The sequence below is a fragment of the Hydra vulgaris genome, chromosome 08, assembly GCF_038396675.1.
Source record: "Hydra vulgaris chromosome 08, alternate assembly HydraT2T_AEP".
Taxonomy (NCBI): Eukaryota; Metazoa; Cnidaria; class Hydrozoa; order Anthoathecata; family Hydridae; genus Hydra; species Hydra vulgaris.
Genome location: NC_088927.1, coordinates 18633036 through 18705124, shown reverse-complemented (window position 1 = coordinate 18705124; position 72089 = coordinate 18633036). Strand labels below are relative to the sequence as shown.

The 72089-nt window shown below is 28.5% G+C and overlaps 5 protein-coding genes and 1 long non-coding RNA gene across 9 annotated transcripts in view; 2 read left to right on the top strand and 4 right to left on the bottom strand.

Annotated features, from left to right (window-relative positions):
* LOC100215092 (inositol-tetrakisphosphate 1-kinase) overlaps positions 1-2561 on the bottom strand; it is a 47087-nt gene extending 44526 nt beyond the window's left edge. Inside the window, exon 1 of one of the 2 annotated variants that reach the window (XM_065803215.1) lies at positions 2505-2561. The gene's annotated coding sequence lies outside the window, so the exon portion shown is untranslated. Of the gene's footprint in view, positions 1-1992; positions 2172-2504 lie in introns of those variants that run through there. The other variant, XM_065803216.1, reaches the window with a different exon arrangement.
* Positions 2562-14286: 11725 nt separating this feature from the next.
* Positions 14287-15834, top strand: LOC136083093 (uncharacterized). Its single transcript, XM_065802498.1, has one exon. The coding sequence runs from the start codon at positions 14287-14289 to the stop codon at positions 15832-15834; it is 1548 nt and encodes a 515-aa protein (XP_065658570.1).
* A 5533-nt stretch (positions 15835-21367) lies between these two features.
* ilp2 (insulin-like peptide 2) lies at positions 21368-39328 on the bottom strand. Of its 3 annotated transcripts, none has more exons than XM_065803211.1 (3): positions 39094-39328; positions 35203-35608; positions 21368-21650 (listed from the first exon to the last, which is right to left on the bottom strand). In XM_065803211.1, exons 2-3 carry the CDS (start codon positions 35573-35575, stop codon positions 21463-21465), a joined length of 561 nt encoding a protein of 186 aa, XP_065659283.1. In that variant the 5' UTR covers positions 35576-35608; positions 39094-39328; the 3' UTR covers positions 21368-21462. The 3 variants fall into 3 exon arrangements, with proteins under 3 accessions (XP_065659283.1, XP_065659284.1, XP_065659285.1); XM_065803212.1 differs by lacking the exon at positions 39094-39328 and adding an exon at positions 36754-37004; XM_065803213.1 differs by lacking the exon at positions 39094-39328 and adding an exon at positions 36558-36702.
* Positions 39329-41415: 2087 nt separating this feature from the next.
* LOC136083092 (zinc finger MYM-type protein 1-like) lies at positions 41416-43980 on the bottom strand. The gene has a single exon (XM_065802497.1). The coding sequence runs from the start codon at positions 43978-43980 to the stop codon at positions 41416-41418; it is 2565 nt and encodes an 854-aa protein (XP_065658569.1).
* Positions 43981-51894: 7914 nt separating this feature from the next.
* Positions 51895-54915, top strand: LOC136084213 (uncharacterized). The gene is made up of 4 exons (XR_010640395.1): positions 51895-52221; positions 52305-52400; positions 52487-53050; positions 53150-54915. It is a non-coding gene; the product is annotated as an uncharacterized LOC136084213 (long non-coding RNA).
* A 12238-nt stretch (positions 54916-67153) lies between these two features.
* Positions 67154-72089, bottom strand: part of LOC100214471 (DNA polymerase delta subunit 2) — a 38687-nt gene continuing 33751 nt past the window's right edge. The window contains exons 7-10 of the mRNA XM_065803210.1: positions 68460-68617; positions 68223-68350; positions 67619-67720; positions 67154-67493 (exon numbers count right to left, since the gene is read on the bottom strand). Coding sequence (XP_065659282.1) covers positions 67360-67493; positions 67619-67720; positions 68223-68350; positions 68460-68617 — 522 coding nt within the window. The 3' untranslated portion in view covers positions 67154-67359. The remainder of the gene's footprint in view (positions 67494-67618; positions 67721-68222; positions 68351-68459; positions 68618-72089) is intronic.

The following is a 72089-nucleotide window of genomic DNA, read 5'->3' as shown; positions in this document are numbered from 1 at the left end:
TTAACCTTGATAAATTTTTTGAAGTTTTTAACAATGCAACCACTTGCTAGTAAGCATTTTGATATTATTTTCTATTATGAGTAGATAATTCTAGCATTATTTTGATCACCTTAAAATCTGAAGCTGCATAGTATTTGGTTCGTGCAGTTTGGTAAAGTGGATAAACTTAGCTAAATTACTAAAAATTTCTATAACAACTTCAATTGACCTTTGTCCTCATCTATGTCGGTTCTTACAAATGCTTCTTGGAAAAATTTATCTGTTTTGTATCATATTTCATTATCACGTATAAATATATATTCAAAACATACTGAACCTTTTGAATATTTGTATGATTAGCGCCTTGCTGACATGGTAACTACTAGACTTAACAAAGGTAATCTAACAAACGTGTCCTTTTTTTACAGCAGTCATTGTATTACTTTCAATTCTTGGCAAAAAAAACATTTTTTTAATGCTTCAATTAACATGATTTTGATTAGATATTTAGAAAAGAAATCTTTCCTCCTGGTATTGAATAATGTTGAGTAACACTGACATAGTTTCGCAACTATTTATATTTTTTGCTCAAAACGTTGCTGTACTTTTGACGTGACTGTACTTTTGACGTGGCTGTACTTTTGACAGTTTTTACTTTTTTAAAATATAATCATTTGAATTTCAATCAAATGACATGCATTTTTTTTTAGCTTGCAGTAGTGCATTTTGGACGTAATCTAATAGGAAAGAGATTACTTCACTTTAGCGTTAAAACCTCCAAATATATGATAAATATATGATAAATACATGATAAATATAATCAATATAGATGCTTTCATACTACATTACTTAAAGCAATACATGCTGGATTTGTAATTGTTTTTTTTTTTTATTAAAATTTTTAAAAATAAAGTACATTTTTAAAAATGTATTTATATTATGAACTTTAAATATTATAAAATATTCACAAAAATAAAAACATTATTATTAAAATTTTTAAATTGTAAAATTAATCTGCTAGAAAATCTTTTTTAGCTATCTGTAACACCAACAAAGTTATAGGAGTTGAAACAAAAAAGTTATAGGAATTAAAACAACAAAGCTTTAGCAGTTGAAACAACAAAGTTATAGGGAATTAAAACAACAAAGTTATAGGAGTTGAAACAACAAAGTTATAGGATTTAAAACAACAAAGCTATAGGAATTAAAACAACAAAGTTAGAAGTTGAAACAACAAAGTTATAGGAGTTAAAACAACAAAGTTATAGGAGTTGAAACAAAAAAGTTATAGGAATTAAAACAACAAAGTTATAGGAGTTGAAACAACAAAGTTATAGGATTTAAAACAACAAAGCTATAGGAATTAAAACAACAAAGTTAGAAGTTGAAACAACAAAGTTATAGGAGTTAAAACAACAAAGTTATAGGAGTTAAATCAACAAAGTTATAGGAGTTAAAACAACAAAGTCATAGGGGTTAAAAATGTATTATTCTTAAAGGAAACCTGCAATAAATTAATTTAGAAGCAACTATAATTTTAATGTTTGGCTAGTTTATCCACAGTGCTGCCAGATTTGGGGTTTAGGTTGAAGGTGAAGTTACATAGAATTTTTTCTTCACAGAATTACAACGTGGGCATAGTAGGATTACCCTAACCAATAATAAAATTGGAGTCATTTCTTGAGAATTGTTTATTTTTAACAGTAATAAACTTTATTTTATTTATTTCAAGTAATAAATTATAATTATTTAAAAATACTAAATAAAAAAATATACTTTAGCATATATAATAAATACGAGTCAGGAGAACCTGAAGAAGAAAAAATTTTAGCAATAATTTTGAGCAAAAATAAAATGTTATTTTGTCCAAAAAATATATTCATTTTGTTGGACACATGAAAAAAGTGCCCCAAAACAAATTGTGTAATAGTGTACAACATCGAATAAATAATTTATATAAAAATAAAATATGCAGTCAACGCTGAAACAATTTTTCAAAATAAGTGAACTAACTTGTAGTCTAAAAGATGTTGATATTATCGGCATTAACAACATCGAAAGACAACTGATTCAAAATGTTAACAATTCCGTAAGAAAAAACTATATTTACGAATATCTTGTCGACATCGTTGTTTGCGCTTTTTATATTTATGTCCTTACGTGTTGTTTTTGTTTTCAATAAAATAGAACATAGATTTATCAATTAAGAACAATTTATGCAAAATTTTGAATGAACCATGTTTAATCGCCTTATATCAAGCGACTCCAAATCAACTGAATTCAGTTATTGTAGGTTAAACTGCCTAAGTGCAGGATTTTTTTCTGAAACGTTTTTGCACGTTTTCAACACCTTTATTAGTTCAACATGATATGGAGAACAAACTAGGGGTTACATTAAAAATTTGTATTTTATAGTTTTATCCTTGGGATTAGAAGACCAAGTTAAAGTATTATTTCAAAGTTATAGTCAAAGATGACACATTTTCTCAATAAAGCAGGCGCAATCCTATGAACAAAACACTTACTTTAAGAAATAGGTAGTTCCCGTGTTTCTGACCAAAGTACAATGTTATCAAGAGTATTAACTAAATGGTGGCTATAATCCGTGTTATAAAATGAATTATATAGCTTGATGTCATCGGTAAAAAGCTTTAAAGACCAATCAAGATTGTTAGCTGTAGCGATTAAGTTATTTATATATAGTAAGAGTAATATTGGACCTTACAAGCTACCTTGAGAAACTTTGTTAACGATGAGAGTTAATTTTGAATTTAATAATGAACTTCCAACCCTAACTTGTCATTTATTTGTAAGAAATGCGACAATCTAATTTAATAAATTGCCTCTTAAGTTAACAGAGCAAGATTTGGCTAATAATTTAGGATGAGATATTAAATCAAAAATTATTTGAAAGTCAATATAAGCAACATTAGTTGTCAGATGTTTGTCTAGTGCAATACTCCAATCATTTACATATTCTAAAAGATTTGTAAAACTAGAAAAATTATTGTGGAAACCATGTTGATTATTGGCTGTTTAGTTATGGTAAGTTAAGTACTTAATAATATTCGAATTTATAATTCTTTCAATTCCACGATAACAAGTGCATACGAGTGATTGATCTATAATTATTAGTGTCTGATGTCGCTTCTTTTTAAAAATTGTAGAAACAAAAGCTTGAAGCATTTTTTGTGGTAGACTAATGACGTCACTTTTATGCTTGAAGCATTTTTTGTAGTAGACTGTATAACTTAAAGCTGACATCAAATATAAATGCAATCGGAATACAAAATGCGACAGCTACATTTTTTAAAAGAATGTTCCGTATTTTGACAAGACCATAAGATAGTATTGGGTTTGAGACCGATTAAAGCTGAATAAACCGTCTCAGCAAAAAAATTAACGTTTTCAATGTTTCCGGAGTCGTTAAGAAAAGTATTGTTATTATTAACTTGCTTTTATTTATTAATATTACTGTTGAATTTTTTTGTTTGTTTGTTTATTTTATTTAGGTGTCACTCCAATAACTAGTTTTTAACTATATGAGTGACACCTAACCTAATTTTGTAAAATTATAAAAATTTGTAATTTTCAATTTTTGGTTAAATAAATGGATATAAATAAAATTAATATTTCGCGATTAGTTGTTATTGTCGTAAATATACAAACTCTAAAGTGTTTATTAAAAACGTCAGCAGTTTCTATTGGTAGAAGTTAACCTGAAATTGTTGTTTTCGTCCTATATAGGATAGTTCCTTTTATAATTATTTAGTTTACTATTTACATAGGTGAACAACTTACTATGTTTATTGTCATAACTAATATGAACTCAGTTTTTTTTAAGATAAGAAAGTTAATCTGTTGTTAATAGATTTATGTTGTTAATAGATTTACATTTAGTTTACATTTGTTTATACTACCTCAAGAATACATAATATAAGTAATATAAAACTATACATAAGTAAAAGTGCTTGATTAAAGGGAAGGGGGGGGCTTGGGCTATAGCCCTGGGCCCCGCGGTCTTTGGGGTACTGACTCAAAATAAAATATTTTTTTTTAAAAAAACTTTGAAAATAAAATCTTTGATTAATGGCATGGAAAGAGACCGCCTGATTTAAAATAGCCCTTGACCTCAAAAAGTCTGAATCCGCCACTGATAAGTAAAAACATAAAACTCATATCTCTATTATATAAAAAGTAATAGAAAAAATAAGGCATAAATAAGTTATTATAGTTTACTTATGCACAAATTTTTCAACTAACCAAACACTATCCGATTCATAATTTTTACATTATCATTAAGCTGTACGTTATAGTCTTAAGCCTCAGTTTTAATCCATGAGAAGGGTTATCCTCAGAGACACCTTTGATATACTTATTAATGTTTGCGTAAACAGCTTTTAAGGTTTGTTCTGATACCAGCATTAACAAATTGTTAATTTGATGGGCTAAACTCCCGAAGATTATAAATTCTCCTGACGCGTCCTTTATTTCAATGCAGTTTTCACACTAATGTTGGGCCAACGTATGTAAATACATCGCAAATGTCGGCTATTTTTTCCGATGCAAATACAACGTTGATCCAATATTAGTTTTATCATATTTATATTAATGAAAACTTTAATAACGGCATGATTAAAAATAATTAGGAAAATAACATTGGTTCAACGTATGTAAAAAAATCGCAAAAGTTAGTTGTTTTGTTAGTTTTGAATAACTTAAAACTTAAAAATAAAAATAAAAAAACCATACCGTATCATTGTTGTCCATAATTCGCTAGCTAATCAATAGATAATATAATTTTCTGACTAAAGGTCCTAGTTTGTCAACACAAAAGCCAAAAAACGTGTTATGAGGGCCCCAAAATCTTGAAATTGTTAAAAAAAGCTCCTTAAATTTGCAAAAAGACTCCTAATTTGCTAGCGCCCCCCCCCCCCATTTAAGGGGTGTGGGGTAGCCCTGGCTCTAGGTTTCAGGTTTTGTTTTTAATATTACTCAACTTGCATAAGACTCGTTTTTTACGGACCTGCTAAAGAGGGGTATCTGACAAAAACGTCCACCTAAAGTAAAGTATCACCTGTGGCTTTTGTAATAAACGGACGTGTTTTTGCAGCGTGGTGAGAAAAAAAAAATTTAAATAACTTCAAAATCTAATAAATAAAGCAACAGGATTTACTAAATATGGCAATAACATTAATGGAAATAAAAAAGCTTATAAAGGAAATGTTTGATAAATTTGAAAAAAAAATCGAGGCGATGATGAAAAAACAGGAAATAAATTTTACCAGCATAATAAGTGCAAATACAAAGATGACATGTCATCTTTTTCAACTCTATCCAGTCGCTGGTATGCATACCAGCGACTGAATAGAGAAAAGATGTAATTGACAATATTCAAAAAATCAAATCAATTGAATCTGAGATAACGGATAAAAGAAATAATGAATAAAAGAAAGTTTGAACTTTCACGAAGAACTCGATAAAAAAATAAAGAACAATCTTGTTTCTTATGACAAAGAGAAAAATTTTTGCAACGGAATCAATAAAGACAACAATGAATATATGGATATAAAAAAAAAGCTAAGAGAGATGGAAGACAGGTCCAGAAGGAACAATTTACGTATAAATGGAATAAAGGAAACAAAAATGAAAACCGGAATGTTAGTGAAATGAAAGTTAAATTATTCGAAGAGTGTTTAGGTTTAAAGGATATAAAAATTGAATGAGCGCACCGGACTGGATTTAGGAATAAAAACAAACCTAGGACAATATTTTTGGATTATAAAGACAAAGTTGAAATCTTGATAATATCTGTTATGTTAAAAGGTAAAAAAAAATTTATATATATTAATTAGGACTTTTGTGCTGAAACAAATAAAATAAGTAAAACTTTAAGAGAAGAAATGAAAGTTGCCCGATAATCTGGTAAATTTGCTTTCATCACTTATGATAATTTGGTCATTCGTGATTGGAAAGCAAAAGAGAACAATTATGCTGGAGACGTTAAAACGATTCATGGAGTTGAGTAAGAAATTTAATGTCATTTTATGTTTGAATATTTCACTGTTTAAAACGGTTTTTTATATATTTCTTAGCCCTCAATTTTTTTATTTATTTATTTGTAATAGTTATTAAAACTATTTTAGATGCTTTAAACGACAAAGGTTTTGAAAAACGGATGTTTGATCCCTTTCATAATAATTTTGTAAATAGTTTTTCTGGTGAGAATCTAAATATTTTTCATTAAACTCTATTCATTAAATGAATTTACTGAACTCACCATATATCGATCCTTATGATTTCAAAATACAAAATGGTTTTAATTCAATTTCTATATTGCACATCAATATAGAAATTGAATTATACGAAGCATGCAGCATAATTTTGATAAGCTTAAGGAATTTTTAAATATCTTAAAATACATATTTGATGTCATAGCTATTTTAGAAACTTGGCATGACTCAGAAACTTTAATTGAAGCTAATTCATATTTTATCTTACCAAATTACCGCATAATTAGTCAAACACGAGGAAGAGGTAAAAAAGGCGGAGGTCTTTGTTTTTACATTTCAGAAAAACTTACATATAAAATTAAAAAGCAATTATGTCTAGCCAAAAATGATTATGAGTGTTTAACAATAGAAATCATTCTTAAAAAGCTAAAAACATTGTCATTGTATGCGTATACCGTCCTCCGAGTGGTATCGTCAAACTTAGGAAGATTTTATAAGAAATATGGTAGTAATTATCGGGGATATAAATTTAAATTCACTAACTTATGAAAAAAATCTAAATCTAAAATTGTTTTTTGATATGCTTTTTAAATATAATATATACCCACTTATTAATAAACCAACTAGGATAACTAAAAGTTCAGCAACTGCGATTAACAACATCCTTTTAAACCACTTTTTAGAAACGTCATTTGAAACAGGAATATTTAAAACAGACATAAGTGACCAATTTCCTCTCTACATTAATAACCTAGATATAAATTTGACTACTCGTCCAAAAACAATTAATTTAAAAAAACGCAATCTATGAACGTTAATTAACAATAACTTCTCGTAAACACTATACGAAGAGAAATGGAAAGAAGTCTATTTATGTAAAAATACTAACGAAGCATACAATGCCTTTTTCAATAACTTTTAAATATATACAATGAAACGTTTCCTTATGAAATAATAAAAACAAAACAAAAAACACTAAATAACCCTTGGATAAACAAAACTCTAGTAAAATGTTCAAGAAAAAAACAAAAACTCTACAACAATTTCCTCAAAAAAAGAAATATTGAAAACGAAAACAAATATAAAAACTATAAATATTTTTATCAAAACTTACTTAAAAATGAAAAAAAAACAATTTTACAGTAAAAAAATTACTGAATGTAAATTTGATATAAAAAAAACATGGAGTCTAATTAATAACCTATCGGGTCGTAATAAAAAGTAGTTCATTACTTCCTCTCAATATTACTATTAATGATAATAATATTCACTGCCCAACACAAATCTCAAGAGTTTAACAATTACTTTACTAAAGTTGGTCTAAATTTAGCTTACAAAATTGTACCCATTGATTCCCATTGATTCATTCAAAACCTATTTAATTTCTGCCAATAATAATTTATTATGTGACAGTGAATTAACGTTAAAAGAAATTGAGGAGGCTTTCTCATCTTTAAAAATAAACAAATCGCCGAGTTTTGATGGAATAACCAGCAATTTAGTAAATCTAAATAAAAAACATTTCATCAAATCTCTGTTTCATTTTATAAAAACTTCAATAAATGAAGGTGTATTTCCTGATACATTAAAAGTAGCTAAAGTGTACCCAATCTAAAGGCAATGATAGTTCTGATATCTCAAATTATAGACCTATATCCGTATTATCTGTTTTTTCCAAAATATTCGAACGGGTTATGTATAAAAGAATTTATGTCCATTTTACAAAAAACAATCTCTTTTACACTAAACAGTTTGGGTTTCAAAAGAATATTTCAACGGAGCATGCCATTATTGAATTAGTTGACCAAATAACTAACTAAAGTTTTGAAAAAAATAAGTTTACTCAAGGAATTTTTATAGATCTGTCAAAAGCATTTGACACAGTAGACCACTCTATACTCTCAGAAAAAATAAATTATTATGGTGTAACAAACAAAACTTTATCTTGGATAAAAAGCTACCTTACTGACCGAATCAGTATGTGATAAATCCGGATTCTGGTACATTAAATAATCTGTGTGGAGTATTCTGTGTGGAGGTTCAATTCTTGGCCCTCTCCTTTTTTTAATATATATAAACGACTTCTGTAATGTATCTGCAAGCTTAAATTCAATTATGTATGCCGATGACGCTAATTTGTTTATGTCCAATAGTGATATTAATCTGCTATATGGTGAAATGAATATTGAGCTGCTAAAAGCAAATAAATGGTTCAGAGTTAATAAATTCTCAATAAACGCAGACAAAACTCAATATACTATATTTTATAAAAAAACGCAGGAAGAAAACCTGCCGCTTAAATTACCATTTCTTTCTATAAATAGTAAACAAATTAAAAAACAAGAATGTTTAAAGTACCTAGGAGTCTGTGTAGATGAAAACTTATCTTGGCTTTTCCACATAAAATACATTGAATTAAAAAATTAGTCCTTTAATTAATACTCACTCATAGCTATAACTCATCGCCTAATTAAGCCTAACTCGTAGCTATATTAATTATGGCAACATTGCGTGGACAAACACACAACTCTCTAAAATTAAAAGGATATTTATTGAACAAAAACATGCTTGAAGAATTATATACGGAAAAAATAAATTTGAGCATGCAAAGCCATTAATGAGGGAAATGAGGATGATGAATGTATACGAGATAAATACATTATTATTACAATATAAACACATGACCTTTATGTATTATCATTTAAAAAATCTCACACTAAAAAAACTTTGAAACAAAATTTTAGATAAATCAAAACAATAACTATTCTCTGAGATCAAAAGAGAGGCTAACATACACACTACCTCGTAAACTAACTAAATGCAAAGAATATAGTATAACATATCGAGGACCTAAGATATGGAACAATTTTAAAAATAACCACATCAATATGGTGAAAACAGTAAATTCATTTAAGTTTTATATAAAAAAAGAAATTTTGAAATCAAATGACAGCTTTGAAACTTAACATTTACACTATCGTTTTTTTAATACACACTATCGTTTTTTAACCTAATTTTTTTGATATATTCAAAGGAATTTATTCCTCTTACTGTCTTTTTTTCTTTATTTTTTTTTTAATGTATTTTTATTTTATTATAATAACTTTATTTTCTTGGCACTTGTTAAAGCTCACATAGGGGCTCTATTAAAAGATTGTGGTGACTCTGGTCATACATATCTTCTTTGAGCCCTTGTCTCTATATATATTTTTTCTATACATATATATATATATATATATATATATATATATATATATATATATATATATATATATATATATATATATATAAATATATATACATATATATATATATATATATATATATATATATTTATATATTTATATATATATATATATATATATATATATATATATATATATATATATATATCTAAATACAAATATATATATATATATATATATATATATATATATATATATATATATATATATATATATATATATATATATATATATAATTTGCCGGGAAACTATTTCTTAAGAAGAATCACTCATTTGGCTATTATGTAAGTACATTTTATGTATTTTTACAGTTTTATAAGAGGATCTATAAAGTAAAAATGGCACATTCTACATGAATTTGTTAAGCTGCTATTGTTTGACTTTCTATAACTTCTTTGTGTAATAGTTGATTTCTTCCATTACGTGTTATACCAAAAGGCTTAAGCAAATCAGGTATTAAAAAATCTTTATCAGCCATTACAGAATATCCACTCTTCTATAGCTCTCTTTTCAAAAGTCTTTATTGCTTAACTATTTTAATATCAGAAATAGAACCAACAAGTAGTTCACTAACAAAATGTTATTGTACCAAAAAAAGCAATTCCAACTAATCCTTTAAAGATAAAACGGTGCTTATAGTGGGAAAACAAACTACTTTGTACTGTAAGGCTCGAATTTCTTTGACAAACCAATTCAAAACAGTCAATAATAACTTTTCAATTAGGATAAGTCTATTTGAAACATTGCGACGTGTTAAGTTTTTGGTAATATAAATTAGACCAAAATAGTATTGCACCAAGTTTAAGGTATATCAAATTTAACCATATAATAAAATCTTGACACAATAGATTTTAGTGTCTTAAACCAGGAAGTAAAATTTAAATAAAAAAAAGTCGAAGCTATGTTAATAACAAGAATAATTGTTCAATCGAAAGTTGGTCAATCATGTTTCACCTATAACCAAACATGTAAAATATGAAGAATATGTAAACAATTCTTTGGGTAACTTTTATTCAGAATGATGTTCAGAATGATAATACTTCATACTTTCACGTACATTTCTAGGATTTAAATATTTAAATAAAATGTCAAAAATTTCTAATCTCATGCCAGTCAACGAGTTAAAACATTTATCATCTTTATTGTAACTAAAAATATTATTTTTCAATTGGTTGTTGATTATTTCTAAACTTTTATATTCTTCATTTGGTCGTTGATTATTTCTAAACTTTTATATTCTTCAGGCAAGCTTTATTAGTTTTCATAAAATACTACTAATCTTTTTTAAACGATTGTTTTTTTCGGATGACAACAGCTTACAGTTTTCACAATTTTAACTATTTGTGAAATCCAGTAATGTATAAAGTTTTTTTTATCGCTTAACTTAGTCGTGAACTCTGGCTATTTTGACCTTTTACATGGAGATTTTCAAGGTAATTTTTCTTGTGTCGTCTTAAATGAACACAAGCTTTAAACTTCATTTCTTTTTTTTAAGATTTTTTACTGCAATTAGTTTTTATCTACTAAGGTTTAAACAATTTTATGAGAATAAAATAAATATAGTCAAATAAAGTTTATAAAACGAAAGTTAGAAGTAAAAATTAACGTTTTAAATAAATACTTAAAATAGAAGACTTGATAGGTATAAAATTTATAAATTAAATTAACATGATACACAAAAATAAAACTAATAAAGCAAAATTTAAATATAGAAGTATATAGTTTAATAAATATTTTTTATATAAGAATTCGTAAAAACATTATAAATAAATTAAAAACAACTAAGTTTAAAAATATACAAGTATGTTTTCAATAGAGAGAATGATATTTTTTAATTTCCTTTTAAATGCGAAAAAGTTCCAGTCGTGAGAAAAATCAAAATGTTTCAAAACTATATTGTTCCATAAAAACGCCCCTCGAAAAGAAATACAAAACTTGCCTAAAGTGGTTTTGAAAACTGGTTGAAGAAGGAAATTATCATTTCTTAAATTATATTTATTTTTTTCTTTTAAGGAATATATATTGTGAAAAAAAACCGGAGCTGTACGAGTTTTACATTTAAACATAAAACACAGTACATTAAAAATATTTAGTTGAAATATATTTAAAATATCCATTTCAATAAAAATAGGCTTAGCATGTGAAAAACGGTCTTTAAAATTAATAAGACGTGCAGCATGTTTCTGTTGGCGAGGAAGGGGTTCTAATTTACTTTTACTAACACTACCCAAAGCCGCATTCGCATAGCTTATGTGGCAATGAATGAATGAGTGGTATAGTTGAGTTAAAATATGTTTATTTAACATATTTCTTGCTTTATATAATATACCTATGCTTTTCGAAATTTTGCTGGTAATGTTTTCAATATGTTTTTGCCATGTGAGATTTTCATCAATTGAAACTCCTAAAAAGTTTGTACATGTTGCTCTCTTAATTAGAACGCCATCAATAAGAAGAGGAGGAAGCTCGATTGGAAGTAGACATTTTTAAGAGTTAGAATGAAAAAGAGGCCATTTTGTTTTTTCAATATTCAGAGAAAGTTTGTTTGATTTAAACCATTGAGAAATTTTCATTAGTTCATTGCCCATACAAACAAAATAGTGTCGTTATGTCGCTATGAGATAAAAAAAAAATTGTGTCATCAGCAAACATAAATGTCATCAAATTGGATGCTTCATAGAGGTCGTTTATGTAAATGAGAAAAAGAAGAGGTCCTAGTACAGTTCCTTGAGGAACTCCGCAAGTTTTTTCTAATAATTGAGATCGCGATGACTGGTCAAAATGAACAAATTGTATTCTATTGTGTAAATAACTTTTTATTAGCTTAAGAAAATTTCCTGTGATTCCATAATATTTTGGTTTTTTGAAAAGGATTTTATGGTCAATCATATCAAACGCTTTTGATAAGTCAACAAAAATGCCTAAAGTAAATTTGGACTTTTTAAATGAATCTGTAATATATTGAGTTATTTTTAGTATATTTAATATTTTATATATATATTTATAAAGGAAAATTAAAATTATTAATTTTTTTTGTTTCGATTTGAATATTTTTAGCTAAATTTTTTCCAACTGAAATAAAAAATTTGTTCATTTTATCAGCTATTACTTTCGGATCATAAAAAATTTCATCATAATTTTGATGGCGTTTGGTAAAGAGTCTGTTTTAGATTTCTTACTGCCTGAAATTTCTCCTAAAAGTTCCCATCCCAGTGGGCACAAGACGTAAAAAAGACGTCTTTTAAACGTCTTTTGAACGTTTTGGACGTCTTTTGAACGTTCAAAAGACGTCTTATTTAGGTTCTGTGCCCACTGGGATGTGTGTTTTGAATTTTGTTTATGTTTTTCTAATAAATTTATGTAATAATTTTTTTTTAACATTTTTCTTTGGCCTTCAAATTTTTTAACATAAGTCTTGTAAATTTTTTTATTTTCGAATGATTTTGTTTTTAATTATTTGATATACAATTTTTGCTTGATTTTAGAACATTTTTTGAAACCTTTTGTAATCCATGGTGACGTTATATCTTTCTTTTTTTTAATATTTTATATTTCGGAAAATTAATATCATAGGGTAGGGTGGGGCAAGATGACCCGTGGGGCAAGAAGTCTTTTTGCTTATGTGAGAGTATCATAGGACAGTAATGTTTTATCCCTCTATAATACTGTTCATAAAGTTAAAACAAAATCGTGAAATAAAAAATGTTTTTAATATTGCTGGTAGGTGAGGTTTAAATTGGTTTATTACTTTTTGGAGTATTTTGTTAGTAAGTTGCTTCTAATTTTGAATGTTTATTGGATTGGCAATACTTATGCGATTAAGGTAAGAAATGTGTTGTTTTATAGAGAATTTATCCCACAATAATATATAGTCAAGAAATTTTATAACTTAGCAATAAAATTAATTTTATTTGTATTAAACTTGCACTCACTACAGACGAGGCAAGATGTCCTCGGTTACGTGGGGTAAGATGCCCTCAAAGGGCTTCTTGCGTCGTGGTTTTACGGAATATCTACCATTTTTAAAGTGTGTTTAGAACATAAAAACGTTTACTAATTTAGTTATTGACAATGTTTATATGTTGGTTTATATGTTGATAACTATTATACATATTTATAAATAGCTTTTTAAAATAATTTTATATATTAAGTAAATGCTATAATGTATATGCTAAGTAAAATGAAGCTGTATCACATGCTATTGCTGCAATTCAATACATATTTGTAAAACTTTTACAAATATGCATTGCATTCAGCTGAATGAAGTTGTATTAATATAACTTCATATATTATTACATGCGCATAATACAATTTCTACTAAAAGGAGCTGTGTTTAGCATGCAACATCATTAATAATTGCAACATCGTGTTTTTGTAATAATCTTGATTAATTTTGTATGTACATGTAACTTTAGTAAGTTCTTATTTAACTCAAAGAGAGTTAATTTATAGATGCTATGTAATGTATAAAATAATAATGTATTGAATAATTATATAATACTGTGTATGTGTTGGTATGTTTATATAATTAAAATTTTAAGGTTTTAATATTTCTTTAGATACATATTTAAATATTACAAATAATGGTGAGAAATTATGTGCGAAAAACACAGAGAGGTGCAACAAATGATAGAATAAAGTCAGCATTAGATGTAATAAAGATGGGCTGCAGTCTAAAGAATGTTGCATCAGAATTTAGTATTAATAAAAAAACATTACAATGTCATTGAGATGGAAAAGTAAAAGTAGCTGGTGGTTTGTCTCTGGGTGGAAAATTTCCTGTTTTTAGTAAAGAATTTGAATTAAAGATTGTTACACAAGTTCAGATTATGGAAACAGCATTATTTGGCTTGACAACAATAGATGTGTGTTGCCTAGCATATGATTTTGCTAAGCAAATGAGAATCGATAATCCTTTTAATAAAGAGTCGAAAATGGCAGGAGTGGATTGGCTGCGAGGATTCATGTCTCGCAATCCACAACTTTCTATTCGAACTCCACAAGCCACCAGTATAAGCAGAGCCATTGGCTTCAATAAACCAAAAGTAAATCAGTTTTTTTCAGTATACAAGTCATTATTTGAGGAACATAAGTTTTCAGCCAAACAGCTCTGGAATATGGATGAAACTGGAATCACAAATGTCCATAAGCCAGGAAAAATAATTGCAACGAAAGGCAAACGACAAGTTTCGAAAATAACTAGTGGAGAAAGAGGTGCTACTGTGACAGTTGTGTGTGCAATGAGTGCAAGTGGCACTTATGTCCCACCCTTATTTATATTTCCCCGTAAGCGAATGACTGATAGGCTGGCTGTTGGTGCAACCTCAGGCTCAATTATTAGAGTTAGCTCCAGTGGATGGACTGATTCATCTTTATTCATTGAATGGTTAACACATTTTGTTTCTGTGAATCATGCATCTAAAATAAATGAGCAATTAATTGTACTTGATGGTCATCACAGTCACAAAACACTTGAGGCCATTAACTTTTGTCGTGACAATGGGATCCATCTCATAACTCTTCCACCTCATTGTACACACAAGGTGCAACCTTTAGATCGTACATTTTTTAAACCATTAAAAGTTGGCTACAATACAGCAGCAAGCAACTGGATGTTATCACATCAGGGGCGTAGAATTTCATTTTTTGACATGGCAGGTATTTTTGCAACTGCCTACAACTTTACTGCAAACATTGACAAAGCAATCAATGGTTTTAGATGCTCTGGTTTGTACCCAATAAATGACCTTATTTTTAATGATGAAGCCTTTGAAGCAGCTTTGCTCACTAATAAAGCTGAGCCATTGAAAATCTGTCAGCAATCTAGTGAATTGCCTAATTTGCCTTTTGTTGCACCTATACAGTTGGCAAATTTCATGAGCACAACAACTACTGCTGCAAAATTAAAGGCTGTTGATGATGCAGTTTTGCCAATTGTTGATGAGTATCTTGGCCTTAATTCTCCTCTTAACATTTTGGAAAAGATTTCTCCACGTCCCAAATTTCCTGTTTTAAGACAACGAAAGAGAAAGACAGAGTCAGCTGAAAACCTTACTTCTTCACCTGTCAAGAAGCGACTAGAAGAGCATGAAAACAATGTAAAAAAAAACCAACAAGCAGTCATATTGCGTAAAGAAAAAGCTGCACTTAATAAGGTGATCAAGCAAAAAATGAAATCAATAAATTTGAAGACAAAAAAGGTGAAAAAGCCTGAAAAGCAGAAAGCAGAAAGACCTAATGGCATAAAGAAACAAATGAAAAAGAAGAAAGATATGGTTTCTGCCTCTGAAATTTTTATCACTGATACAACTCTATGCACCATATGCTCTTGTCCATACAATGTGCCACCATTTGATGATTGGACACAATGTAGTTAATGTACATCTTGGTACCACTTTTCATGTGGTCCAGATGATTCAGACTTATGCTACTACTGTGAATCATAATCATGTATATGTTATTTGAACATTTATGTTAGTGATATAAATTAAAAAAAGTTATTTATCTTCAAGACAATTGCATAGAATATATGCAGTGTTTATATTTCAGTTATTTTAATAAAATGTAAAGAGTTTTAATAAAGAACTATTAATAGCTTTTATTTTAACTGATAGTTATTTTTAACAACTGTTTAAAAGATTTGGGGCAAGATGCACTCTTTGGAGCATCTTGCCCCACGGCTGGGGCAAGATGTCTCCTTGCACAATTATTAGTTTTTTTAATTTTAAAGTTTATCACCAGTAATAAAGTAGTTATTTTATCTTACCAATGTCTTCTCTTATAAGTAGACTTTGATATTAAAAAGAAAAATTACAAGAAAATGTAAAAGTATTTGTTATATACGCTAAAGTTTGTTAAGAGGGGCATCTTGCTATACTTCCCCTACCCTATACTTCAAAAAATGTTTTTAAAAACGAATTATAGACTAAATTAGCGTCATCAGAATCATTTATGTGATTCCAATGAAGTAAAGACAATTGTTCCTTGAATGCGATACAATTTGTTTCTGTAAAAAATCGTTTAATAAGATCGTTTATTTTGATGGAGCAGTTTTAAGTTTTCAACGTTTATAGAAAAAAAAATTTTAAAGTGATCTTAGACGTCACTTTTAATTATGCCTTTTTCTATAGATAAGTTAAAAATATCTGTAGCAATTATATTGTCTAATAATGAGTCTAATGATTATGTAATTCTAGTAGGTTTGTTTATTAACGGTATTGCTCCATTTTCAAAAATATCATTATAAAATTTTTTAACGTTGTTGTTAGCGTGGTAATCGTAGCAATTTAAATTAAAATCACCATTTAGTAGTTGAACTTCATTTCATGTATACATTTTTTAATTATATCATTTTGCAGAAATTCTTTAAAATTTTCTATTACGCCAGATGGTGGGCGATAACAACAACTTAAAATTATATTTTTAGAATTTTGGGTTATAATTTCAATAGCCAAAACCGCTTTATCGCCGTCAGAAACAGTTAAAATCAGGCCTATTAATGTAAGGATTCATTAATGTAAAAAAGAACACCACCACCTTGCTTTTTAGTTTTACGCGCTAAAGAAATTATATTAAAATCTGGAAGGTGGAGATTTAAACTTTTTACATCTTCAGAGCTACACCCAGTCTCTGTGATGCATATAATGCTAAAAATATGTTATGTTTCCTTTAAGTTAACATACAAATTTTCGAAATTTTTTTTTTAAGCTTCTGATATTAAAATGAATAACATTATAAAAATCCCGCTGAAGAAAATCTTTCATTTCATATAAAAGTATGAACAGTTTTGAAGAGCACCTGTTTCGCTAAAATATTTTAAGTCAGGATCGGAATCATTATCAAGTATAAAATCATTAGTTTGAAACAGTTAAATGAACTTGGTTCAAAATTAATTATTTGGTTTGAATCCATTTTCAGATTTTTATAGTTTTTATAAAAAATGAAAATAATAAAAAACAAAATATGCTTAAAAATCGCGTGTGATTAGTTTATTGTAAACAACTTTAACATACTTTCCTTTGCGCTCGTAGCTTCTGTAAATAACTTTCGTCTTATTTCCATTGTACGTGCACTGAAATCCTCGTTGACAAACAATTTTTCATTCCAGAGTTTCGCCTTAACAAACTTTTCCAAAATCGTACTTTTATCTTTATAGTTTAAAAATTTTACTACGATAGTTCTGTTTTTTTTTAATTTTTTCACCCAAATCTTTTTCTCCAACCCTATGAGCTCTCTCGATTTCAATATTCAAGATTAGCTTACTCCTTCAGCTACAAAATGATCAACTGTATAAATCTTTCCTTCGTTTTTATTATTTTCACAAAACTTGTTCGCACGTTTTTGTAAGAGCTCTTTTTTAGACATGGTTTATAATTGAAACTTTTAAAATAATTAAGAAAGATAAATATGATTTTTGCATTTCGTTAAACCCGTTAAACGCGAGTGAGTGAGTGCGTGTGTGTATGTGTGTGTGTGCCAACTGTAATTCAAGCTGATTGAATTTTGATCGCGTAGAATTCGTTTGTCGTTGCCTTTTTTTTAACTGTCGGTTAATCCCGTGTAGACACGTGCGTTCATACAAAAAAATTTTTAACGCGAAAATAAAACACTTTTTGAAACATACTTTAAAGAAGAAAAAAATAGTGTGGGTAAAAATAAAATCAATCAAGCGTTTTTTTATTTTGATTGTACATTATTATATTGTTTTTATTTTATTTCATTATTATAATATAATAATGCAATAAAACACAATATAATTTATATTTACTCAAAATTTTTAACATTTAAAGTATAAAGTTAATAAAACCTCAAAAAATATTTACAACAAAAAGCACAAAATTAGATTTACTATCTGGTTGATTTTGAATGTTTTTTTCTTTGGTTTGGTAACTGAGTTCTATTGTTTTTCAACTTGCACAATTTTCTAGAACTTTTTTCTTTTTCAGAATTTCCCACAAAGTTACTACAAAACTTTACTTCACGCTCAAAAGAGTTGTTTACAACACATAATAAAAATCATACTTTGGAAGGTTTTTTACTATTTTAATATCCCAGCAAGCATTCTATAGCGGGATTTCAGTGGGCATATATACACAATTTGAGCGGAACACTTTAGTTTTGCTCATCAGCTACATTAATGGCAGCCGTCAAAAGTGGCTAGTCACTAATAACATATCAGAAAGTTATCAGCTGGCCGTTTATAGCGGCTGCCACAAATGGTATTATTGTTTTGCCAAATCTAAAACTTTTTCTTTTTCATTTTATTTCATTTGCTGTCACGTAATATTTTAGCAATACTATTTTATCGGCAACCTTTTGACTCTGATTGTTGTTAAAGAGACAATAGGGCTAACTCTTCATTGAGGTATCATATGTGTTTGCTGAAAGCTTTTAGAGCAGCATAAATTATAAGTTTTATAATTAAATAACGAGTTGATAAGATTTAAATTATTAGTAGATGCGGCTGAAGATATAAATACACTTAGCCACTATGGAATGTAATAAAATACAACAAACAGAATAATCCTTGTGTATTTTTATCGAGCAAAAACTGTTTCTTTGGGGAGCTGGATGGTCCCAGTACAAAGTTTATAGAGCATAAACAACAACAAAATTAACAGTATAAGTTTTATTTTGACATCTTGTATTTTGCTCTTGGTCGAGTAAATTCAGAGAACACTAATTTTTGTCCATCTCCTAGATATTGTATTGTTAATTGAACAAGTTATTTATAATCCCTTTTATTGAAACTGCGACTCATTGGTTTTTGACAAAGATTGATGACGGCCACTTTCTTGTTTATCAAAGATTCTGAAACTTAAAGGAGAAACTTGAGTTTTAACTTTTCTTAAATCAGAAAACCAAACAATGTAACGAATTTTTTTTAGCTTTTAAAACTGATGCTAGTTTAATTTTGAAAAAGAGATGATATTAAAATACTCGACTAAACGTGCATAAATTGTATAGCTATAATTATATTTAATATATTAATGTTTTTTTAGCTTACAAGTAGAATATCGATACCTTTTTAAACCACTAAATTCAAACTGTTCCATGCGTGAATTAGTATAATCTCCCTTGTTTGGTGCTGGTAAGCAGGCTAAAGAAGAGCCAATATATTTTTCTTTTTCTTCAATATATTTTGCATTGAAACACACTATGCAGTTATATAGTTTGATACTGCTATTTCAAAAATCATGCCTTCCACATAATCAACCCAATTCCAATCTCCCTTGTAGCTATTCTGCCGCCTCAGTAATCATTAGTCTCATCTTTTTGGTTCATTTACATGGCAGCGTAGTAATTTTACATATAAACATGTTAAAAAGTAAATTTACATCCAAACATGTTAATAAATTACTTTTTAAAAACCAATTTTAATTGAGTTCGTAGATAAATATATTACTTTTTCATTCGTAATTTCTAATATCACAACAAGTTAGACCTTGCCCAAGTTTAATTTTCTATCTACCTGAAAGAAAAATTGGCGACTTTTCTTCTTTAACATTTTGTTGAGTGAATCCATTAACTTGATATCCTAATGAACTATATCAACATTTGGAGGTTTTCCGGAGCTTTTTTATTTTTGTAGTGCACATTCCATTTTGTTTCTAAATGGTTTTCAATAATAAATACAAGAGTAATGCAAGAGTAGTGCAAGAGTAACAAGTATTTATGATTATTCCAATTAAACTTTTATATCATAACTTAACAGAAATTAAAATAAATTGATTAAAACTCAGAAACATTTATTTTTGAATCAATATATATTTACTTTTATGTTATAGTAGTGTAGCTAAAGTTGATTCTAAAAGAACCACCAGACTTAGCCCAAATTATTGAGTGGAAAAAATAACGCTGCAACAAGTGTAACCTAGTACTAAACGGCTGTTTCAGTAGCTTTCGATAATTTTAGAATAACATATGGTATAAAAACAGATGTGCAAGCTTTCAAACTTTTTTGAAAGATTGCTGCTTAGTTTCATAACTAGATCCTGATTCATTTGTTTCAAGATCTAGACAAACCTCTCCTGTCTCCTTTAAAGTGTTTTTAACCTTTTATCATATTGAAATGACGTTCTTTTTCTCTTTGGATTCTTTCTTGTTTAAAACATTTTCTGTTGACACGTTTTTACTTAAGGCTTCGCGTACAGTCAATGAATCCATGTATGCTTTCCTATCAGTCATCATGCTGATCAGAAACTGTTTAACCTTTTTTCTCGGTTGTAAAATAGTAAAATTGAGTTAACCGTTTCATTTGCAGCACCTTTCTCAATTTTCGTAGAGATGTGCGCAAGAAAACATATAAGCACCTGATAGACAGTTGGTAGGCAAGATCTTTGTATATCTTTTTTCACTTTCAATAGAGATTCTAATATGGTTATTACAGTTTAGTTACTATTATTATAATGTAACACAATATGTATGAGTGTATGTATGTTATCAGTATGATTATTGTGAAAAACCTTAGGTCTTTTTATTTAAACGTTTTTATCAACTTAACTTGTCAAAATTTTTTTGTTCATATACCAAAAAAGTTTAGAATAAACTGGCAGAACTGGTAGAACGCTTTTAAAATTGAAACAAACAACAAAAATCAAAAGTCAAAAAAAAAGGTACAAAAGCTACAATTAAAATTATTGATCGGGTTGTTTTCAATGTTTATTTTATTAAAAGTTCATACTTTTCGTACGATTAATATAAGGGAAGATTTATATTTATATAACCAACTTCTATTTATTACTATTTGTTTTATTCTTAGAATTTGTATCATTTGTATCATTATTCTGGGAATTTTATGCTGGTAATATCATTAGGCACAGCACACCTGATGGGTATCACCAAAGTTAGCAAACTTTTTTAGCCTTTAACTCTTACACTATTTTTTATTTATAATAAAAGATTCACAAATATTTATTAGATTCATTTATATAAGAAGTATTACAACTGACTATGTTACAACATCTACATCATCTTCAAAATAGGTCCTCACTGTCACCGTGACATTAATTACAATATTCCATAATTTCGTCAACGACGCACCCTTTGTTATAACAACATTCGTCGTGGACATTAATGTCAGTTGGATAAACATCCGGATATTGGTGTTGGAACCAGGTATTATCTCGTTTATTCAGAAAATTGGAAGCGACATCATTAGGTAGAGTAAAATCTTTCTTTGTGATTGGCGTATCTAAATTGTTTCAAAATTTATATTAAATATACATTAATGTCAGAGTTTTAAAAAATGTGCATTTATTAGCGCAACAAAAAAGTGTATAATTTCAGCGTGTATTTTGTATAAAAAAAATACGCTTTTTCTTATATATTTATTTTTCTTATAATGTAGTATTTTTAATATTTGTATAATATCGTGGTTGATTGTTTTTTGCTGTTGTTGTTTTTTTTACATATATTACATATCTCGCAGACCTTATTGACAAAACTTCCGTTTTAAAACTTAATGGTAATGAATTAAACCCATGAACATTTTTCCTGTATAGAGATTACTTTGTGGGATTGTTCAATCACTAGATCCCGGGACTATATCACTAGATCCCGGGACTATATCACTAGATCCCGGGACTATATCACTAGATCCCGGGACTATATCACTAGATCCCGGGACTATATCACTAGATCCCGGGACTATATCACTAGATCCCGGGACTATATCACTAGATCCTGGGACTATATAGTTAAAAAACAGTTAAAAATAAAAGCGTTTTTTTACTCAAAATATTTATTTTTGACTTAACTTTTAACTTCAGTTTTACGCAGTGGGTCTTCTTCTAGTTATTCTTGGGCTTATAGTAAGACATAAAAAATTTCAATGCCTCCATTATTTAATAAGGTTTAACATGCTTGATCATTTAACAATGACAAAAATTTACTCGCTGTTTTTGCACATCTGTTTAAACGCGATTTCACAGGATTTTATAGACGAACCTGGTGGAATTGTGTTACCGGTTGTTAGATTCGCAATAAAAGTCTATATAGGTTAAAAGATATTACTAGTGATTTGTATATATATATATATATATATATATATATATATATATATATATATATATATATATATATATATATATATATATATATATATATATATATCTTTAGTAATATCTTTTATCCTTTAGATTTTTAATGTGATTTTAACTTCGAATTCTTTAGTTAATGAAGTTTTGCGAGTTCCACGTTCCTAAACTGATATGTGATACGCATATTTACATATAAATAATAAATCCCTAAAGCTTTGTCTGTTACCTACACAATTGCAATTTAATTCAGCCTTCTTTGAAAGCAAAAACATTAAAAAGACCAAAAAAAATTGTTTATATTGTTTTTCTTCTTTTGAGTTTAATAAATTGTAAACAGTTTTCCTGGTTTTATTTCTAAGTACCTAATCGAGCTTTAGTATATTATAAACTATTATAATAAAGTAGATTACTTCTTTAGTAAAATGTCTTAAATCTTGTTAAATGGATAACTTGTGATGTCATGGTATGTTGAAAGGTGTGATAACATTTTACTTAATGTAGGGTTAGTAAGTGTATTTTCGGCCACTATTTTAAGTCGGTCTCTTTTACTTAAATTTTATTTAAACAACAATTTTATTGTATTATGTTGTAAAAGGTATCAGGAATTTTCCCTTGAACCGTTGTAAAATAAGGTACTTATTTGATAAAAACTAAAAAGTGTAATATTCTACAATAGCCCCTCAATAGTTAGATTAAAAACAGAGTAAAATGAAACAGCGGGTAGAATGAAATAGTTATGACAATCTTTTTCTTTTGCTCTTTATTAATTATTAGATAATCATTTTAAATCACGTTGAAGAGAATACTTTTCTGAGTAAGATAATATCAAATTTATTTTTGATGAAAAAAAATTTGTTATAAATTTTTAAGTTTTCGAATGCGTAATATAATTTTTTTTATTATTTTGAAAAATGAACTTAAAACTCTAAAAAGTTAAATTTGATATTATTGAACTTTAAAGTTATACCAGTAAACTTTAGTAAAAGCTCAGTTCTTAAACGCGGCTTTTTTTATTAAATCTCAAGTGAGCAATAAATCTCCAACTATAACTTTTTTGTATTGAAAAAATTTTTAAATGAAATTTTTCTGAATTTAAATGTATGACTTTTACTGACTGCTTTTATTAAATGATTCTAATGAATAAATGAAAAATGCTAGTTACTCCCCTGTTAAATGCACTTTAGACTTAATTTTAATTAAGTCTCAAGTGACCAAGCTACCTCTATAAATTTTGTGCATAAATTTCAAATGAATTATTGTTAAATCTATTTAATATAAGATATGCCTCGAAACAACTTGCATGCACGGAAAAAAAAAAAACTATACACCAAAGAGCAAGTTGCGCTTGCGGTAGTTAAAATACAAAGCGGTGAATTTTCACTTAACAAATCTGCTAAATCATTCAGCATACCAGTAGCAACTCCTCACGGACGTGTCAACGGCATTGGTGAAACAATTGGCAATGGTTCAAGCACGAGATTGTCAAAACAACTTGAATCAGTTTTGGTAGATACGCTCATCAAATTATCCGATTGGGACTTTGGTAGAACTTACAATAACGTCATCACACTAGTTACTGACTATTCGCAACAACAAGCTCAATTTCATTTGTTTCCTAATGGTACACCAGGAAGAGATTGATATAACCTTTTCATAAACCTGTGGAATCATAGGTTGAGCATCAGAGCCGTAGGCAATATTTCATCACTCAGAGCCGCTTCTTGCACGCAAGAATTAGTAGCAAAGTATTTCAACACACTGCAAAGAGAATTCAACGTAGCAGGTATAAACAAAAACACTTTGTGTCATTTGTGGAGTTTTGATGAAATTGGCTTCTCTGGTGATCAAGGTAAGCAAAATATAGTTTGCCGACGTAGTACAAAACGACCATTAAAATTGGTAAACAACAATGAAAAAATCTATTATACAGTTGGAAATTGCATTAATGCTGCTGGTAATCGTCTTGCTCCTTACGTTACTTTTAAATCAGAAAATGTCTGTACAGAGATCGGTGTTTAAGTGATCCAGATGATGCCATATACGTTATATCTCCATCCGGATGGATGGAAGATAAGTTACTCTTTGGTGCCTAATATAAAGGAGGGGGGGGGGGGGGGGTTGGAATAAGCAGGAAGGGGTTGGAATAAGTGTGGGGGGGTGGTTGGAAATATCACTAAAACTTAATAAGCAGGGGGGCTGGAATAAGCGGGGGAGGGGGGTTGGAAAATTTTGAGTTTTTTTAAATACTTAAAGCAATAACTAAGTAATGTTTTTGTTAATTATTAACATATATATTAGTGTCTGAAAACAAGTAAATATATAATAAAGAAGTACTAAAGTCCAAAGAAGAAATATCAACAGAAGTCCAGTTCAAATAAGTTTCTCTCTTTACATATTTTGTAAAATGTCAAATATGTTACCCTCGTCCTCTTGCTCAACATCGGTATTATCATGAGCCTCTTTCATTCGTTTCTTGACGCTTTTTCGAGCCTCGTCAAAAGCTGATTTTATTTTTTTTAGATGTGGCTTGAAAATAATACTAGTTTCATTTTCCTCAAACACCTTCTGCAGTGCATCTAAAAACGTTGCGTCCTTATTAATCAATGGATCATCTGAAACATTTGTCAGTGATGGAATGGTATTGGAAGGATTGGTTGTAGCTTCAACCGTCACAGTTAGTGTTAAATCAGGCTGTGTTTCAGCATTGTTCTGTTCGCTATCACTTCCACTTTCGTCACTTCTGCCATCAGTTTCATTTCCATTTTCGTCTTCTAATAAGTAACGATCGTCCTCGATATAACCCAACAATTCCAAACCCTCGTGGTTTCTCCGAATACCTTTCGGTGGAATCAGGTTCTTGATAACCGACTGCAGGTTTACTGACACAGGTGATTCTGTTAGCTTCTTTCGAAATGTCTGCATGTCACTGCCGATCAGCGTAAACAGTTTATCTGAGACCAGGTGATCTTCCGATCCATCAAATGAACTGGTAACGAACAGTTTTTTGAATACCTCAGCAAAGTCATCTGGAACGTCTCTCCAAGCAGACAAAAGCATTTTGACCATATCTTCGCGTTTCGGTGAAAGGACTTTGTTTTTATCCACTTCCAGCATTTTCAACATCAAATCCATTTCTTCGTGTCTGTATAATGCCTTAAGACGGCAATGTAGATCGGTATCATTTGCTTGAATGAAACCAGTGACACCTCTTTGGCTTTCTTAAGCTGACTTTGTATTCATTTTCCCAGGATTTAATCCATTTATTACTAAATTTGAGTTTCTCTTGTTCAGGAGCTGAGTTTTGAATGAGCCATTCGCCATAAAGTTGCTGTGCTTTCAGCTTAAACAAACGTCGCGGCAAACGTCCCTTCAACGATTCTCTCACGTCTACGAACCAGTAGAATAATGCTACTCTTACTTCTGGGGCCTTCAATTTACGACCAGCACCAGCTCCTCGCGATTTTTTCGGTGGACAAGAGGAAGGATCTTGCAAACACTCTAGGCTGTTGTATGAACGGGATGCAAGTTTAACTGCTTTTACGAATTCAGGGTCGTCACTTTTTGCATCGACCAAATCAGTATAAAAGAATCGGACAGACTTTGCAACATATCCAGTTGTCGGTTTTATTGGCACGTGTCGTTTTCTTTTTGCATCGTATTTCGTCTTTCCTTTGTTTTTTATCACTTCGGCATCGTACTCTTCTTTGAACTTTTCCACAATTTTTCCAAGCTCCATTTTTTCTACGTTACTATATTGGCTTCTTTCTGTCCTTTTAAAAATTCTTTTCGTAGTCGCCATTTCGTTCTTACACTCTGATATTACAACGTATACAAATAAATAAGTACTGTAAATGATACGACGTGACGATAGAAAGAAGAAAATTTCTTTTTTAATGAATAATGACGTAACAATAGAAAGAAGAAAATAGAAAATTTTTGAAAAATTAATTAGCGGGGGGGGGGGGGGAACGTCTATTAGGCACCAAAAAATACTTGTGCCGTGGCTAACTAACGTGTATTTTCCCGCCATCAAGAAAGTTCTAGGTAATTATTTCAATCTAACTTTAATTATCTAACTATATTTATCTAATTTTACATTCACAAAAGATTACATCAATCTAATTATAGTTATTTTAGGTATTCATATTTTAGTCGTAGATGGACATGTGACACATGTCACTTATCGGGTCGTACTTATTTGCGTCGATGGCAATATCTTGTTGTTTGCTTACTAGCTCACTCGTCACATATTCTGCAGCCACTAGATGTCGGTATTTATTTCCATGTCAAAAGAGTTTGGTGCAAATTACTTCAACAGTTTTATGCAGAGACAAAGTTCAGCAACTTATCAAAAGAATATTTTAGTCACCAGCAAAAAAAACTTTTCAGCTCTGGTTAAGTTTTTACACGTACCCAAATAGACACTGGGTTTCAGAATACAGACTTTTTTCCACTCGATATCAATAAAATTGATCAGTCAAAGTAGCAAATTGCTGATACGTTTGAAACACCTTCATCTGAACCTAAACCTCCATCATCTCAACAACCAGAATCTATGATAGACCATCGCCAATACCAACACCAGGAACTATACTACCTTAGCCAACTTCCTCTGAATCTATACCAACATCTAGCATCAGCATATGTCACATAGCATCATAGTCATCAGAAAGGATGACTTTTGAGGTGACTTCAAAGTCACCCAAAAGTCATCCTTTCTCCAAACAACCTTCAATATTGTAGTAACTCCGGCTATTCAAAAGGAAATTCAAAAAGAGATTGAAAAACAACTGCAATCAGCCCAGTCACTTGCAGCAGCTTTACAACAAATGTTTCGTATCCAACACGTTGACACAAAAAAAGCACTGAGTTTTATTGCACTAAAAAATGCCGCACAACTGAAAACTCAACTCAATCTCTAGTACCTCTAAATGACTCAACATCATCACAAGAATAAAAAAGTTTATTTTATTTGATTGATTTTTTAATTGTTATTTTTAATTGCTTTTTGTTTTTTTAATAAACTGTTGTCTTAATTACACATATATTTGCGTATTTCATTCTCCCCGAATGTCAGTGTAGAATGGAATAAATTTTTTTTCAATCAAATAAAATTTCATAGAGAACTTAAAAAAAAAATTATTTGTTTTTTATATATTAAAATACAGCTCAATATTCTCTAGAACTTTAAAAAAAAAAAATTAAAAATTTTTTTTCCGTAAAAATAATTAAAATCCTTAACTTTTCCATTTGATCCTATTTTACTCTAATAATAATTTATTATTTGTAGCAAAAAATTACTTGATTATTTGAAGCAAAAAGTAACTAATAAGTGTTTACTTCCTTAATAACTTCTATCAGGTATTATTAAAATAATAATCTACGATACTACTTCTTTTTTTTCTTCTATTTCTATAAAAAGAACCCTATTTCTCTCTTTTAATATGATAATACTAATCTTATTTCCAGCAAACTTGATATAAAAAAAAACCCATCACTATCAAAAAAGGTGCCAAACAACAACAATAGCGAAGAAGATGTTGAAAATACTTTGAAACATCATCGAGAGCAAAGAATATCATTAACAAAGTGTGCATTCAAGTTCAATATACCAAAACCGACATTGATTGACAGAAATAAAAGTAATAACGATGGTTACCATGGAAGCGAAAAGCAAACAGCTTTATTAGTTGAAAATGAAAAGTTATTGATTCATTTAATTCAATGTTTTAGCGATTGGGGTTAAGGTTTGACATAAGCCGACCTAATTTCTATTGTTCAACACAATTTAAAAAACACAAAACAAGAGCATTTATTCAAAAATGGCAAACCTTCATTGCAGTGGCAGTTTGATTTTTAAGAGATGGAAACATGATGTAGCGTTATGTAGAGCAGATAACATTGCATCAAAAAGAGCTTTATCTTGCACTTTCAATATAATTGAAAAATATTTTAACAATTACATGAAACAATACGATGAAGCCAAAAACGATTACTTAAAAGCTTCACATATTTAAAACTGCAATGGGTGTGGTTTTAGGTAGTGACCAATGAAAACTTTTAATTTTATGTCAAAAAGGTGCAAAGTGTGTTCTCAAACTTACATGAAACAACAACAAATTTAATTATACCTTAAAATTCTGCGTCTATGCAACAGGCTACTACGTACCTCCTTTCGTTGTTTATGAATCAAAAAGATACTTATATTATTCATGTTGCAATAAAGGTCCAACCAGCACAGTGTATACAAGATCAGATTCAGGATGGATGGAGAAATCGCAACTTATTGAGTGGTTGGAACGGCTATTTATACCAGCATTTAAAGCGGTAGGCGGAAAATACATTTTTGTATTAGATGGTTACAGCACTCATGTGTCATTTAAAGTTATTGAAATATGTTAAAACAGCTCATTTAAGTCATATTTTGCAGCCACTGGACGTCAAAATATATTGTCACGTTAAACTTACTTGAATAAACGTTTTAAAATCAAATTATTTTTCGAGTTAATTCTCGAAGTTTTACATGAAAGTGACAAGTGCTTTACCAGAAAACACGCAATCAGTGCGTTCAAAAAAACAGAGTTATTCTTTTTAAATAAATTTAATTTTGACCTCTTAAAATTAAAAATAATAGAAATATTTGAAGATCCAGCACAAGAGCTTGCATCACAATCAACATTGACTATATCATCAACTGTCACACAGCGTTCATCAATTTCTTCAACACCAATGTCAAATATTTTATGTGAGTATTACAACAAAACACATATTTTAATTAAAATTGGTTTAGTATCTGCAATAAAAACATTTCTGCAAGAAATTATTGGCACTGATAAACAAGTGCAATTGTTACAACAAATAAGGAAAAGTGAAACAAAAACAGATTATTGAGTGATTTTTTTTTTTTTAATTTAGACTATTGTAATTTTTTTTGTTGTTGTTGTTTTATTTTATTTTATTATTATTATTATTTTTTGACAGTATAATATTTTTTTTAATTTTTCACACATTAATACTGATTTGTCATTAAATTTATTATTATAGTTTCTACTTCGATAGAGATAAGGATAAAAAATAAGGATAAAATAATAATAGCTCAAATAAATTAATATTTTTACACCCTTTTTAAAAGTTTTAACTTTATCTTAAATAATTCTCTCCAGAAACTTCATAATCGTAGACATAACTAAATATAAATAAAAGTTAAGAACTTTACTAAACCACTTTTCACATAAAAATCTTTCAGTGTGTTAAAGGTTTTTGTATTGATATCAAAGTCATGTCTTTGTAGTGATATGCACCTTTTTGCTTAAATTACTATTTAGGTTTACTTTTTTTTATTTATTTTTTTGTGCATAAATTGTATATTTTTAAATGATTTTGTAATGTAAATTTGCCAAAATAAAATTAAACAATGAAAATAGTTGCTTAAGCGGTGGAATAATATCTCTCTTAATTTAACCACAGGTATTGTATAGAGTAAAACTCAGAAGAAATCGAGTTAGATAGATAGCATAGAAACAGCGGACAGATATCTATTAATTTAACCACTTATAAAAACTGTTTTATTGATGGTGTACGAGAAAAATGTTTTTAACTTGTATATCTTTTATAGAGATTTTATATATGACAATGAACTGAATTTTAGATTGGTTTTACATAAACAGCAATTCATTCTTGACTTTTTATAATTACCGCTTTGGTATAAATTTCTGAATTTGGTGTGTCAATAAACCAGGTATTTCAAAGTTATCAATCACTACGTTGGAAATTCTTGCTTAATTAGACAGCTAAAACAGGACACCATCAATAAATCAACCGTTTAAGCAACTACTTTCATTGTTTAATTTTATTTGACGAATTCACTTTACAAAAATGTTTAAAAATATACAATTTGTGCAACAACAAAAAAAACACAAAAATTTGAACCTAAATAGTACGTTGGAGTTAATGGCGTGGAGCAATAAGAAGTTTATGGCCAGGTAACTTTATACAACAATATAATATGTTCTAATTCCATAATTGACAGCTTCTTTAGCCAAAGTGTCTTGCTTTGGTTAGAGTGTGTGTTGATCATGTGATAACACAGTGCTTAAAACTTGTAATATTTGAAAAATTGAACTATTCGCTTGAGAAACTGAAACAGATAATGGTAACAAAACTAAATTGTCTTTGAATTAAGTTTGTTTTCAATTATTAATGGGGTCGAAGAAGTTTAATACAAAATTTTTGGAACTTTTTTTTTCGGTTTTTAAAGCTCCAAAATTTATTAGCTATTTAATAAACATTATTTACTCGAAAAAAGAAAAAAATTCTTTCAATCCTTACATTTGGGGATGATGAAATATGTCGATGGGTAAGTATTTTTAAAATGGTAGGTATTTTTAGGTTGTATTCTAGTTATTTTTTTCTTTGTTAGGAAACTTTCTCATAATTTTAAAAACTAATTTTAATATAAGTCTGTTGTGAAGTACAAGTTAAAAAATTTAAAGTATATATTACAAAGATATTACCGCAACACTTTAGGCATATATTTTAGATAATAAAAGATGCATGCAAAAATCATACATCAATTGATGCAAAAAAAAGTTCCATACTAAACTATCGTCAGCTTTGCTAAAATTAGGCAAATGAACTTTGGTAACAAAACTAGGTTCTGATAACAACATTTGAAGGAATATCGGTTTGATCCTCCTTGTTATTACTAAAACACAATGTCGTTAATTATTTTAAAATAGCTAAACAAATAAAGAATTATCTTTTTAAATTAATTGCTAAATACTAAATTTGTTAAACCTAGGACGAGCATTTTAGTCTCGACAAATTAAAAACTTCTGCAGAAAGCACAAAATTGATCCACAATATTCAGTCAATAATTCTATCAACTTTGAATTCATTGATAGCTACTGAGTTCAAGCATTGTGTGTTTAGGACCAGTGCGTAAATCAGCATTAACCCGGTGTGAAGGTAACACTTGGCCATCATTATAGGGATGTTTAAGCAATTTTTTTTCTCACATGTTTCATTTTGTCTTTAACGTTTTTTAGAAATTTTGATTTTTAGTATTCGATCTAACATATTTATGATAACAATTGAACTTGTAACTCTGCGACATGTGCCAATCTAGATATCGTAGCTTTTACCTGTCAATATTACTACAATATACCGTTAACTTTTATTGTAGCATTGTAGCTAGCTACAACATAACAACAAACTTGCAGCTAGTCGATGATGTAGCTATCAAAGTTTTGTAGTTAGCGATATTATTACGATGTTTTAAGAGCTATCGTAGGTAATTAGCAGGCTACAACATAACAACAAATCTAGAGCTAGTAGGTGGCTGTAGTCACTAAAAGAAGAGGTTGGTGGCTACATATTGTAACTTTCTAGCTAGCTACTGCGTAACAACAATTCTATAACTACTATGTGGCTGTAGCCACCTATCACTATAGCGAGATGTATACACATATCGATAAGTATATTTGCATACATTAGCGGTATGTATATACATAAAGACAAGTTTGTATTTACTTGATTGCTACATATCGCAGATTTGTAATTATTGACGTAGTTTTTTTTTCAAATAAAACTACTAAAATAATAGTATATATATAATTACAAGCAAAAAATTAAAAAAGTTTGATTGATATAAATAGAAATCTGGTTTTAATAATAGTAATGCACATCGTGTCGTTTTAGTTTAGGAAGATTAAAGGAGATAATAAAAGTAGATTTTACATAAATATGAATAAGTAATTAATAATACAATGTAAACTTTTTCAATTTTGGCCAAAGCGGCAAATTGCTAACTTATTTAACTAGCAATCCTCGTGGAGCAAATTGCTAACTTATTTAACTAGCAATCCTCGTGGAGCAAATTGCTAACTTATTTAACTACAATCCTCGTGACAAAATTGCCATCTTTTTTGTTACAAATTTCGATAGCCCCTAGCCGATTTCTCACCGGGGGGAGACTAATTTAAAACAGAATTAGCTTTGTACGTGTATCTTATGGCTTACATCTCGCATATTTATTATTAGCTGTCTGATGAAAAGACTTAAAACCAGCATTCAATCAATATATAATCATTCAAAATACATTATTAAAGTATATTAGGCAATTTAAAATTACAGAAATTACTGAAAAGTTATTATTGGGCTTTCCATGGAAAAATATTACTTAATAATTTTCCATGGAAAAATATTAAGTTAGCATTATTTGGTTACTGCAACTTATACTCTTATTATTGATTTTTATAGTGTTTCAAATGTCCAAAGTTATAGATATCCAAAGTGTTAGATATCCAAGATTTTTATAGGTATTCAAAGTTTAAGATTTTATAGAGTTTTTTATATAGTTTCATAGAATTTATATATAGCTTTTATAGAGTTTTTTTTTTTTATATAGTTTTATAGAATTTTCTTCATAGAAATTTAATGCGTCTGTAGATGGCTAAACCACCATATGGCTGCTATTTTAGTTATCTTTACAAATAAACTGTACCCATAAATAGCTCGAAACAAGTCGTTAACTTGATAATCAAACGTTTTAATAACTTCAATTAAACCACACTTTTTATCTAAAGAGGTTGCATATAATAAGATTTACCTTTGCTTGAAGTTTATGTCAATATCAATACTTGTCATTTAGATTGTATATTATGCAACTCCGTTGTATTCTATACCATATCTAACTGGAATTGTTTTTAAATATATATTTCTATTTATTAATGCTACGCTTCATTTCTAATAGAGTTAAAATGCCTTCTAGCTTTTGTTGAGTCTGGATTGATGCAAATCCTCTAGCTTTAGTTGAGTCAGGATTGATGCAAATATTATTGTAAATTTATCAAATTTTTTTAATTTTTTAACTGCTGTACTTAAATGGTCTTTTTCTTACACATATTGGAAAACTTCAGCGGCATGGAAAATTGGTTTTTAAAAGTTTTTTCATAGATTTATAACTAAATTTGCATCAAATGGTATTTAAAATTTTTATGTATTTAAAATGATTTGAACCATTTTTGTGCAATCTATTTGCTTGTAAGATATTTTTAAATCATTAGGTTTGTTTCAGATTCCTACAATAATTTTATTTTTTTGACTACAAAATAACTTTACGTTTTTATCTGTTTTTTATAACCCATACTTTTACGTTTATTTTGTTATCTTTATATTTAAAACTTTTACACATTTTTATTCAGGTTTTATGCATGCTGTTTTAGGATATTATACAGACGGCCCCGCTGTTGTTTAACAGAATATATAAGACAATTTATCATTCCCGCTGAGAGAAATAAAAATATTTTAAGAGCAAATTTTGTGTCTGTGTGTGTGTGTGTGTGTTGTTTTTGCTATTTATTTGTTGTTGATATTTTTTTTTTTATTATTATTTTTTTTCAAATACTCTACTTTTTCTTTATCATGTGTTTCCAAATAAGTATTTTTTTTGAATGAATTTTGAAAAAATGACGTCATATTTTATTTTGACGTTGAATTTTGATGGAATAAACAATTTAAATTTCAAAAAATGCCAATTATTGTTTTAAATAGTAGGATTTAAGTTTTCTAATTTACACTAATTTTCACTAATCTATTAATAAATTTGAACAAAAATTAAATACTTTTGATGTAGGTGAAATAGACAAAATTTGATTTAGTTGGAATGGCAAAAAAAATTTTCATTGAGAATGAATTATGACAGACTTTATAATTTGATTATAAATATACTACTCTAATATGGTTTTACAATGATTTTAATGACAACATTATAGTAAAGATTAACTCAAATAAAACCATTTTGATTTAAAAAACATTGATTGTTTAACCAGACCTTAAGCAGCATATCTTATTAACTTTGAAGACTAATTTATTAATCCCTATGTCAAAAGTACTAATATGAAATAAAATTATTTTAATATTTGAAAATCAGTTTTTCTAATTTAGACTTTATAAGTAATTTTATATATGTACATATATATATATATATATATATATATATATATATATATATATATATATATATATATATATATATATATATATATATATATATATATATATATATATATATATATATGTATGTATATAGGGTAAAGCGGGGCAAGATGGCGAACGTTTTGAAAGCCCTAAGCTATTGCAAAACTATCAGCCATGAAGCAGTAATGCTTTGTCAGTATATGCTTATCATAATGATTCATTGCCTGCATGAATTTTTAGTTTAAAAGTAGAAAAACTTGAAATAAAAATTAAAATAAAAAGTTCATAAATATGTCATCTGGTCACGTGACCGGCGCAAGATGACTTATTATGCAATTTCTGACTCCAACTTTATAAAAATTTAAAAATTGCAAACTAATCTAACTAAAGAAACATAAAATAAACACGTGTTGAAAAAAAATATTCTTAAAAAAGTTACACTCAATATATATATATATATATATATATATATATATATATATATATATATATATATATATATATATATATATATATATATATATATATATATATATATATATATATATATATATATATATATAATATATATATATATATATATATATATATTGAGTGTAAAATATTCTTAAATAAGTTACACTATATATATATATATATATATATATATATATATATATATATATATATATATATATATATATATATATATATATATATATATATATATAATACCAATGAACATACCTTTTTTAATTAACTTTGCCACTGGATTTGAAAAAACGCACAAGTGCTTGAGCAATGATTGCAAAAAAGCTTGCGTGCAAACTCTTAATTCTCTTTGTATGACTTTGTTTTCTTTTTTATTTACAGTATCATCTTCGTATTCGCCAACGTCAAAATTTGTTTTGTATTCTAATGCATTTTCAGTTTTCCAACGGTTATAATAGGCCTTAAGTATTTCATTGATGCGAGAAGTAAAACTTTCTTCATTTTTTAAGTCTTCTAGAATTTTCGCGTTGTCGTAATCATCCGCAGATTTTGAATCAAGTAAATTGTAAAAGTCAAATGTTAAACACATCCAAACAAATAACATTAAAGTGAAATTGTTAAAATTCATTTTTTCTTTTTACAAGTCTTCTACTCAGGATATCTAAATAAAACAACCGTTATAAAATCATACATATGAAAAAGCTATAATCAAAAGCAATATATAAAAAATCCTTTTTTGAACAAACGCTTTATTGTGTTCATGCAATCCAAATGCGTATTAAAATTCTGTTTACGGCAACCATACGGTTAAAGCGGAGTTTTTCCGTACATCAGAATATTAAATATCGCAACACATTTTAACGCATTAATCAACTTGGCGCCAAATTTAATTTAAATATAAAAAAATATATATAAAAATATGACCATAAATCGATTGAGTTTCCTAACACAATCTAGCTGTTTTATAGAGGTTTATATATATATATATATATAATATATATAAAATATATAAATATATAATATATATATATATATAAAATAAATATATATATATAATATATATAAAATATATAAATATATAATATATATATATATAACAAATATATATATATATATATATATATAAAATATATATATATATATAAAATATATATATATATATATATAAAATATATAAAATCGTAATTTGAAATATTTTAATGTTACATTAAACATATTTAAAATGTCATAATACATGAAATTTATAACAATTTACAGATTTTTAAAGTCGTATATTCGAAGGGGGTTAGATGATGAAATTTTTTATTCTTAATCTGTTGTGGTCACATCAACTGTTTAAAAACTCAATATAATCAAAATTCATACTAAAGAATAGCAGCAAAGTTAAGCAAAACCAAAATAAAGTTTTTTTTTTTAAACGTTCACCCCGCTGACTCAAATTTACTAGACCTAATACACGATTAGTTGCACCATATGTTAAACATACAATTCAAGAGATTGTATTTCAAAGAATACAAAACCTATTTCATTATAAGGAAGATACTATCCGTTTAATCATTACGTGTATATTATATGTTATAGTAAATTGTTATACGTAAAAATATTCTGACCTAATTCTTGCATAGTTGTTACATCAAAGGTACATTTAAATAAGCAAAATTGATTTGCTTTTAGAATGGCACTCCGCATCTTTTGTTATGGAATATATCATTATTTTTCTTTGAGGAGCAGAAAATATCCATGCAAATAAGGATTCATACTGTATATTCAAGAAGTTAATAAAAAATAAACTTATAAACAACTCACGTTTTTTCGTTAAACTTCATTCAATGAAAATATTAAATATAAACAAAACATAATCCTATCTCAATAAATAGTCAACGTTTTAAATGTTATCTTAACTATGTATTAAATAAGTTAAAATATCAAAAAAAATCTATTTCCTTCATTGTTATTAGATTGATTTATTTTGTTTTTTTTTGTTGTTATTTTTTTTTCATTTCTTCATTTAAATTTTTTTAATAAGTTTTCTTTTATTTAAGTTAACTAATTAAACTACACTGGAGTCCGCATAAACACTTATCAGATAATTGAAGATCTTATCAAAATTAAAAAAAAACTTTATTGACGTCTAAAAATAGCATTATTAAGTTATAAACTTATACAAACTTTGAACAAAATATAATATTTTTTACTAAATTTTAATTTTTTTAATTTAATTTTCCTTTGGTTATTCATTACGTATATATATATACATATATATATATATATATATATATATATATATATATATATATATATATATATATATATATATATATATATACATATGTTATATATATATATATATATATATATATATATATATATATATATATATATATATATATATATATATATATATATATATAACATATGATATGTTTTATATTATATTAAATGATATATTACAATATATGATGATAATTATATAATAAAATATATTGTGTAAAAAAAAACCTTATTGTAAAATGAGGTTTTACAAATGTCTAACATAAGTATTTTAGACAAAAAAAAGTACACACCGGAACATTAAAGACATCAAACAAAAATACAAAAGAAATTCAAACTAGAATAAACAAAATAGTTAATCGATGTTTCCTTTTAAACTTCCGCATGTCGTCTGGCCGGACATATTATAGAAAAATAAACAAAAGTACCATTAAGTTTATGAAAAAAAAACACATTTACATCTTCAAAAATTTCAAATTTTTGTATGAAAAAACGGCTATCATTAACACCGCTTGAATTAGTGTAATCTTGAATATATTTTTTAGAGTTTTATTATTTTTTAATAATATTGTAGCAATACGTTTTTAAAATGTATTTAACAAAATGTAAAAACATACCCACACACCCTATTAGGGGAGGGGGGTAGCAAATTTAGGGGGCCTATATATTTACTTTAAAGTGAATATGTAGGCCCTTAACATTAATAAATATTCGTGACATGAATATTTTTTAATGTTGTAAGTATTTATCAACGTTTAACGTTGACGATGACGTTTCTTTTCTTTTAAAATCATTTTTTACATAATCGAGTGTTGACTAGGTTAAGAGCCGTGGCTAGGCTACACCACACTCCCTATTTGGAGGGGGTCAAGCAAGTTTAAGGTGCCCATTTCCACATTTAGAGTCCCTTTTGTAAATTTTTTTTTTCTAGTAATACCTAGTGGAATATTTTTTAAGAAGTTGGGGCCCTATTGGCAGGTTTTAGGAAGGGGGTCTCCAACCCGCTAACCACGACACTGGCTAGGTTTACAAAATTATATCGCATTCACAAAATGGCGGTCGTTTATATGTCACAGTTTAGCGTTTATAATCAAATTCACAATGTCGGTGTCATGCTTATAATAAAGTTACATTACAGGCACACTGACAAATTATAAAATGGTTGCTATATAAACGCTACAATATAAATACCATCATGGTGTTGGTAATACAATCAACGTACCATAAATACATTAATAATTCACTCAATTATCAATTATACGTGTTTTTGAGTTATCATCGTGATTGTAAAGGATATGAAATAATGTTCATGATGTGATAGAGGTAGTAATGATATATAGATTATGATCAGGAAAAAAATGACAGAAAATTAATCTTTTAAATTTGATATAAACCATATCAAGATCTCATTTTAAATTAATCCCGAGATGAATACATACATTTATATATGTATATTTATATATATATATATATATATATATATATATATATATATATATATATATATATATATATATATATATATATAATATATATATATATATATATATATATATACATAAATTTTTTTTATTTATACTTTTATATTTTGTACTCAATTAAAAACCTTTTTAAAATTTCTATTGAATTAAAAAGTTTTTTACCTGCGTGAAATTTTTTTAATGACAAATTTTCATCACAAGAATTTCAACTGGTGTAAAAACTTTTTAATTGCAATAAAAGTTTTAAAAAGCTTTTTAAATGTGTACAAATTATAAAAGTATATATAAAAAATCTTTGTAAATATAATTAAAAATAAATTTTTCATCGAAAAATATATTTACAAAGATTTATCTAACTACAAATATTTATAAAGACTTATCTAAATTGTCTTACCTTTTTATAAACTAAGAATGATTTATCCAAACCGTAAAAATGTTTAAAATGATAAAAATTTATTCTTAACCTTTTTAACTTCTTTCAAATGAAAATTATCGAAAAAATATATTGTTAACAGAACTTTTCTGTATGTACACATAAGTCAAATCTTATTTAAAAAATAGTTTCTATCTGATAAATATGTTTTTGTTTTAAAAAAAAGTTTGAAAGATTTTTTTGGCGATTACGATGACAAATAGTTGATTAATTGTGAAATTCATCTCTTTTATCAATATGGCGTCAAGAAATAGTTGTTGACAATATATTTTAATGGAACCACATTCAAATATATAAATTCAATTAAATGATTGTTTTTATCAATATTTTGTTTATATAAAATTTATTACGTTATATTTCCCTTAATTTTAGTTTTTCAAGGGTCATATTACTCTAAATTATTAAATAAATTATTGCGGCAATCACCGATTTTTATAATATTTATTCAAATCGTTCGTTGCCGAAAAAAGTTCTTAATTAAATTAATATTTGCTATTTTATTTTTATTTTACTGATTTTCTAGTCATGAAAATGATGGCTTCTTCTATTTTTTTTTCTTATTAAAGTCAATACATATATATATATATATATATATATATATATATATATATATATATATATATATATATATATATATATATATATATATATATATATATATATATATATATATATATATATATATATATATATATATATATATATATATATATATATAATCATATTTATTACGAGATTCATGTATTAGATAAGAGAGAGCTCAGACAAAACGGGAGGAGCGTCGCTAGTCGATTCCATGGAGATAATAAACAATTCATAAACAAGATTTTTTTATTCAACTATTTTTAATTTTTTAAAAGAAGTATTAAAAGAGAAGGTCAAAACAATGGAGGTGGTAAAAAGTTATTTGTGGGCAGGACTTAGTTTGTGTGGGATTTACGTGTTTGTGTTTTATTTTTTTGTTTGTTTGTTTGTTTTTATAACTAACCGCGAGTAAAAAATAAATCTAAAAAATGCAGACAAAACTAAATTAACAAAAAAAAAAAAAAAAATAAATAAATAAATTTTTGGCATATATTAAAAAATCTAGCCAATAATAAAAATGTAAGTTTTTGTAATCTCTTGATTTGGATATTTGTTAACGCATCAATGTATAATAGAATGAAGTAGATGATATAATAAAAGAGTTATAAAACATTTATTTTTTTGCTCTTAATTAGTTATGGAATAAACTATCTGCAAATATTATTCAATCGTGCTGAAGAGAATTTTTTTCTGTATTGGATGATATAAAAATTTAATTAACAGAAAAAAATTTTTTTTTGATAATTTGTTAAGTTTTAAACCGCGCAATAAATTTAAAAAAAAAACAAAAAACTAACAGTTCCAAACATTTACAATATTTTCAAAGATTAAGGCGGTTGTCTATTGAAAACCATTGCTTAATTAAAGAAAGGGGGGCCTAAAAAGATTACAGCCTTGAGCCCCTCTAAAGCTTTGGCGTCTCTAATTCATAACAAATAGTTTTTTTAAAAAAGATACTTTAAAAATAAAATCTTTGATCAATCACATGGAAAAAGGCGTTTTGCTCTAAAATAGCCTCGGGCCCCAAAAAGTTTTAATCCGCAGCTGCTAAAAGTAATCCTTTTTTTAAATAAAGAATGAAATTTTTACTATTTGTGCAGTTTAAAAGAGAAAGTTTTTTCCTTTTAGAAAGTACATTTTGTTTATTAACACGCATTTTAATGGTATTTACAGGGTAAAAACAACTAAGAAACTTATTTTTACAATTCACTTACACATTTTTTCCTTATGAATTTGATTAAAAATGCCTCTTTGTTATCTGGAATTCCAGCACTCTATTGCAAATTTCAATTTTTGGTTCAATTTCTTTTGGTAGATCACTATCCGAAGGTGCGATTTATTCCTTTTTATTTTGCATCAACTTTTAAATTTAGCGTCTGACAGCGACATAGTTCCTTTATATCAGCAACAAAAGAGTGTAGAAATAGAGGGTCAAAAAGACAAAGGAACTAGTTTGATTTATTTTGTTCAATACATTTTTGAATATATATATATATATATATATATATATATATATATATTTCAATAATGTTCCTTTGTCTTTTTGTATTTATATATATATATATATATATATGCAGGGCCGTCTTAAGGCCATCGGGGGCCCTAGGCTAGACTTAATTTGGGGGCCCCCTTTTTCCTTAGTAAAAAAATTAAATCAAATACTAAAATAGGAAACATTTATTAAAGCAATGATAAAATTTACATGTGACGTTTACGCGATTTTTTTCTTGAAAATTCTTTAATAATATCATCAAAATCAATGGTTAAAAGAACATCTGATTCAATTGACATTAACGACAAACAGTTCAATCTTTCTTGCAGCATGGTTGAGCGGAGTTCATTTTTTATAAGTTTTAGTTTTGAAAATGATCGCTCGCCAGTGCAATTTGAGACCATCATTGACAGAAAAATTCTAAGGGAAATTTCAATATTTGGAAAAGTTGATTCCAAGTGGTCTCTTTTTAATGTTGAGTAAAATTCTGCAAATGAATGTTCATCTTTTGAAATGTAATATTTAAATTGCTGGCACTCAAAAAAAAGTTCATTTTCATTTATGTCCTTCTTATAAATTTGTGCTAGGTTTGAACAATGATCTTTTAGTTCAACATTGGCAATTGTTTGAATGTTTACTAGAAATCCGAAATTGTCATTGATCTTCTCATATGCTGATGTTCTTTTTTCTAAATTTGATGTTAGTGAATCAATAACAGGAAGGTATGTTTCAATTTTGAATTTATAACTTCCCTGAAATTCCAATTCTTCAGCCTCACCATCAAAGAAGGCCATACGTCGGCTTCTTTTTTTTGTTCTTTTTGAGGAATCTTTGTAGTCAGTGTTTGGAAGCAAGATTTTGGCTTTTTCCTGGTAATTCTCAAATTGACTCCTCAAATCTTTAATGAAATGCAACAATGACTTTAGAATCCGAACTGCAACATCCAGGTTTAAATTTTCTTTCTGTAAAATCTTCGATGTTTCATGAAAATGACAAAGAATATCATTCCAGAAAATTGTCAGAAAAACAATCTCAAAAGTGTTCATTTTCGTGATGAGATTTTGAGCATCATTTTGAGTTTCTTTTGACTGACTTATATCCTTGATCAAAAATTCAAGTGCTTTTTTAATCTCATCATAACTGTCATGCAGACAAGTCACAGCATCTGCACGTGCTGACCATCGAGTTCCAGAAAGCTGTTTGACAATTTTTTTGCCTTTGCCAACAAAAGACAGAAGCACTTGCCAACGATGAGTTGATGCAGAAAAAAAGTTGTAGAGGCATTGAACAAAGTCAAAAAAAATAATTGCTTCTAAACAACATCCAGCTGCACTGTTGCCAACCAGATTTAAAGAATGTCCAGCACAAGGAATAAACAATGCTGATTCACTTTTGTCTTTAATCATCTTTTGTAGGCCTGAGTACTGTCCTGCCATATTTGATGCATTATCGTATGACTGCCCACGACAGTCAGATATTGAAATTTCATTTTCTTGTAAAAAATTCAAAACCACTGTTTCTAAATGTTCAGCTCCATGCCCGTGAATGGGAACAAATTGCAAAAAACGCTCAACTGGTGCCAAGTCTTTAACATATCGAACTGTAAAAGTTAATTGATCTACATGTGACAAGTCTGGAGTTGAGTCAACGCTGATTGAGTAGTATTTTGTTTTTTTTAATTCAGAAATTATTTCGCTCAAAACTTTATTTCCCATTAGGCATATAAACTCCTCACAGATATTGGCGGAGAGGTATGAAGTATTACCTTTTCCAGAATTTCCATGTTTTTTCATGTGTTCATGTAGGAATGGGTCAAACTGGCTAAGTAACTCAAGAGTTCCTAAATAATTACCATTTTGCTCTGAACCAATGGTTTCATTGTTTCCACGAAATGGCAATCCTCTTGATGACAAGAACTTTACAACTGCAACAATTCTTTTCAGCACATTTTGCCAGTACAATTGTTCGTTATGTAACTGTTTTAATAATACAGAGTCAAGCTGGCCACTTTCTCTCTGCCGACTGGAGTAAGTAAGCATATTTTTGTGATGTTCAGAACCATTCTCGTGTCCAGATATACATTTTAAGGCATTTTTCCAGTCATCAAATCCAGTTGTGGAAAAATTAGAGTGTTTGCTGGAGAATAAGGTACAAGCAAAGCAAAAAACAGAACCTGTTGAAGGTGAGTATAATAGCCATTCACGATTGACAAATTCGCCATTGTGTAGTTCACGTCTAAAGCAAGATTTTGATAAGTACCTTTTTTGTCCGCAACTCAACCTTTCCGAATTTTTGAAGCTCCCATCATTGTTCTGGCACATGGACGGGCCATTAGAAATCCAAAGTGATTGAGCTTCTTGGGATAACTGATGCCACAATGCTGGGTCAGTTTCTTGAGTAGTTTTTGTTGTTGCGTTTGAATAAGTTTTAATTTGATTTGATTCTGGCTCCTGTGCTGGTTCTGGCTCCTGTACTGGTTCTGGCACCTGTGCTGGTTCTGACTCTTGCTCTGGTTCTGGCTCCTGCTCTGGTTCTGGCTCCTGTTTCGGTTCCAGTTCCTGTTGAATTTCTAGAGTTTCATTTGGCAGCAAAGCACTATCAATGCTTACGAAATTTGAAGTTGGACAAAGAAATACATCTTCGGACACAACAGGCTTTGACTTTTGTACCAAAAGAAATGATGTCAAAGGAAGATATTTTGAAATGTCTTCTTTTGCTTTAGCGGCTTTTTTCCTCTTTGCAGCACCACTTTGATAAGTCCGATTAGACATGTTAAATGACTTTTTTTCAAAACAGTTGTTTTAAGTTGATCACAGCAATTTCAAATTCAATCTAATGGGATATTTTAAGTGCTTGTATTTAATACTTCTTATCGGAAAATTTATGTTTATTTTCGGACGCATGCATGCATTTTTGCTTATCAAGAAAAAAAAAATTCCCTAGGAGGCCCCCAAACTGAAAAACTGATACTTTTCTAAAAATAATTTAAAAAAATCTTATCAAGAAAAAAATTATTCCCGAGGGGCCCCTAAACTATGATTTCTTCAGAAAATTTAGAAATATAATTTTTTATTTATATAAATTTGAAAAAAAATCCAGACACATTTTGGGGGCCCCTAAAAATCGGGGGCCCTAGGCTGCAGCCTACCTAGCCTATGCGTTAAGACGGCACTGTATATATGTATATATATATATATATATATATATATATATATATATATATATATATATATATATATATATATATATATATATATAAATATATATTGGAACTTGTGTGAACAAACCAAATTCCAGATTGATAAGGTTGTACAACAACTCTAAATTTGAGATTCTTTTCGACATTTAGATAACTGAGTTATGCAAAAAGGGAATTTTTAATTAAATGTAAATACCATGTGTTTATATTTATTCTGAAGATTTCTTTTATTACCAAAAAAGATTTTCGTGTTGATTTGTATTTGTCTTTTACCTGAATGCAAATAATTGGTGTTGTCAGAATTTAGGATTATATAACTTAAATAGTTGTAAATTTTGCACATATTTATAAGCTTTTTGAGACCAGAAAGTATTGAGCTTAATGGTATAATATACTTTTACGTGTTTTTAAATTAAATTATTTTTAAATTTACCTTTGAAAACATATATAAAGTTTTCGCTTCAACAATGTCCTTAGCAATAAAGTTTTTGGTTGTTTTTCTCAGAAATTAATTCACAAACTTTAAAACAAAGTTTTTTTGTAAGGTAGCTAAAGCTTTAAATATATAAGTAGTATAAACTTATTTGTTGATATTTGTATTTGTTGATATTTGTATTTGTTGATATTTGTTGAAAATGAAATATAGATAAGAAAAATACCATGAAGGTGGAAAAAGTTATTCTAAAGCATTATTTTAAAAATATTTCTTTATTTTGTTATTTTTCTTTGTTTGTGATTTTTTATACTTAAAACACGCATATTTATGCTTCTATGCATCATTTTTGTTTGGAATATTTAGGATTTGTTTATCAGTGCATAAGTTAATATGTGAACTAGAATCTAAATATTCCTGCAAGTATTCATGGCCGACGCCACCGGGGGGCCAGGGGCACGGTCTTCCTTCACTTTTTTTAAAAGACCTTTTTTTTTTTTAAGAAATTTTAAGATATAGAGGATTTTTTTTAGAAACTGACGATTATATCACCATTCCCCCCCCCCCCCCTAAAATCTAAAAATAATCATAAGTTTTTAATTCAAAATGCAATGGCGGTTTTATACCGAGTATCGTAACGGAATAAAAACCTCTATGCATCACAGGACAATATTTTTAATTATTGATATATGATATCGGTAAATTATTTTTATTAAACTTTGACAAAAATAATGTTCTCTCTATTTTTAATCGAAACATATCCCAGTGGGCACACCAACGTTGGAACAGCGTTAAATAATGTTATTATTTAGGTTTTAATAACGTTGGATTAACGTTGAAAATGAAAAGAATGGATAAAGTTAGATTTTCTAACGTTACAACGTAAAATTTTCCGACGTTAATCAACGTTGTAATTCCAATGAAAAATTGAAAAATAACGTTTGTGTGACGTTGTTTTTGTAAAATGACATTGTAATAGCGTTATTACAATGTGATTTTGATAAAAAATCGCGTTAGTGTAACATGTTAGTGACACATCACATTGGTGTAACATGATAGTAATAATCCATAATCCATTAATCCATTTATTTAACCAAAAATTGAAAAATTACAAGTAAATTAAATTAACTTAAAAATAATAATAATAACAATAAAGCTATAATAAATTAAATAATAAGACAAAAAATATGAAAACACTCAATTAATAACAACAATAAAATAAAAACAACACAAATAAAAACAAACTTTCGCATACGAAAAGGCAAAACACAAAAACTACAAAATGAAAATGCAAACACAAAAACTTCTACAAAATAAAAGAAATAATAATAATAATTTTTTGTTATTTTCGGCGAAAAAAAAGGTGTAAAAAAGTTGGTGGCGACTTAGTACAAATCAATGTTCGAATTTTCTTTTGTTAGTTTTTTCAAGTGTTAATTTTGAGCATTTACTTTTTTAAGTGTTTCTTTGTTTATAATATGACTCGTTTTTTTTTACTCTTCATTTTCTTTTGATATTTTCAAATTCTTTACTTTAACAATTGACAATTAACTCAGTTTTTGATTTTCTTTTTTTATTTCCTTCTTTTTTTTCAACGGTTAAAAAAACACGACCGCCATCTGCGATGACCTTGCCAAGAAAGTAGTGACATTCGCATTAGTGAAACATGGTAGTGACATATCACATTGCGTTAATAAAATTTTGAAATTTTGATGGAAAATAATGTTAGTGTAACCAACTTTATTACAACGTAATTCTGATAAAAAATAACGCTAGTGCCAACCTTATTATTAAGTTAGATTTAGCTGGTCGATGTCGTCCAACATAACTCAACATAAATCAAACGTTGGAATGACGTCGTGTGCCCACTGGGATCATTACTACAACATTTTGAGGATTATAAAGAACAAACACTTTGAGGATTTAAACATATTACTATCGTTATCTACTTTTGAGTTTTTTGAGTTTAGTTTTTTTTTTTTAGTTGATTGGCATAACTTAAACAAAATTAAAATTCAAAAGATTAAAACTGTAACCATGTAAAATCTCCGCCATCCCACTACACAGAATGAGTAAATTTCACAAAGTCATAACTTTCAAACACTAAAAAATATTTAAAACCTGTCGATAAATTTAAGTTTAACATGGTATAAAAACATATTTTACTAATTGTCTTCACATTAGGAGAAAGCGAACTTTTGAGATATTTTTGTTTGCATGTTTCAAACAGATTTTTTGCCTCACATTCTCAATTGGAAAAAGCATTCTCGAGTGCATTGTTTTTTGAATTCTTTTAACTATTTAAATTAATTTCAATTTATTTTTTAATGAAAATATTTTACTTACTAGCAATTCCATGATATGCGTTAATGCATTTTTAATCGAAATAATCGAAAAACCAAGAGTTTGCGGTATTTACTTTTTTTAAATAAAAAACAAACTTTATTATAATATTGCAAGAACCTATCTGTATTATAAAAACTAAACTTTTCATAACTTTTATTTATATTTTCACAGATATAGCTCAAAATACGCGTGCAACGACGTGACGTCGATTTGCCACGCCGTGACGCTCTTATTTGTGCAATAACTCATAAAATAGAAAGCAAAAAATAAATAAAAATTTATCCTAAAGAACATATATTTTTTTACCAAAATAATATAGCTTTAAAAATTTTTTTATACACATAGATATTATAAAATTGTATTTCTTCGATAAAAGCAAAACATCGAGGCATGTGGAATTGTTGTTACCACGCATTGTTTAGTATAACTGAAAAAGTAAAAAAAAAATTTTGATACTTGTAATTTTGCTCTCAATAAATTTGCTGTGTTTTGTGTTCTTTAAGGTTATGTTCTTAATCCTCTTTTGTTTTTAATGTAGGGTAATAATCTAAACAACTCTGCTCACTTCTCGTCAGTTCATCTACTCGCATATGATACAAATCTCTCGTATATTAACAAATCACATCATTCACTATGCAAGAATATGAATTCCAATATTAAAGATTCACTGGATATTAAAGGTATGTTACTGGTTAAATGCAAATTTTGTTTGTCTTAACACCGAAAAAACAGATCTAGTTTTTTATATTTCCGAGAAAAACAGATCCCATTTTTTATATTTCCGAGAAAAAAACTTTTTTGATAACAATTGTTAAACTAAAATCAAAGTACTAATAAAATTTTATACTCTTTGATGTTTATTAAATAAATTAGGGTTTTGATTGATTACAATTTGCAATCTTTCATAGAATTTTCATTTGATGAACTTCGTAAGAAACTCGAGATAACGGTATGCTTTTAATAATTTAGCTTAAATTTTTATAATTTGACAAACTAAGATCTCTAAATAATCAATTGCAACACCTTTAGAAACCACTTTTAACTTACTTAGTTTCTTTAAAAATATTGGCCATTAATAACAATCCATCATCTTTTTTTTTGATATCATTTGACATTGATTGATAATAAGTCAATGATTGTTTGACTCTTTTCAAATATAAAAAGTTTTAATTGATGAGCATCATATTTTCTTTCAAATAAATATAGATATTCATAAAAATATTAATGCACTAGTTATCTTGTCTTGAAGAGTACTACAAAAACACAAATACATGTAACGAGCTGCTTGCAAAAAACCGCGTCAATCAAAAACATCAGATAACAAGAAAAAACTGGTGTTTAGCCCATAAAATTGGTTCTAAGAGCATGTGGCACAATAAACCCAGATTGTTTTATGTATAGAACAAAGCAAGATAGTGGCAGTTTTTATTTGCCTTCAATAAAAAAAGTACAATAACAGAATAGCTTTATTACAAATATAATTGGCAGGACTTCCAGAAGATCATACGATCTTTTTATGAAGCCCTTTACAATATCATTATTATTACAAATGTAATAATAATGATAATATCAATAATAATAATAATAAAAAAAAATTAAATTAACCAATAAATTCAAAAAATCAATATTAATCTATATATAACCGTGCATTTAAAACATCAATATACTGGATAAAATATATGAAACAAAAGAACTAAAAACAAGAAAAAATATTTTCTGTTGAAAAGATAACCTTTTAATTTTGGTTTAAAAGAAGTTTAAGTCCATTTCTAAGGCAAATTAAAGTTAGGCAAAATTATTTTATTTCATAAATAAGGACCGCCATAAGAAATAAACAGTTGCTCAAGTTTAGTTTAACAGCAAGGTTCTTGAAGATTTTTTTTATAACGGATATTGTATTTGTTAATGGGTTTTACTTTATAATGGTTCATAAATACATCAGGAGATAAATGATTTTTACATTTAAACATGAAACATAAAATATTATAAACGTTTAGTTAGTTTACATTTAAGGCTTTCATTTCTCTCAAAAGTGGTTTTGAATTTGAAAAACGAATCACAAAATTAAGCGAGCTGCGTGTTTCTGATGCTGATAAAGAGATTTAAGTTGAGTGTTGTGCGCGCTTTCCCATACAATATTTGCATAATTTAAATGGTAGTGGATAAACGAATAATATAGTTGTTTTAATTGTTGTTTATTTAACATCTGTCGAACTTTATATATAATTCCAATACTTTTAGCAACTTTCATAGAGATATTATAGATTTGTTGTTTCCAGGATAAGTTTTCGTCTACAAGAACTCCAAGAAGTTTTGTAACATTTTTCCTTTTTCGTATTGTATTATCAATAAAGAGGTCGGGCATGGTTTGAAGAAAACAACATTAAAATCATGTCTTGGCCTGCTAATAGTCCAGATCTCAACTGCATAGAGAATTTATAGTCTTGGTTAGACCACAATCTTGGTAAAATTAAAATAAAAAGTCTGGACTAGCTGAAAGAAGAAATAAAAATATTACTGAGTAACGCTCCAAAAGATCTTACTTGAAACTTAGTGAACTCCATGCCGAAACGGCCCAGAGGAGGGAAGGGGGGGAGGGGAAGGCACACTGATTAATTAGGTACACGGACAAAGGCGACCCTAAATAAAAAATTTTATTAAAATTTTTAATAATCATAAAAAGCACTACGTCTTAGAGAAATTTAAAACAGAATCTAAAAGACTCTTATTGCAATTAGTATTTATTACAACAGACTTCAAATATTTATTATTCTAAATTTAATTCAAAAGAAAAAAAAAACGTTATTATTATTACTAAATGAATATATCTTATTAAATATTAATATATAAAATGTGTATGCATTAATATATATGTATATTTATATTACTTTTATTTTAAATCTTTTATTTATAGCAACCGTGGCGCAGTGGTAGCGCACTTGCCTCAGAAACGTAAGATCCTTGGTCCAAACCCCACCTCTGGGCAAGTATTGCGACATCGGTTGGGATGAAGGCGTAAACATCCAATTAAATGCTCTGTGCTCCGTAAGGACTTCTTGAGGAACCTACAAAAAAAAAATAGTAAAAATATACTATAGTTTCACGTTCTTTTAAAGACATTTTTTGCATTTTTCAAAATTTATATGTATTTTAAAATGGATTTTGTATATGTTTGCTTTTATATAAACACAGACAATATATAAACGGGGCTCGGTGATAAGACAGTTTTATGTCTTTTTCTTACTCCAGCCTAAATTTATATATGTAGTATGTATTTATTGTAAATTTATCAAACGGCAAACTTTCAAATCGGCAAATTATCAAACATCAAAAAAAAAAAAGGAAGATTTTTTGCATAATTTAAGCAAAATTTTTTTTGTTTATTTGTTTGTTTGTTCATTTAACAATATTCTCTGGTAAAAGTGTCGTTGGTACATAATATATGAAGAACACGGAAACGAGAACCGTTTAACAATACAAAAATTATAAACCAATTATTTCAAAAAAATATAAAATAAAAAGTAAATACCGTTTAAGAAAACCTTCATACAAATAAAATAACCTCAATTATAAAACACCGTTTAACAAAACAATAAAAAAATAAAATCAAATATTTTAAATTAGTAAATACCGTTTTTATAAAAACCGTCATACAAATAAAATACCGATTACAAAAACAATAAAAAATAAAAACAAATATTTTAAATTACATTTAGATATTTACATTTACTTATAAAAGAGAAACGAGATCAGAAGAACTCGAAAATGTTTTCTATTGAGAAAATAACTTTTTTCAGTTTGTTTTTGAAAGAAGAAAAATTCCAACTTTGGGAAAAATCAAAATTTTTTAAAACTATTTGGTTCCACAAATAAGCTCCGCGATAAGATATAAGAGACCTTCCAAAATTTGTATGCGAATATTGTTGATAAATAAAATTGTCATTTCTTAGATCATATTTGTTTTTGGGCTTTATTGCATATAAATTTTGAAAAGGTATTGAAGTTTATCTTACATTTAAATATAAAGCAAAGAGTGTTAAAAACATTTAGTTGGTATATATTAAGAATACTCATTTTGAATAAAAGTGGTTTTGCATGAGTAAAACGATCTTTAAAATTTATTAGTCGAGCTAGATGCTTCTGTTGCCGATAAAGAGGATCTAATTGACTTTTTTTAGCACTGCCCCATGCAATATTTGAATAATTTAGATGGCATTGAATAAGTGAGTAATAAAGTTGAATTAATGCGTGTCTATTTACAAAACTTCTCGCTTTATATAATACTCCAATATTTTTTGAAACTTTGTTGCGCAAGGTTTCAATATGATTTTTCCACGTAAGGTTTTCATCAATAAAAACACCAAGAAAAAGTATAACTTTTGATTATTTTATTTGAATATTATCTATATATATTTGAGGCATATCATTTGGCAATTTAAGACAAAATCGAACTTTTTTTTTTCTGTGAGATATTTTGTAAGATTTTTAGAATTTTATAACATGAAATGAAATTGAAATTTAGGTTAAGTTAAATAGAAATTTCACAATTTCTATTTGTTCTGCGTTGAAGGACTGCAATGGCTCCAATATAAATGTAGTTAAAGTTCGAACTACATAACACTTATCCGAAAAGCTTGTTTTAAAACAATATCAATATTATGTTACATAAATCAGTTAAGTTACTCTCATTCCAACACTTTTCAAATATTCTTTCTCAGTAAATTCATTCCAATTAATTTGATATTGTGAAATTGTATTTAATTCTTTAATTCCATTAAGAATTAAATTCTATATAAAAAATTCATTTCGGTTACGAAACAAATAAAAAAATTATTATTTTATTTAAAAATAACTCACATTTTAGAGTAAACACGTCAAGCCCAGTTTTTGAAAGCATGATTCAGTGTCCAAATAAGGGCAGAAAAAAAGTTGTTAAAGAATACAAGAATAAACGTACACTGGAAGAGTGTGGCTTCGATAAAGTTTTAAAAAAAAAAGGCATCTAATATCTTTACGTACGAGCAAGTAGTCAAGGTATAAGTTAACAGCTTTGTTTTTTTATTCACAATCTTATATTCATAATTTCATTCCAAAACTGTAAAAAAATTCTTTTTTAGATGGACCATGCTACTAACAGCGCTGATAAAAGTTCAAGAAAGCCATCTTCCCCTTTAAATTTATTAACGGTCTCTGAAAAAGATGATGATAATTGGGTGAGTTTAGGACGCATTCTTATTTTATGCAAAACCTGCAGATATTAAAATAATACCACAATTCTCAAATGCTTTTTTTAATTTAGGCTCAAGAGGCGATTTAACTAGATGATTATGCAGCTAGAAACAATCCCGTTTTGTTGAGAATTTTATCCGAAGTCGAACGCGATCTAGTCATACCAAATAGACCACCTCAAAATCCGGAGCTTTTTTCTAGAGATTCCAAAAATAAAAAAGTTCCTGCCATCATTTCTTACGAAACTTCTCTCAACGGAGAGAATATTAACAGAAACTGGCTTATCTGGAGTGGAACGGCAAAGGCTTTCGTTTGTTTTCTCTGCTCAATTTTTGACAAAAGCATAATTTTGGCCCTGGATTTCAGTCTTTCCTTTTGATGTGGAATGGCAGGGTAAAAGATAATTGGCGAAAGCTAGAAGAAAAGATTAAAAGCCACCGTGTAATGTTTAACACAGAAATCACTACATCGTCTGGAAATCAGTTTTGAAACTTTAAAGCCTTGAAAAATCAGACCGTGATTGATTCAGAACTTGAAAAGTCAATAAAAAATGAGGCATCTAAGTGGTATGAAATTTTACGCTGCGTCCTAGACATCACTCTCTATTTAGATTCGAGAAATCTAAGTTTTCAAGGTGTGTTAGCAGTTTATGTTCATAAAATAGTTTTAATGTTGCTTGAAATATTAATCTAGATGTAATCTTTGTTTCAATATTATGTTTATATTTGTGTAGGTTCATCAAACATGCTGAACGAGTATGACGAGAACGATAATGGTAATTTTTTAGCCACTTTTGAGCTGTTGGGGAAACACAATCAGACACTTCAGTTAAATCTAGAAGAAGTTTCTCGACACCAAAAACAGTTCATTATGGCATGTGGTGAAACTGTTTTTGCTCCTGTTATCGAAAAGATCCACACAATCATTTATTTTTCTGTTATTGTTGATGGAACTGCGGACGTGTCGCATACGGAACGAATTATTTTCGTTCTTTGATTTGTCCGCCTAGGAACTGACAACCAATTGATAGTAAAAGAGCGTTTTCTGAAGGTAGAAAATCTGGAGAGAAAAAGGTTCTGACATTGCGAAGCTGATTATAGACTTTATGGATCAAAGCCGAACTGATTTAAAGAACTGCAGGTGGCTAGGGCTATGATGACGGGGCTAATATGTCCGATGTATACAAAGGAGTGCAGGTCATTATTCTCAAGAAATTTCCTTAAGTTGTGTTCATGCCTTGCAGTACGCTTTGTCTCAATCTAGCTGGTGTTCATTCTGCAGAATCCTCTACTGTAGTCAAGAACTATTTTGGCAACATCCAATTGTTGTAGTACTATTTTAGTAGTAGCCCCATGCGCTGGAATATTTTGACTAAAACAACTGGGTAGTCTCTTCACCAAACGTCCCAAACAAGATGGAGTGCGCGCATAGAGCCTGTCCGGCCATTTTCAAAACGACCAAAAGAAATACTTAAGTCATTGAAACTTTTTGAAGAACTTGATTTAGAAGATCATCAACTTCTTTCTGGTTCAAGGCTTCTTCCATGTGTCAAAGATGTTTACCTCCTTCAATCAGAAAGCATTTCTTTGGAAGACGAGGCAAAGTTATTAAAGACTTTAACAAAGCCTCTAACAAGCAAAACTGGTTGCATCTGGGTTAGCTTGGTTTGTGTTTCAAAATGATTTTGTTAAAAAGAGGACAAGGAAAAGGAAAACACTTCACGGCAAGTGAATGAACACAGCCCACTTCCACGAAGATGAATCAAAAGGTTTTGAGGTAAACGTACCTAATGTTGCTCTTGACACGCTGTTCCAGCAGATAAGATACAGAATAGATACAGCTCAAAATACAACGAATATGTCTTCTTTCATATGGTGTTCTCAATTTCCTTCTAGTGATGAAGAAAAACTTAGTCAGAAAGAATAATGCAAAGTCCTGGCAAATCTCTACGTAAATTATGTAAAAGAAGAGTTAATTGAAGAAATCCATCATCTATATGTTCTAAAGCGATCGAGTACTTAAAATCTCTTTCTTCCATCGAGTTGCTCAACGGAATCTACCAGAAAGGTCTTCAGTCAATATTTCCTTCGATCTGTATTTTGCTTCGCATTTTTGATACAATCCGGGTTTCAGTGGCTGAAGGAGAGCGCTCTTTCAGTAAGCTTGCTCTCATCAAATCCAAATTGCGATCAACAATGATTGCAAAACGCCTTACTAACTTATGGTGGTTTTAAGTGAAAACGTCCTTGCCAAGACTTTATCGTACGAAAATGTAATCTCTAGTTTCGCAAAGAAGAAAGCCCGCAAAGTAAAATTTCTGTAGTTTGACTTGTCTTCATAATTAACATTTTATTGGTGAAATATATAATTCAATTCATTTTAAATTGTATTTGCATTTTTGTTTTATCATATATAACCAAGTTTAAATATAAATTGTTTATGCGCAGTTAGTACAAAAATAACTATTGTTTTCATTAGATTGTAAGGTGATAGTAGACATACGGACGATAAACAGTGAAATTCATACTTAATTCAATATAACCAGGAATCCAAAGTTTTGGGCACTGAACAAAAATTGACCCTGATTTTGTTGTTTTTAATTGTTTCGTGTTGTTGTTTTTTTTCAAAAAATTTTTATTACAGTTTGTTAATTTTGTTGTTGTGGTTTGTTTATTTTAGCCACTTTTTTTTTTTTTTGATACATACGAACACTTGTTTTCATTTTAATATTTTTGTTTTTAATTTTTTTTATTATTATTATTTTATAATAAATTTATATTGTGAAAATTCAATTTGTTTCAATAAAAAAAAAATTAAAGAAAAAATCTCTTTTAAATTTTAAAATATTTTATTTCAAACTTATATTCTTACCAAAGTAAAAAATAGATTGTAATTAATGGCCAATACTGTATTTCTATATACGCTAGATAACCAAGGTTGGATGATGTCATCATTTTAGTTTATATTCTTAACTCGAGCGAAACGTTGTACACCAACTACAATTAGAACAAAAATAATTGTCTAACCAAGCTTTTCTATATTTTTTATTTTTTATTTTAGATGCCACAAAAGTCCTTACGGTCTTATCACAGAGCACCGCGAAAGAACATTTAAAAAGAGGTTCACACATCCTTCTTTACCGATGTTGTAAAACTTCCCCAGAGGTGACATTGAATCATTAGACTAATAGTAATTTTGTCACAAAGTAGTTAGTTTAGTAACGTGTTACTACTAAAGTATGAATATGTGTAAGAATATCAGTAAAAAAAGCTGAACATATACGGGTGTACTTTACATACGGTAACAAACCGGTGTCATTGGTAGACGATGATAATGCAAAATTGAGTTGTTTGGATTTAGCAATAATTTTAGAAGATATTAGCGAACCAATGGCGAGTTTAAAGAGGGATAGTGTTACTACCTCATAGCAACCCCCCCCCCTCCCCCCTTGGAACTTTTTATCAGAAATATTCTTTTGCAAATTGGCTATTATACAGAATTGGACTATTATAATGACGAATAAAATTGTCTATTATCCGTAAAAAAGAAAGTTACTTTTAAATGGAAAAAAGCTGACCTTTTTTTAATAAATAAAAAATAAACATAAACAACTTTTGATTCACTTGCAGTTTACCTGACATTTGCGAAGAAAATCCTCGTGTAAAACATTTAGCAATTTAGGTTAGGATATTTGAAAAAGAATAGATATTTAAACATCCTGCCTCCAATGAATGTTACAGTGTTTAACGAGTTATAAACAAATGTATAAAACTCATATTTTGATATTGCAACATGTTCTATGAACAATCCTTCATCTGAATTAAAAGAATCCATATTTGCAACTGACTTAAATAAAAGTGGTATTTTAAACGAAATCATATCATGTGAATTTTGGCAACGAATAGGTAATGCATCGTTATTGGAGTTGCAAAAGTAATATCAACTAACTCAAAAAACTATTTAGATAATCGTGTAACTTACGGAATCTAAATACATAAAGAATTCACACGGTAATCTAAATACATAAAAGTATTTAGATTATCGTGAGAAGAATATAATTTAACTCATTATTGCAATATAAACCATAAACGCGTTCAGTTGGTACTATGGAAACTGCAGCTATTTATTTTAATCAGATCAATTGGAATTCTGAAAAAATTTTTTTTTTTTTTTGTTCTTTATTACATGAAAATTTTTATACAAATACTTATATATTTGTTAAAAAATGTTTACAATTGAAGATTGTGGTAAAATAATGATAAAAATTAAATAAAAATAAATAACGCGGAAACTAAAAGAAGACTTAGAGGTCTCGTCATAAGAACCGCTAAAGTTTGACGCGTCAATAAAAGTTGATGTAAACTTATACAATGCGACTATCACATAATTTATTGGTTATAAATATAATATTTGAAGTTTTCCTTAAATTAACTTGAAATATGATAGGCTTTACTAGGATCATTAATCTTTGGAATTTTTTTTCATTATTTTTTTTTTTTTTTCTGCATCTTCTTTTCAGTATAGCACAATTTTCTAGACGAATATCAGTTTTCTTAAAAATTATTTTCTTCAACCGTTGTAAAACACCTCTGCAAATACATTATTGAATAGATTAAGTCTATCTTTTTTTTCTTTCTTTTTTTTTTAAATATACCATGATTGTCTTTGTCGAATATTGTTTAGTATATCACGATTGGCTGGTCGAATTTTTAATTACAAGATTTTTATTGTCATATGATGAATATTTTCCACTTGGTGATTTGTAAAAGTTCTTCTTTGACCCGTGTGCAGCAACTTTGAACAATTTCAGCCGTTTTAGGCAAGTAGGTTAGTTTTGAAGGTCATACTAGTCACTTACGTGTATGTACATTCATAGCATCATATTGCATATAAAACATTTGTATTAACACAAGTAAACACATGGACATATACAAATAAAACACATAGATACATATTACATATATACACACATACATACATTAATGCATACATAAATACATACACACACTCATATATACATATATACACATACATACATGCATACATACATACATACATACATACATACATACATACATACATACATACATACATACATACATACATACATACATACATACATACATACATACATACATACATACATACATACAAACATACAAACATACATACATACATACATACATACATACATACATACATACATACATACATACATACATACATACATACATACATACATACATACATACATACATACATACATACATACATACATACATACATACATACATACATACATACATACATACACAGGCCCACCCAGAGATTTTGTGATGCTCGGGTCCAAAAATATAAACGATACTCTATCTTATTCCGAGTCTTAAAATCAAAAACAGCAAATAAATTAGTATATCTTTTTTTTTTACTTTTTTTTTCATTGTATTTTAAATCGTAAACAAAATAATTATATCATCAAGTCTTAAACGACGAACACATTTTCCAGGCCTTCTTAGTGGCGAAATTTGAAATGACTTCATCATATGAAACATTATTGGTTAAATCGGATTCAATGGAAAGAATTATTAAGTAGCACAATCGCTCCCGGCCCATTATAGATCGGAGATGTTCTTTAATGATAGCTAACTTGCTGAAAGATCTTTCATCTTCAGATGTTGAAACAGGCAATGTTAGAAAGTTTCTAAGTGAAACACAACTTGGGGAAATACCAAATGCAGACCCTTATCATAAGCTTCATTTAAAAGCTCAATAGGTTTTTCGCTGGTCAGAATATATATATATATTTTTTTTTTTGCGGTAAAAAAATGCTGAACTTCATCAGAAAATTCATTTTTACTTAAGTCTTCCGGGTAAAGCATTGTCAAACCTTCAATTTTTAACCGCAATTCCTCGTCTGTTAAAGATTTCTGTCCAGACCAAAGAAAGGAAAACTTGTTACATTCATCTTTGATTACTTTAAATCTTGATCTAATTTGACTAGTTAAATTGTCGAGTGCAACATTGAACACATTACATTCAAAGCTTTTTGAAGCTTTTTCATGGTTGTAACCATCAGTTTCATCGAGGAAAGTCTTCCGTTTTCGCATTCTCTTTGTTGCAAACACGGTCTCATCGAATTTAAAATTCTTTGCAACTTCTGTTGCCTCTACCAAAATTTTGGCCCAAGATAAACGAATTCTTTCCAGATCCATCAAAAGGCCATTTAAAATCTTCAATTCATCATCAAGAGTAAGTTGAGTGGATTGAAGCAGAAGACTCACGTTGTTAACTGCCATCAAACATTTAAGCCAAAAAGTGGTGAAAAACAATAAATTCAAAAGAATTCATCCATTTAATTAGGTAATGAACTTCGTTACTACCTTCGCCTGGAAGGTCCAAGTTTTTAAGACGATGTAATGGTTTTTAGATCTCTCTCGGCTTTTTCGCTAGTGGTTCGACTGCTTCTATCCTTGAGCTCGATCGTGTAGCAGAAAGTTTATGTAATGATATCCCTGTCTCCTCCAGAAGAATTTTCCAACGAACTGGGCTGTAGCTAAAGAGATTGTATAGCTTTTGGATATTTTCAAAATAAGATTTTACAAGAGCTGATGATTCAACAGCGTGTACACCACATAAGTTTAAACTGTGAGCAGAGCAAAGAATGAATATTGCTTGTTGATTATTCTGTCAAATCAAAGCTTGAACTTTATTGTAGACACCTGCCATATTAGCGCCATTGTCGTAACCTTGACCCCGACAATTTTTTATGTCCAGCTCATTTTATTTGCAAATAAGGTAGGGCTTGAATTTATTACATTTTTTAATTTTTTATAATTTAATAGCAATTTTTTTAAGAGTATGTGATGCCTTATATACTGTGATGCCCGGGGCTAAATACCTCAATTACCCCCCCCCCTCCGCTGGGCGGACCTGTACATACATACTTACATACATGCTAACATACATACATACATACATACATACAAACAAAAAAACATACATACATACATACATACATACATACAAAAATACATACATACATACATACATACATACATACATACATACATACATACATACATACATACATACATACATACATACATACATACATACATACATACATACATACATACATACATACATACACACATATATACATATATACATATACACGTATACGCACACACAGGTGCATACACACATACATTTATACACATAAATATACACACTCATACTCATACTATATTTTACAAAGTATACTTCACTAAACTATATATAACATTATTCAAAAAAAAATTTACAGAGTTAGTGCATAAGAACACAGTATTTGTTTACAATATATAATAACTTTAACAATAAAGTATTTTTCTGGAAAACACAAAATAAAAAAATTAAAATAAAAATTTAAAAAAAAAATAGGAATTTCATCAATTGAAAATAGAATATTTTTTAGTCTTAGTTTAAAGGAGGGATAACTACATTTCTTAAAAATATCAAATTTTTTTGAAATTATTCTATTCCACAGAAAAGCTCCAGTAAACGAGATGCAAAACTTTCCAAAATTTGTATGGTAAGAAGGTGGTCGAATGGTTTTATCATTTCTTAAGATATATTTGTTCTTTTCTTTCAAAGTAAATAAATTTTGAAAGGGTTCAGGAGATAAACTGTTTTTGCATTTATACATAAAACAAAGAACATTGAAAATATTCAGCTCATATATACTAAAAAACATATTGAAAATATTCAGCTCGTATATACTAAATGTCAATTAGGAGAGGCTTGGATGAGTAAAACGACCCCTAAAATTAATAAGGCGTGCAACATGTTTTTGTTGACGATATAGAGGTTCAAATTTACTTTTATTTGTACTACCCCACGCATCATTTGCATAGTTTAGGTGGCAATGGATAAATGAATGATATAGTTGAGTTAAGGTGTGCTTATTTAGGGTATTTCTTGTTTTATATAATATTCCAATACTTTTGGATATTTTATTGGCCAAATTTTCTATGTGCATGAGAGATTTTCATCAATATAAACGCTTAAAAATTAGGTAAAGCTTACTTATTTTATTAGAATATTGTCAATAAAAAGAAAAGGTATGTCATTTGGCAGTAAGTCTTTTTTAAAATGAGGGTGGAAGAAAATCCATTTGGTTTTCATCAATATTGAGAGATTATTTATTTGTTTTGAACCAATCAGAGATTTTAATTAGTTCGTTGTTCATGTTTTCAAATAGATAATTTATGTTGTTGTGAGATAAAAACAGATTAGTGTCATCTGCGAACATAATGGTCATTAAGTTTGAGACTTTATAGAGATCATTGATATAAATAAGAAATAGTAAGGGTTCTTATACTGATCCTGGGGCACTCGTCACATGTTATATCAAGCAAATTTCTATGCCAATTTGAACAACGTAGACATATTGCTTGCGATTACTTAGATAGCTTGTAATCCAATTTAGAACATTACCAGTTATTCCATAAAATTGTAACTTTTTTATAAGAATTTCATCATCTATGGTATCAAATGCCTTTGCTAAATCTATGAAAACTCCCAAAGTATATTGAGAATTTTCAAATAATTCAGTTATATTTCTTGAAAACTAGATAACTAGATGTTACGTAGAAATATTTTTTTTAAAACCATTTGGTTGATTTATGAGATTATTATTTAATAGGTGATTATATATTCTATTATAAAAAATTCTTTCTAAAACTTTTGAGAAAATGGAAAGAATGGATATAGGACGGTAATTGCTAATATTAGTTAAATCTCCTCCTTTAAATATTGGTATAACCTTTGCTATTTTTAATTGATTAGGAAAAATTCCTTGTCTGATGGAACATGAAAATATCCTAAAAATAATATTTTTTTAAGACAACATATGAATTAATAAAAATGTTTCCATTGATATCATCATGGCCAACGGCTTTGTTAGGCTTGAGCATTTTAAAAGCACATTCAAATTCATCAAAAGTTAGCTCAAAGGAGTTAAGATGTGATGTTAGGGGGAAAGAAAGATATTTTTCAAAAGCATTATTTGGTTGAATTTTTTTGGCTAGGTTTTGGCTAACAGGTACAAAATATTTATTTAGTTCAGCAGCTATCTTTTCTTGATTAATCAAGAGCTCTTCGTTTATTTTAATCGTTTTAAGCAAAGATATTTTTGTTGAGTGACTGCCTGTAGTTTCTCGAATGATTTCCCAAGTGCGATTTTAGTTTATATTTTTCTAGCAAATTAGTATAGTATTTATATTTAAGATTTTTTCTTTGTCGCTCAAAGATTTTAGCGTAATTTTTATAAATAGTTTTACTTTCTACTGATTTTGATTTTAAAAATTTAATATATAACTTTTGAAGATTTTCTTAGTTCCTTGGTAATCCATGGTGATTTGTTGTTTTTTGGTTTACGATTAGTTTTTATTTGTGGGAAATTTGATTCGTATATTTCAAAGAATGTTTAAAAAAAAATTGTTGTAGACTAAGTTTACATTATCTAAAATATTATTATGTTCTTAAATGATGTTAAATTTGCTTCATTAAAAATACGTTTAATGTGATATTGGTTTGTATGTGGCAATATTTTATTATTAGTATTAATCGAAAAGAATATCGGAAAATGATCTAAGATATTGTTTTTAATTACGCCCTTTTGAATAGTTTTATTAAATAAATCATTGGTTATTATATTATCTATAAGAGATGTTGTTGATTGAGTGATTCTAGTTGGTTTATTAATTAAGGGAATGGATCCGATTTCAAATAAAGCATTATAAAACATTTCTTTTATGATGTGATGTTCGAAGCAATCGAGATTAAAGTCTCCTAATATGTAGATTTTTTTTTTCTTGATTGCATTTTTTTGTTATATTGTGAAATAGAAATGTACTAAAATTTTCAATTACGCCAGATGGTGGCCGATAGCAACAGCTAAGTAAAATGTTTTTAGTTCTTTTGGTTAAGATTTCAATTGTTAAAACCTCTATTGTTGTCAGAAATACTCATGTCATGTCTGATAAAAAAATTATAAATTTTTTTTTATGTAAATAAGAAAACCGCCTCCGTGTTTTTTAATTTTTCGCGCAAATGGTATCAAATTGAAACCTAAACAATAATTGCAAATTAAAATTAGTACAAGCATCATTACACGCCTCCTTTTTTGACGGTTTGATTTATGTAGTTTTGTAGCAATTTTTGTAACGTTTTTTTTATTACACCTGATGATTCTGACCGCTATAGGTCAGCGAAATATTGCAAATATATAATAACAGCAAAATATATTTAAAAAAAAGTTTACACGTAGCCTTCTTAATTTTTGTTCATACGCAGCCTTCTTAATTTTTTTATTCGTCATTTATTCATGATTTATATGTTCTTTACTGCATAATGCAAAAGCTCTTTGCATAAAACCTTTAAATACACCATAAATTATTTTTGGATCGTGACAAGAATGCGGCTTTATTTGCACATTAGTTATTGCATATTTGCGTTTGGTATTAAAAAGATATGTTCCGGATTTGTTATTTGTTATTGAGAGATTAAGAAAGTTTATTGTGTGAATCACTTTCGTTTTCAATTGTATATTTGATATTTGTGTGTTGATTATTCGAGAAAACGTTCTGATTCTGCCTCATTAATAAAACGGGAATGGGTATCATCTACATACCTTTTAAATGATTTTACACATATTGGTGGTGTAAGATATTGTTTTTCTTAGATAAGATACGCTTTAAAGATACGCTTTTTCTTCATAATGTTGCAGAAAACTCTCTGCCATTACTACCATTAATGATAAACCTATAGGACCGGCATCTTCCAATGTGTGTATGTTGCTTTCATGTAAAAAATAACAATTTGACAAACACTAATCTAAAAGTATTTTTATTTCTGAAAAAGATAATTTTGAATTAAAGAAAGCACTGTTACGGAGTTGTTCTAATAAAATATCGATTGATTCTTCAACAAGTATTAAAGGGTAAAGACTAACAATATCGAAGGAAACTTGAAATTCACCAGGATCGATATACCATGATTGAGCACATTCAACAAACTGTTTTGAATTTCGAAGTTTTGTTTTGTTAAGATTGGAGGTAGGTTGAACGAGATTTACTAAATAATTTGATAATTTATATGTAGGTGATTCTATTGTGCTTACTATAATTCGCATTGGGTAGTTATTAGTTGGTTTGTGTGCTTTGATGACATCATATAATCGTGGAGGAGTGGCTTCACTTGGATAAATTGATCTATATTCATTTTTTGTAAAATTTATTTTCAGATTTCGTAAAGTATTCTGAACTTTAACTCTGTAACTCTGTAGTATATTCACAATACACACTAAGTCCTCATTTATGTACAATCGCTCGTTTCAAAGCTTAAGTTTGTTATACTTGTTCAAAATTATGGCTTTGTCTTCATTTTAGAAAACGAACAACGATGGATCTTTTTATGCGATTTTTTTTTGGCTCTTTTTTCCCTACTCTATGAGCTCTATCAATTACAAAGTGTTCTTGAATTTTAAGTTTATTTCTGAATATTTCTCTAACTTTTCCCTCGCTTTCCTCTCAAGTTTCATTTTCGCTCTCTTCGATTCCAACAAACCTCAAAATGATTCTTCGACTTCTGTCCTCTAGCTCCGCTATTTTTTCTTTTATGTTATTATTTTCATGTTTAATACTTTTACTTATATCTGTAGATTTTTTAGACTCTGAATTTTTTAAGTCGGTTAGTTCAACGTAAATCTTATCGTAGTTTTTACTTACAAACTCGACAGCTTTGTTTAACTCTGATAGCTCGTTTTTCAATATCATGTTTTCTTTATTCAAGTTGATTACTTTATTTTCTAGTTTCTCAATTCGATCAATTTTTTTTCGATCAAATTTTTATAATGGTATTTTCGTGAATTTCGATTATTTCTTCTGATTGTGCGATGTAAAATTTTTTGCCATTTTTACCAACTTTAAAGCGCGTCTATTGGCTTCAAAATTTATTTACGAAAAATTTTAGAAGAACTTGGTGTTATTCCTAGATTTTCTGCAAGTGAATACTTTTTTAAATAACAATCGACAAGTAATCTCAATAGAAAGAAAATCACATGATAGTGCTTTACGCTAACGAACCAGAATACATAAAGGTTGTTAAGATTTAAACAGACTTTTATTTTGTTTATCTTACGTTTTGTTTATCTTACGTTATGTTTCTGATCATCAATCATAAAAAGTAGTTTTTGGAATACATAGAAGTTTAGTTTTTCAGAATATATATATTAAATTTGATTTTCCTCAATATCAAAGTATAAAAACATATATTTTTATATTGTGTGCGTGTGTGTTTGTGTGATATATCACACAAACACACACACGTACGTGTATATGTGTATGCGTACATATGCGTACTCAAGATACCTCGAATACTTAATATTTCGAAGATTTTTCCCTTTGACGTTACGTATTCTTTCTGTGCTAAAATCCTCTCGATATCTCAAATCTCGATATCTCAAAATTTTTAATATCTTGAACAATATTTTTGATCTAACTTTCTCTCGTTATCTCGAACTTTTAAAAATTCGAGAATTCCAAATTTTTTGAAATTCAAAATTTCAAAAAGTATTTCTTTGAAATTTTTTAAAAACTAAGTTTTAAAATTAGATTTGTTATTTATTTGAACTTCTGGATATTTAATTAATTAATGGATTATTAAGTTGAACTTCTGGAATTAGGTCTTAAAATTAGATTTTTTTATTAATTCAAACTTCTGAACAGTGTTCCTTTAAATGATTAATTGTTTTTAATAAAACTTTATTATAAAACCCTCATTATAAATATCAAACGCAAAAACATGCCGCTATTTAAAGGAAAATTTATAAACATATCTAAAATAGAAAAATTAAATTATTAAATTAAGCCATTAGGCCAGATGAATAAAAATGAGCAATTGCTTTTACTCAGTAATTGGTCAGCTTTACGTGAATAAAAATTTTTGAATTTTGATTAACTTTTTATTCACGTAAAGCTGAACAGTTACTGAGTAAATTGCTTAACTTTACGTGAATAAAAATTTAAGCAAAACTGTTTAGTTTTTATTCCCGTAAAGCTGATCAATTACTGAGTAAAAGCAATTGCTCATTTTTATTTACCCGACCTATTCAAACGACCTGGAGTAAGGGATGTCTAACAAAAGGTTTGCCCAAGTATGGCCTGAAGAACACAGTATCAACCTAGGTAAAGAATAAAAACTAGTTATTGACCTCGCTGGAAATAAATGGCACAAAGAAACGGTAGAAACTTTGCACTGATAATTTTGAAAACGTGGACAAGGCCATAATTACGCGGTTCGTCGCAAAAAAATGTCAACGAGTACCAATCGAGGATATCATACTGTAAGAAATTCGCAGAAGCGTTGGGTAAATGGAACATCTGATTGTTAGCTTCATAATCGGAAAGAAAGTTCAATTCTATTTTGACAAACTTTCTTGATTCAAATACAAACAAATACACACGCACCAGCAATGACTTTTTCAAACGTGTGGTTTACGAAAAAAATAATTTTTGCTGTTCCTATTTATAAGAATGGCATCAGTTTGAAAATTATTTCAGGCAAAAATCTCCGTGACGAATATTACTACACGCGAAAGCCTCCGTGACGAGTAATACGATCACTTTAAAGAAAAAAACAACACGCCCAATATTGCTTGCAAATTACAAACTTAGCAACATTTTTAATGCAAATGTGTTTTATTATATCAGCGTCTATCAAACAAAACGAAGTATTTTTCACGTGTGAAATGTTCCGGGGAAAAAAATAGTAAAGTCAGACTAACAGGCATGATAGCATGAAGTGTAACGGGAGAAAAATAACCAATTTTGTTTTTAGCCCATATTAAACCCCACAATTTTTAAATTCCTTTTAACTTTCCTTCCACATATCGGAATCAGCTAAAAAGTTGGATGACCAAAGACATTTTTACAAAGTGGGTAAAGAAGCTAGGTTTTTCTTATTGTGCCCTGGACAGGAATGCAGCACATCTGGTGGATAACTGTCCTGCCCATCCACACATTAAAGGGCTTAGCAACATCAAGTCGTTTTTCCTTCCCCTAACACCACATCTGTACTTCAGCCCATGGATCAAACGCAAATACAAAGACTTGAAGCATATTTTTAAAAGTTTAAAATTAATAAACAGTCGGTGGCAGGGCGGAATTAACTTTTAAATGGTAACTGAAATTATTTTACTTAAATAAAATGGTTGTTCATTCAAGTTCAAACAAATTTGTATCCCTATCATTGTTAAAGAAGTAGATTTTAAAGAACTATGCTTGAACAAAAGTTGGAACATAAACAAAAGTTAATGATCTCAGTCCTAGTAATGGTATCAAAATACAAATACTCAGTTCGTTATCTGCAAAACAGGTTAACGCTAGAAAGTTTACCTGTTTTGCAGATAACGACTGAGTATTATAATTGATACTCTAGGACGATTACCATCAAAGGTTTACGAGCTCCTTCTTCCTTTGCTAAAAATTTAACTGGGGTTTCATATTCCTTAAATTTGGGAGTTTTCTTCACCTAGATAAGTTGCCTTCACCACAGTTAAGGAGTCTCACCTGCTATAATAAAGCATCAATTTAACATGATGGCAAAGAACTTGATTTTGGGTATAAGGATCAAGATAAAATAAGTTTTAAAAATTCTTGAAGACTAAACACAAAAAACTTAAAAATGCCTACAATTTCTGCAAGCGCCAACTTTATTTCAACATACTTCAGACTTCTACAATATCCAATATTCTATATAAATATAAATAAACGTTATCGTTTTTAAAATTTTTAAACTTTATCCAAAACAATTACCACAAACTCGAATACTTGCAAAATTGTAGGTTAATGCGAATTCCTTGCAAAGCAAATGCGTGATAAGCCTTAAACTTACTTAAGTTTAAAAATTTGATTCAAGTGATGTGTTTAACGTTAACGGAAAACATGACAGATTCTGCAAATTTACCATAACCAATGTAAAAGTTTTCTCCAAAGGTGGAACGCAAACCAGTAAAACTTTCTGTTTGTCATTGCCTGAACAACATGTTAAAACACACGTTGTTAACATAATTTTTTTAAAAAGGTTTAAAAAGCTATAAATATCTATAAGTATAATAAAAATACGCTCGTATTTTCAAAATAGTGCAATCTTTTATTACCTTCAATAAGCCTCGTTTCGAATTTTGGTTGATTACCAACAAAGTAAATGTGTGGGCAATGGTCAATAATAAAAGGGTCTTCTGTATAGAAAGGATAGCAGCCTAAAGATGTTAAAAACATATACTTAAACCATATGTATATACAAATACATATACATATAGATATATATACACACACACATACAATGAGTATATATTTTTCAGTCAATGTATGTGCATTTTAATAATTGTCTCAAAGATTTTTTATTTAAAAAAAAAAAATACTTATCAAAATATTTAACTGAATTTATATAAATTTCAATGATGACGACAATAAAAACCGGTTTGCGCAGTTAAAAATCGATTTTTCAATGGCGGGGTGAACTTTTTTCAAAAGATATGCAAATAACAGTTCATTTCGTGCTTTTTAGATTAAAGTTCATCAAACTGTAGTACAGGAGAATGGGGTTGAAAAAAAGTCATAACCCTAATATATACACATACACAAACGTGTGTATGTATGTATGTATGTATGTATGTATGTATGTATGTATGTGTGTATGTATGTATGCATGTATGTATGTATGCATTTGTGCTAACACCAACACACACGCTTGAAACATACTTAATGTGTCTGGACTAGTAGGAGATATATGACCACGGAGTAAAGTAGATTCAAGAATATCGAGACGATTATCGAAGCACGAGTATTGATAAATATTATCTATGTTTTGACCTGAAGTACCAAGCACTCTAACAAAATTTAAACAAATAAAATCATAACAAAATAAAATAAAAACATTTAAGTTTAAATAAACTTCAAACATTAAATTAAATTTGTAAATTTGTTATTCAAATATACCTTAACCCCCCAATCATTGATTGGTACGGATTAGTTACACTTTGAACTGTAGAGTGGCCAAGTGATTTTGGAAACATGCACTTATGCAAAGGCTGCTGCGGTAGAAATTGATTTGTGGGATCAAACTCACCTGGCATAACATCAACTGGAATCGTTGACTGGAAAAAGAAAAAAAACCAGATTTAAAAAATGATATGTATATATATATATATATATATATATATATATATATATATATATATATACATATATATATATATATATATATATATATATATATATATATATATATATATATATATATATACATATATATATGTATACACACACACATATATATATATATATAAATATATATATGTCTATAAATATATAAATAATATATTTATATATATAAACAGTTCTGTATATATATATATATATATATATATATATATATATATATATATATATATATATATATATATATATATATATATATATATATATATATATATAATATATATATATATATATATACAGTATCGGACAAAACGAGTGCAAACAAATAATGCTAATTTAGTTTCTTTATATAAAAGTGCTGCATTTTTTCAATTTAGACAAATAACTATGTAACTGTTTAGAGACAAAGTTCTTCAAGTTTTATTCATCACAAATTTCATTATTTGTACACGAAAATTAATAAATTAATCAAAAGTATTAAAAAAAGTTGATTTCCTTCTGAACAAAACAAGTGCAACTCGACAAAATGTTGACCAAGCTGTATTTCACTATCAATATTTCGTGGCAAATCCTTTGTTGTCGATCACAGCCTTGCATCTTTGAGGCATAGATTCGATCAGGTGATCAATGAAACTTTGTGGAATCGCTGCCCAGGCCTTTTGGATTTGTTCAAACAGTTGATCTTTATTACAAACACCTTCACGATTATTTCTGCGGTTGACGATATCCCACAGGTTCTCGATAGGGTTGAGATCCGGAGATTGAGGCGGCCAATCCATCACCGATAGGTGGTTGTCTTGAAACCACTGCTTGACTACTTTTGCAGTGTGTTTCGGATCGTTGTAACATCTTTCAGGATGTTTTTATACATGAAACGGTCCATTATTCCATCATTTCGATGTATTGGACCTAGACCATTAGCAGAAAAACACCCCCAGACCATTACATTGCCTCCATCATGCTTCACTGTCTTATGGCAGTAACCTAAATCGAGGCGTTTTCCGGCCGGTCAATATACACGGCAAATGCCATCGTTCCCAATGATGTTGAACTTCAATTCATCACTGAACAGGACAGTTCGCCATTTCTGCACATTCCAGTCAATATGAGATGTAGCAAACAGGAGTCTTTTCTTCTGGTTTTTTAGTGAAATCAGCGGTTTCTTTGCAGGGCGTCGAGAAAACAATCCAACTTCAACAGCACATCGTCTGATTGTTCGGTCCGATACAGGCAGCTCTAATTGCTTTTGTATCTCGACTGATGATATCCAGGGATCCTTCTTGACAGATCTGAAGATCATAGAATCCTCTCTAGAAGTGGTGGAACGCGGTCTTCCACCTTTGTTATCTGCTGCCAACTTCCCCGTAGAACGATATTTGGAACATAGTCTTGATACGGTCCATTTATTCACGCGATATTTATCACAAATACTTTTTTGTGACATTCCACTTACGCAATCGCCAATAATTTTCTTTCTTAGTTCCAATCCACGACTGTCGGGAGCCATTTTTGCACTTGAAGTCATAAAAATAATAAAAATAAATAATCACGCTTCTCAAGACTTACCGTGTTACATTTACCTTGTGATGATACAATAATGCTCTGTGGAACACAACGTCTTGGTTGGATGTGGACTGTATTGATGTAATGAAACACTTGTTGTATTTCACTTCTTGTATTGATGTTCTTCGATAAAACACTTTGATAAAACTCACTTCGATAAACTGTCTTGATAATACTGACTGATTGACTTCCATATACTGACTGAATTACATGTCGATTTACATGTCTCTTATATAGTAAAATGAACCTGTGTGAACCTGTTCTGGAAGATTCTGCCTCTTTTCGATGCTTCTGGAAGCTTCTGGATGCATCTGGATGCTTCTGAATGTTTCTGGATATTTCTGGATGCTAATGTATGCTTACAAATGCTTTTTCTAGAAACTTCTGGAAGCTTCTGCATGCTTCTGGAAACTTCTGGATACTTCCTTTAATTAATAAAGACTTCCGTGACGTTGACACGGACCAGACTTAAGAAAATGAAACAAACCAAAAAAGTTGCACTTGTTTTGTCAGCTGCAAAATGGCACTTGTCAACGAAATTCTGCCTGTGTGCTGTCACCTGTCAGCTGATTGCTCATGTCATAGCATGCTATGACTCCAGACTCCTGAACTGTTTGCTGTGGTAAAGTTCGTTTCGTTTTTAAGACATGTAAAATTAGGAACACTTTTTAGCCATGTTCGATGTTGGTTGCAAATGTTTTGTCCAATACTGTATACATATATATATATATATATATATATATATATATATATATATATATATATATATATATATATATATATATATATAAAAACAGAACTGAAAAATTTATAGCAACTTTGCTTAATAATTCATAAAGTTATATTGAACAGTACACAAAAAGTTTGCTTACAATTGTTTTAAGACAATACAATAGTTTATATCCTAAGCACTTTAAGACGTGACCTTTGGAATCAATCAGAGCTTGTACTATTCTTGGCATGCCTCAGTTTAAAGTTTTACAAAAATTTTGTTGTATAAGGTTTTGTACCTTGGCTGAATGTTTTACAAAATTTTGTTTTAAAAGTTTTACAAAACTTAGTATCGTCACGGAATGGAACAATACACAAATGAGTCTTTCTGTCAGTTGAGTATTTATTGTAACTGATATCTCATGAATCTCATCTTACAGCACAACCGAGAGAGATGAAAAAATCTGTAATGGCATGCCATGAAAAAATCTGTCATTGCATGGGGCAAAATCATGTTGGAATATGCAGGAACTATCACCAAACCAGTCTTTGATTTGTGGAATTAGGTGTGTTTCAATTATTGTAATATGTTGTTGACTGTTCATAGTTTTTTGTTATATGTAGAGCCTGCAAATAGCTTGCACAGAAATGGCTCCCCAAACCATTATCATTGTGAGAAACTTTCATGAAGACCTACAATCACTGTTGATAATACATCTATCCAACCTCAATATTGTTACTTGCTTTCTATCATATTTTCCGAATTGATTTGGTGTGGAATACCTATTTTCAACTTTTTTTTCACTCTGGTGAAAGAACTTGGGTGAACTTTTGGTTTTTAGCCATTTCTTGTTTAGTTCAGAATTTTTCAATAAACAGTAATTTTCCTAGTGCTCAGGTCACTTTTTTATCATCTCTGCTATTGCATTTAACAAAATTGAATGCAAATTGTTTATGAAGATAAAGCTAAATACAATGTTGGAGTTGTCATAAAATTTATCTATGATAAAGAATGTTTTGTCAGTCAGATTGAATCTCTGAAAAAGTATTCTATTTAAGAAGATAAAGACACCAAAAAGACTTCATAAAATAAGAAGTTTATTGTGTTTCTAAAATAGAAAAATATTGAAAAAT

Bases quoted from the DNA above. Each gene is read 5' to 3' on its own strand.
- LOC136083093 (XM_065802498.1), top strand. From the start codon at position 14,287: ATGGAAACAGCATTATTTGGCTTGACAACAATAGATGTGTGTTGCCTA.
- ilp2 (XM_065803211.1), bottom strand. From the start codon at position 35,575: ATGAATTTTAACAATTTCACTTTAATGTTATTTGTTTGGATGTGTTTA. The intron at 21,651-35,202 runs GTATGTTCATTG...GAAACAATTTAG, and splicing joins GGCAAAGTTAATTAAAAAAG to ATACGCCAATCACAAAGAAA.
- LOC136083092 (XM_065802497.1), bottom strand. From the start codon at position 43,980: ATGTCTAATCGGACTTATCAAAGTGGTGCTGCAAAGAGGAAAAAAGCC.